Here is a 72,089-nt window from a genome sequence, read left to right on the forward strand (position 1 = left end):
AGTATAAAAATCCAATTTCTCTGGGGTGTTTGGCTTTGATAGTACCCTGTCTCATTTCCTGTTCACCAAGGAACCTCAAAGGCACGGAGCAGGCTGTCCTCAAGATCCTCGCTTCTCCTCCATCGCCCATGTCCCTTACACACTTGCTTCTTTCTCTCTTAGCCCATCAGTAAGGAGATGATGAACGCAGGGTACCGCCAGGGGGTTAGAAAGGACAAAAAAAAATCTATTTCTTCCCCCCATGCTTGTGTGACAGGAAACCCCTGTTTCTGATAAAACATGGTGCAGATCCCCTGAAACCTGAAACTTAGCTGTAAGCGCTTACCAAGAAAGAAAGCTCTGGGGGAGGAAGGAGAGTTAGCCGTCATCTGGAGTCAAACTGAAAACCTTCCTGCTGGGTTTTTCCTCATGGAGGTGAGGGAACAGGAGGGCAATGGAAGTGTGAACTTGGCATGAGCCAAGTCACGGGAGGGGGCAAAACCCCTGCCATTATTAGAGTTCAATTTTATCGGGAGGGCAGCTTTAACAATGAATTTCAAGCTTCCACAAATGTGGGGTGTCTTTTTTTTTTTTTTTACTATTTCTTTATTTTTTTTACATATACATTTATATTATTACACATAAATAAAATAAACTACATACAGCAGGAAGAACCACGAAACAACCAAGAATTATATAAATGTTATATTCATTGCGATTTGGCTATTTGTGTTTGGCAAACTGCCTTTATAAAAATAGAAGCGAGAGGAAGAGCACCCCCAGATGCTCTGGAGAAGATACTGAAAGAGGGCCCTTCAGTGTTGGGGTGATCCCAGGGTAGGGTTTGACTGGTGGTTGGAAATAGAAAAGAAACGTGGCTCAAAGCATTGTGTAACTTTCAAACACCATTACAAGGCTTGAAGGCCGAGTGCAAAGACCTTTTCTTCCCCCTGTGCTTTACAGAGACCCTGGGAAAAACTTTGGCTGGTACCTGGACAGCTTTGGGCCAGTCGGTTGGTGGGGTCTGTGTTGCCATCTGGTGGCTGATTGGAATATGAGTCTTAATGGTTCCGCCTGGCTGCCTGGAGTGTGGTCAGACAGCAGTGTGAGTGGATGCTGAAGTTCTGATGATTTGGCGGAAGGGTAACCAGGAAGTTAATTGCATCTCTTGACTTCTTCAAACATTACCCTTTCTAAAGCGTACAACATATTGAACCTTCAATCGATCCCTTCCCCCAGAACAAAGCAGAGCAAATAGAGCAGGGCAGGTATTTGGTGTGTGTTGCTGTCCTCCATCACAGCACTGAACTTTAAAGTGCTACCTGCCTGCCGTGCACTGGATGCTCATATAGTCCCCTGGAGCGTCTCTTCATAGCAATCTTAAAATGAAGATGATGCTTTTAGCAGAAGTAGCTGAAAACCGCGAGAAACTATCAAGTCACTTCATAAATATTTATCAGCTATCTGCACTGTGTTGTGTGGTGCTAGGCACTAGAACCCAAAGATAAATCCCCAGAGGAAAGTTCACTCTCCTAGAACCAAAGCTTGGAAGAGGAAAGAGATATTATTCGAGTAATCATGTACAAATTGATCTTATTTTGTAATAAATATCCCAGCAGCAAAAAGTAAAGTACATGGTAATTAGGGGAGTTAACTAGCTGTCCAATGTGTATGGTTATAAAAAGGGCACACTTTTCCCAACATGACTCACCAACCCTTGAACTATGTGAATAGGAATAAACGCAATTTCTTTTTTCTTCTCTTCTTCGGCATTGACTTTTCCTCTTTCAGTTCTATTTTTCGTGGGATCTATTTTCTTTTTTTCCATTTTTATTATGTTTCTTTTTAACATATATTTATATTACTATTCATGAATAAAATAAGCTACATACAGCATGAGACAATCAGGAATTATATAAATGTTATATTTATAGTGATTTGGCTATTTGTATTTGGCAAACTTGAAGTAAACATCTTATCTGATTGGGTCTAAATTTCTTTTTTTTTTTTTACTTTGAAAAGTTTTTAAATTTTTTATTATATGTCTTTTTTACATATACATTTATATTATTACACATAAATAAAAGAAACTACATACAGCAGGAAGAACCATGAAACAATCAGGAATTACATAAATGTTACATTCATAGTGACTTGCCTATTTGCATTTGGCAAGCCGGAAGAAAACATCTTTTCTATCTTGGTGAGTCTAAAATTCTGAATGAAGATTGATTAGTACAAGCAGTTTTTTTTTTTTTAGCCTTTACTGACATTAAACACATATTTTGGAGGTGATGTCATTAGTTAGTGGTAGGATTGCTATTTTTCAACTGTTTTTTTTTTAAGGTTTGAAACTCCAATTTAGTACATTGTATACTTTTAATTTACTAATTTAATTAACTAATCAATTTTCTTTGGTGTCAGGATCTTTGTAGCCAAAGCCAGCTTCAAATTTGTGATTCTCCTGCACCAGCCTCTTGATATTACAGGTGTGTGTCACCATTTCTAGCTTTTTTAAAAATATATTTTATTAATTTATTCATATTACAGCTCAATTGTTATCCCATCCCTTGTATCCTCCCATTCCTCCCTCCCTCCCATTTTCCCCTTACTCCCCTCCCCTATGACTGTGACTGAGGGGGACTTTCTCCCCCTGTATTTGCTCATAGGGTATCAAGTCTCTTCTTGGTAACCTGCTATCCTTCCTCTGAGTGCCACCAGGTCTCCCTATCCAGGGGACGTGGTCAAATATGGGGCACCAGAGTTCGTGTGAAAATCAGAGTTGGGTCTAAATTTCTAAGTGAAAATCAATATCTATCATATCTCATCTCTATTAACTTATAACATCTATCTTGATCTAAATACATCTTATCCCCTAATCAACTAAACTTAATTGTAAGACTAAACTACCTGGTCTTCAACCCCATCAGAGACTTAAGAAGGAATAAAACTTAAATACCTGAGTGCAGGTTAGCAGCTTCCAAAATGAAAAAATTACTGAGACACTTTACTGCCTGAACAGTCACCCAACACTCTTTATAACATTGAAGCATCATCTTCGGCCTTCTGGCCCAATATATCTGACAGACATATTTGCGAGGCAGGAACTATTGAGGACTTGCTCACCCTGTCTTGGTAGAATTCAGCCATTGGCTCTACCTGCATCTAAACTTGTCTTTTTATAGGTAGAATTCTGTCTGTGGCAGAAACAAGGACATTTTGCCCAGTGACTGATTTGTCATATTTGAAGCCAACTCCATAAAGAGGTTATTTGATGCTCATCATCTTTTTTGAGATAGGTTGGTTGTTGCCAGGAGTTAACCTGTCTTGTTGTCAAAGAATCTTTAGAATAATAAAAACATCTTTAAATGCCATATTCTGTAGGTCTCTGGGACTTTTGAAGACCTTATTTAACTATTTTACGTGAGATCTATTTTCTTTTCTTTCCTCATAATTGGCTCCTTGACTGTTGCTGCACCTTTCTGTCATTACCATCTCTCACTGAATTGATGCCTAAGTTATTGAGTCACTTAATAGTGTTGTATAGTAGTTTCCTCTCAGCAGCATCTACAGACATTAAAGGGAACATTGTTAAGACAATGGATAAAGGAAAAGTAAAACAATAGGATATTTGGGGACATTTGGGATGTTTTACAAGGAAGTGAAAGAATGGGGTGTTCTAAGGGGAGAGGAAACATTCCATCCTGCAGGGAAACCTGTTAAAACAGGAAGTAAGAAACTCAAAATGGTTTTAGGAAGTCCCTGAAACTGACCAGATTCACTAGGCTCCTCTAGCCCCAGGAGTGTATAAGCAATAAAGACAGCTGAGAGTTACTCACAGACAAGCCTGGGAAAAGCAGAGAACAACCAAACCCTTTGCAAGATTCAGAGACCAGCCAAAGTGCCTAGAGGAAACAAAAGACCAAATGCCTAGAAGTGTCACCTGGAAAGGACACTCTCCAAGTTGTTAAGCTGCCTGCAGGCTGTGCAGTGTGCTCCAGGCTCCCAGCTTTTGTAAGCTATCTCCAATGCTGGGGTGGGCTTCAGTGAAGAAGCTGTCCATATTCCTGTAGCTAACCCCAGTAAAGCTCATTGGTTCACTAAGTTGTATCTCTGTGGTGTTTGTACCTTAGTCTGTCATGGGCTTCCTATCTGAAATGAATAGTTGTGTATATATGTGTTGCTTCTCCCAGGAAAATCTGTCACACAATGCGTAGACACATTTAGATCACAAACATGTCACTCATCCGTTGTGGGGTCAGACACTCACTTTGCTTGTCGTTCAAGCCTTTGAGATGCTCACAGTTAAGCATGGCAACAAATTTTTTTTTTACTTTTTTTTAATTAAAAAATAAAATCGTTCATATTACATCTCAATTGCTATCCCATCCCGTGCATCCTCCCATTCCTCCCTCCCTCCCACTTTCACCCCATTCCCCTTCCCTATGACTGTGACTGATGGGGACCTCCTCTCTCTGAATATGATGCTAGGGTATCAAGTTTCTTCTTGGTAGTCTGCTGTCCTTCCTCTGAGTGCCATCGGGCCTCCCATCAAGGGGACATGGCCAAATATGGGGCACCAGAGTTCATGTGAAAGTCAGTCCCCAGTCTCCACTTAACTGTGGAGAATGTCCTATGACAACAAATTATTACAATATTGAGTAAACCCACAGAAGAAAGAGAAGGGTGTTGTGCTGAAGAGAAGATGCTTGCCTGAGCCTACTTCTCAGGAGCATCGACAGATTAAAGCACCTGAATATATCCCAGCCCTCACACCAGATGCTTCATTCTTACAGACATTTTGTAGTTAAAACTCCACTTATGTCATGGTGGAGGGTTAGGTGTCCCTGATAATCTCGTGATTTAGAGAATCTTACTCAAACTCAATAATAAAAACTTATTTCCTAAGTCAATGGTTCCCAAAATTGACTGTCCATTGGGGACCATGTGTCTAAAGACCTTGGGACCATTAGAGGTCTTTAGAAATCTCTGATTAAACTTTGGAAATCAATTTGGTGGCTTCTCGGGCAATTGGAAATAGCTCTACCTTAGGACACAGCTGTACCACTCCTGAGCATAGACCCAAAAGATGCTTCGCCATACCACAAGGACACTTGCTTAACTATGTTCATAGTAGCTTTATTTGTAATAGCCAGAAACTGGAAACAACCTAGATGTCCCTCCACTGAAGAATGGGTTAAAAAAAAAACATGGCACATTTAAACAATGGAATATTACACAGCTATAAAAAACACAAAGACATCATGCAATTTGCAGGCAAATGGATGGAACTAGAAAATATCATCCTGAGTGAGGTAACCCAGATCCGGAGAGACAGGCATGGTGTGTACTCATTTATAAGTAGATATTAGCCATATAGTACAGAATAACCATGTTACAATCCATAGACCCAAGGAGGGCCCAAAGGAGGATGCTCGAATCTCACTCAGAAGAGGGAATAACATAGACATTTGAAGTAGCTGGAGGGAGGGAACTGGGCATGAGAGGGGGGAGAGAGGAGAGAGGGTGGGGATTAGATGTGGGGAGGCAGAAGGAGGAGGATGAGAGGGCAGAGGGGGGGAGTTGTGGGGTGGCATCTCTGTGCTGAGCAAGAGTCCTGGGAAAAGGGGGAGGCTCTCAGAAGTCTATAGGGGTGACCCCCACTGAGATCTCTAGCATCAGGGGATATAGAAGCTGAAGGGTCCAGCTCTAGTAGCCAGATGGGACTTCTAGTGGAGGGAGGAAACCTTTGACCCAAAATTTATTTGGCCTACAAGATGTGCAAGGATAATGGTGGAGCGGAGATGGAGGGGATTGCCAACCAATGGCTGCCCAACTTGAGACCCACCCGATGTGAGAGAGCCAATACCTGTAACTATTAATAATTCTCTGCTATGCTTGCAGGCAGGAGCCTAGCATATCTGTCTTCTGAGAGGCTTCATCCAGAAGCTGGTGGAAACATGCCAAGACCCACAGCCAAACATTAGGCCAAGCCCCAGGAGTCTTGTGGAAAAGTGGGAAGGATTTAGGGAGCCAGAGGAGTCAAGGACACCACAAGACCTACAGAGTAAATTAACCTGTGCCCATAGGAGCTCACAGAGATGGAACAACCAACCAAAGAGCATGCATGGGCTGGATCTAGGCTCTCTACACATATGTAGCAGATAAACAGCTTGGTTTCCATGTGGGTCCCTAACAATTGGAGTGAGGGCTGTCTCTGACTCTGTTGCCTCCCTTTGCCTCCCTTTCTCTTTGTTGGGCTGCCCTGTCTGGCCTCAGTGGGAGAGGACGTACCTAGACCTGCTGCGACTTAATATACCAGGGTGGGTTGGTACCCATGATGGGACCTTCTCAGAGCGGAAAAAAAAAAGGTGGGAGAGAAATGGAAGAGGGGAGATGTGAGGGTGGGACTGGAGGAGAGGGAGGATGTGATCAGGATATAATGTGAATAAATTAATTAATAGGGGGGAAATGAAATCTCTGGTTGAGGATCATTCAGGATACTAAGGTAAACAGGAATGGTTTGGGATTATGGGGAACTTTGGAGCATCAACGGTCAGGTTCTTCCTCCTAGACATTCTAGCTTAATTTATGTGAAAGGTGCCCTGGGCACCAAGAATGTAAAAGTTCCCCTGAAGAAACCAAGCTTCAGAGCTATCTGGAGGCCACCCTTGAAGGTCCTCACAGACTTACCAGGAGATGGATTAACTTAATTTGAGCTTTAAGAGAATACATGAAGTCCTGCTGTTAAGGACTTTCTCTGACTTCAAAGGCAAGGCCATGATTCTCAGGAGAATCAACTCCACTGAGCCATGGAGCGCTCCGCAGCATGATGAGCCTGTGTCAGTTTATTCAATGAACAATCACTTAGCACTGACTTTGCCTACTTAAACACAAGTAGTCAGGCTCTGCTCTTGAGGATGTGCCTGGACGAGAGGGATCTATCTCCCATGTTCAAGGGAACCCTGTGCGGTTGGCGAGAGAATGTAGAAGACCAGGGCGTGGCGGAAGCTCCACAAGAAGGCATCTAATGCAACCTCTGTATAAGTCATTGCCTTTTGTCCAGTCCTCTACAGAAAGACCTCAGTCAACAAACGTGTGTGGAGCATCTGTTCTGTCAGGTACCAGACAAGTAGACAAGGCCCCCATCAAGCAGCAACGAGATGAGGAATATGGGTTTCCACTCTCAAGGAGTTCATAGTCCTGGGAGAGGAGAGACCGTCTCTCTCATTTCTCTGGCAGAACACAAGTCCTGACTAGAAACCAGTGAACAGGAATGTCAAGTGTGAGCACACCCCTCTGACACTCCAAGGGGTTTTGACTTCACTGCACACTTAAGAAGTGGGTAGAATTTCTGAGGAGAACATGGAAGAGGAGGGAGAACACTTCGTTCTTCACCCTCCTGATGATAGACTCCTTCCTGCTACTCCTTTTTAAAAATTCCAAACTGGAAGCTAATTCCCAACCCAAATATGTCCAAGGAAGACCAGAATGGAGGACTGCTGGTAGCCTTTTAATGACTCATGCATGGTGCCTTGCAGCCATCAGACTATCTTAGATACTTGGGGCCTTTTCCTCTTACTTCAATCATCCATTTCTTACTAAATTAAAAAATTGGAAACTTGGCATTGACGGTGAGTTTTCCTAATCATACTACATTGTAGGAACCAGTCCTGACTGGGCTGCCTGCCTATCTTGCTGTTTCATGTCCTGTTTCTAGCAGCTTCCATGTCTGTGTTTATCTTGGTTAGCTAGTCATGTTTACTGCTCTGAGAACGCGCCCCTCCCTTCCTTGAGACTTTTCCTCCTGTGTGCAATCACCTCTTGAGGGCTTTCACCTGGGAGGAGGATTCCTGTTTGGCTGCCTATAAGAAGGCTTTTTGGGACAAGAAGAATAATAAACCACTGCCGCGGCTGCTACTGCGGCTGCTGCTCTCTTAGCATGAAGGACCCACTGTGCTAGTGTGTGTGTGTGTGTGTGTGTGTGTGTGTGTGTGTGTGTGTGTGTGTGCATGAGTTAAATCCGCAGTCCCTCGCCCTCGACTCAGTACCGTGGTGGCGCGGGCGCCACACTACATGACTTTCAATACTCTTCCCCCACATCTTGCTCTTGCTTCTTCACTTCCTGTCCCCATCATAGGATCTGCTGCCCCTCTCACTTCCCCCTCAGTGCAAGCCTGGCATGGTTGGTTTTTTATAATTAAATTGGCCTTGAGATGTCTCTTGTTTTACTTTAGATTTCTTATCTGGCTTTGCTTGGTTGATTGGTTTTTGTTGTCGTTGTTGTTGTTTTGTTTTGTTTGTTTTTCTGTTCCTTCCATACTCCTTTCCTCCAGTTAAGCAGCAGATGCCCACTGAGCATACCGAGAATCAAATCCAGTGACTGTTACTGAGAGCCCCAGAAGCTGATCCTGACCCTAGAAAGCCTGTAATCTAGCTGTCAAAATAAAGACAGATCGAGACAGACAAAGATAATGTGACCTTGATTGACACGTTGGTAACCCAAGAGGTAATTGGGCCTTCATGTTTCAAAGGAGGATGTAGTAATCCCAGGACCTTGTGCCCACCCATGATTGGGCACTTACTTCTCCTTCCTGTGCCTGCTTGATCCTGAGCAACCTCATGAGGGAGCCACTTTTATTATTCCCACATTAGTAAAGATTAGGCTAAGGCTTCTGAGATAATGAGTGTCCAGAGCCACAGAGCCAGGAAGGAGCTCAGGGGAAACTCTACATCAGGGGGTCCTGTGACCCCAACCATCAAGGTCAGCATGCTGTGCCACCCTGGACTTTCCTCTCCTGGCCTCAGGTCCTTGCGTGTGTGACTTTTTCCTACACGTGGCTGGTGGGAAGAGCACACTCAACTCAAGAAGCAGTTTAAGTAAGAAGTATCTAGCACACAAGCAAATGTGACACTACTATCATCGTTATCACCACACTCCTTACGATAAACCTCACAAAAGAATCAGAAAGAAGGTCTCGAGGTTTATGAGTAGGTAGTAGAAGCAAATGCCCACGCAGGGAAATAGGCCAAAGACCCACATGGTTTTCTCTCCGGTAGTCAGAGAAAGCATGGCCCAGCTGATGCCTAAGTCCTAGGTAATTGAGACTCTTCTGTACTGGCAAGCTTACCCTTGGGAGTTTGTTCTTGATCCTTTAAATTATGGGAAAGACATTTCTCTCAGTGGGGAGGGGGCACATGCATGTGTATGCCCATGAGCTTCTAAACATCTATTCCTGATGAGCTTTTTTGTTTTTGAGTATTTCACACAGATTAAAATAAAAGTTACAATTTTTAAAATGCATTGAGATGTTTCATTGACACCCTGCCCCCTCTGCCTGACTCCATAGTCCCTGTAGGCAACTAGTGAGATTTAATCTTGTATATTATTTTAGTATGTTTCTTTATACAAGCATGCATGTTTTCATTCTGATATTTTAAATTTTATTTTATTATAATTTATTCAGATTACATCCTGAATATTATCCCCTCACTTGTATCTTCCGTTCCCATCCTCCCTCCTTCTTTCTCCCCCACAATATGGCCACAGCACATCAGGTCTCATCTAGACAGTCTGCTTCCTCTTCCGCTGAGTGCCTCCAGGGCTCCCCACCAAGGGGAAGTGGTCAAACTGGGGGCACCAGAGTTCATGTCAGAGGCAGTCCCTGCTCTCCCCCACAACCATAGAGAACGAGCTGTCCCTTGGCTAGATCTGAACAGAGAAACACTTAAAGAAATGCTCATCATCCTTAGTCATCAGGGAAATGCAAATCAAAGCAACTCTGAAATTCCATCTTACACCCGTCAGAATGGCTAAGTTCAAAAACTCAAGTGACGGCGCATGCTGGTGAGGATGTGAAGAAAGGGGAACACTCCTCCATTGCTGGTGGGGGTATAAACTTGTACAACCACTTTGGAAATCAATCTGGTGCTTTCTCAGAAAATTTGGAATAGTGCTACCTCAAGACCCAGCTATACCACTTTGGGGCGTATACCTGAAAGATGCTCCACCATACAACAAGGACATTTGCTCAACTTTGTTCATAACAGCAGTATTCATAATAGCCAGAATCTGGAAAACAACCTAGATGTCCCTCAACCAAAGAATGTAAACTATGGTACATTTACACAATGGGATATTAGTCAGCTATCAAAAACAAGAAAACCTTGAAATTTCCAGGCAAACGGATAGAACTAGAAATGATCATCCTGAGTGAGGTAACCCAGACCCAGAAAGATATTCTTCTGATTTTTATGTCACAAAAATATCATACTAAGGCAAATGCCGCTGTCCCCTGTCACTGTTTGCTGCAGCCATGGTCAACCCCACTGTGTTCTTCGACATCACAGCTGATGACGAGTCCTTGGTCTCCTTCAAGCTGTCTGCAAAGTTCCAAAGACAGCAGAAAACTTTAGTGCTCTGAGCACTAGAGAGAAAGGATTTGGATATAAGGGCTCCTCTTTTCACAGAGTTATTCCAGGATTCATGTGCCAGGGTGGTGACTTCACACGCTATAATGGCACTGGCGGCAGGTACATCTATGGGGAGAAATTTGAGGATGAGAACTGCATCCTAAAGCACACAGGTCCTGGCATCTTGGTTTTTTTATCTGCATTTCCAAGACTGATAAGCATGTGGTCTTGGGAAGGTGAAAGAAGGCAATGAGCATTGTGGAAGCCATGGAGCACTTTGACAAGACCAGCAGCAAGCTCACCATTTCCCACTGTGGGCAACTCTAATTCTTTTGACTTATGGGCTCTTACCCACCATACTATTCCTCCTGTAGCTCAGGAGAGCGCCCCCCACCCCATCTGCTGGCAGTACCCTGTAGTCTCTGCTCTCACTGAAGTTCTTTATGTTCCATATTGTCCTCATTCCCCTCCAAGTTTATCTGGATTGAAGAGTTAAGTTTATGATTATGAATAAAAAGTAAATAAGAAAAAAAATATCATACTAAGTGTACTGTCCACGTGTTTCTTTTATTTGATCATATATCTAGGATTTTTCTAATTCAAAACTGGAAATACTCTTAATTCTTTTTTAATAATGTTTTTAGTTTGTTATGTTTGCACGCACGCACACGTGTACACACACACACACACACACACACACACACACACACACACACACACGGGCATGCATGGGCATGCACATGCCCTGGCACAGGTGTAGAGGTCAGAGGACAACTCTTTTTTTTTTTTTTGAAAGATTTATTTATTATTATTATGTGTACAGTGCTCTGCCTACATGTACATCTGCAGGCCAGAGGAGGGCACAGATCACATTAGAGATGGTTATGAGCCACCATGTGGTTGCTGGGAATTGAACTCATGACCTCTGGAAGAGCAGTCAGTGTTCTTAACAGCTGAGCCATCTCTCCAGCCCCCCAGAGGACAACTCTTGAACGGTGGTTTGCACCATCCGCCCGGTTGAGGCGCAAGCCCCTCATCTTGTTGCGGGTACCTCTGCTGAATACCTGAGGCTACTTGGCCTTCTAGTGTCCAGGCCAGAGCTTCTGCAAGGTCCTCCTGCCTCTGCCTCCCATCTTGCCTTAGGGAGTGCATCAATTAGAGATGCACATCTCTAGGTCTGACTCTTTTTATCTTGGTACTGGAAATTGAACTCAGTTGCTCAGGCTTACATGGCTAGTGCGTTTGCCCACTGAGCCATCTGCCCAGCACTTAATTCCTTTCTATAAATATGATTCAACATAACACGGCTTATCAACTGATTAGTGATAGACACCAGGGCTATGTTCAGTCTTTTGCTGGTACAGATCATTGTATAATGGCAGCCTCGGGCATGCATCACTTTCATATACTCAGCGGAATCTATAGGGCGAATTTCAAAAAGGGGGAGGGGGTTTGTTGAGTGAAAAGGTAAATATAGAATCATTGCTGGTTTTCTGCTTGATTTGACTTCACTTTTCAAATAATTTGTCTAAATTTAACCTATGGTGATATGTCTCTTCCTTGTACGACCTTGCTGATATCAATGTCTCTGGTTTCTTCGGGTTGTTTTTGGGGTTTTGCCTTTGTTGTCTTGTTTTGTATTTCTTATTTTTTTTTTCAGGCTTATCTTGGAGAGATTGTCCTTGTTTCTGTCAAATAGCCAGACAATGACTCACAAGTAGGGCTCAAACACTGTACTGGTTAGTTTTCTCACTGTTATGCCATGACAGGATATCTGACAAAGGAAACTGAGGGAAAGAAAGATTTACTGGGCTCTTGCTTTGAAGGGACACAGTCCTTGGGGAGCGGAAGTCACGGAGGTGAGTGCGAAGCAGCTGCTGACACTTCTCCAGTGTCAGAAAGCAAAAGGGATGAGTGCTGCTGGTCTCAGTGCCCTGCTTGTATCTGGTCTATGTCAAGAGCCCATAAGTGATGGGTTGGTTTGTTGTTGCTGTTGTTATTGTTTTGGTTTGTTTGTTGGTAGGTTTTGTTTTGTTTTGTTTTGAACAACATAATCCAATGCCACATAATTCTTTCAAGAGGGCTTGTCAACCATTTTTCTCTGAGATTCCTAAGAATCTTACCCCTTCTTGTTTTTAATGAAGTTGTACTCAGGCAATTTATACTGCACAGTCCTCCATGTCTCATAGAGTCAGCACATCTTACAGCCTTGGAGGAATGCAGCTAAAGTTAACCTTAAAACCCAGGAGTTATGGAAGCGTTTAAAACACTAGTTAATGAGCCGTTGTTTGCGCAGCCAAGGAAGAAATCTAGCACGCATGACTGAGCAAATCAGACACCCAAGCCAGTGTCTGAACCCAAAAATCCCACAAGATTGGATGCCCAAAGGGAGCAGAATGAGTGCTCTCCTGGTTTTAGAATGTTGTCAGCTTGAGGGAAAGTCACACCTTTACTCTTGACAAAGCTACCCAGACAAAACAGAATGTCGAGTGGCTTTACCGTGGGCTGAATCCTCACACGTTAGGGAGGCGTGTGCAGCCTCTCACACTGGCCAGAAGCTGTGTTGGCTGTTAGAGACGGTCACACTCATCACTGCGTAATCAAAGCAGTTTTGCAGGAGAAAAAGATCTGCCACATAGAATTCCTTGAGGGGTGGGCAGGAAGATATTTTCAAAGGATTTTCAAGAGTGGGCATGAAGGAGAGGCAGGAGCTGTGTGAGGGATGCAGGACCCTCAGAGACTGACTCTCTCCACTTCACACAGTACCTGAGTCAGCCCTGTTCATCCACCACCCATCTGGTTCCAGGCGGTGCAGCTCAGATCCACAGTTCACAGCTAATGCCCTGCCAGCGCTGCCCCACCCCCACCCCTCACCTTCCCTTCTGCCTACCTTGCCCTCACAGTGCTGGCCCTGAAAAAAACGGTGAAAAAGGTCAGGTGAGGCTAATGGCGGCTGTGCCTGTGAGACAGGGTTCACTTACCATGGGGTAAGACATGCCACCAATCTCATTGGGACAGAGGGCAGCAACAAGTGGAGGGGTACCACAAAAACGGGAGGGGGTGAGCAGTAAGCTGGGAGGTGATTAGGCAAGAACCTCTGAGGTGATTTTTAAGTCGTTGCTCGGTACTGAGGGTCTGCACTCCCAGTTGCACGCATAGGGACCGACAGCATAGAAGGGAGGGAAGAGGAAAAGTCTAGAAGGAGAAAGAAGGACGTATGCGGTCAGGGGCAGAAAAGTCAGAGATGGCAAATTTGGTTGGAAGCTGTCTGACAGATGCCTCCTGGCCCTAGTTACACCCCAAGTTGCAGCCTATCCTTCTCTCTCTGTCTCTCCCTGTCTGTCTCTCCCTGTCTGTCTGTCTGTCTGTCTCTCTCTCTCTCTCTCTCTCTCTCTCTCTCTCTCTCTGTGTGTGTGTGTGTGTGTGTGTGTGTGTGTCTGTCTCTCTGTCTCTGTCTCTCTCTGTGTCTCTCTGTGTCTCTCTCTCTATGTCTTTCTCTATGTCTCTGTGTCTGTGTCTCTCTGTCTCTCTGTCTCTGTCTGTCTCTCTCTCTCTGTCTGTCTGTCTGTCTGTCTGTTTGTGTCTCTGTCTCTGTCTCTCTGTGTCTCTGTCTCTGTCTCTGTCTCTCCCTCCCTCTCTCCTCTCTCTCTCTCTCTCTCTCTCTCTCTCTCTCTCTCTCTCTCTCTCTCTCTCTCTCTCTCTCTCTCTCACACACACACACACACACACACACACACACACAGCTAACAGTAGTTTTTGCAGTGTGCAAGGTACAGTGACCCCCTTGGCCAGGTCTAAATAATCTTAGGTAGACTGGGCCAGAGACGTGTGCTATTTCACCTCACTAAAATTTCAGTCTCTAGATTCTGTATTTTTAGACTAGAGAAGGGAAGGTGTCATAAGAAATGTGACCTCAGGTGACTGGAGGTGCTGGGGTTTGGGGCTTGACAGATAGGTGGGAAAACTCGTTTTAAACTCTCAAAATCTCACCTTCCCCTGAAAAAAAAAATTCCCCCAAGACGTGGTTTGAGGAGTGTGTGTGCAGGGGAGGAAGGCGGTGCATCTGGTTCAGAGACTGCGGCCTGCGTCTTCCAGTCGCTCCTCTCCCTCCCTGGTGCGTGGGTGTTGGAGCCGCTCTGGGACCGCAGGTTGCTACAGCCTGCCTCAGCAGGAGCCTGTCTGCAGCGCAGTCGCGTGGAGCTCCCTCTGGTGGCTGATGGCCGCACATGCAGCCAACTAGGTGTGCTTGAGGTGATTTCTGTCTCTTGGAGGAAGGGGGCGCACGTTTTTAACCAATAACCTCTTAAAGGTGGTAGGAGCAGATTTCATATCCAAAGCCAGACTGCATGGGCCTGCTTACTACTGCAGGTTAACACTTGCTTCTTATGTGCTAGGCACAGAGCTAACGGGTAATATGGAAGTAACGTGTTAGAAAAGAACTGCTAAAGGGGTGAAGTCTTAAGACTAAGCTAAAGGCCTCCGGGCACTAGGGACAACCAGTGCACAAATCACAGTCCATCTCTTTGTTTTCTGAGTTTGAGGACCAACAAGGAGGCAGCTGGTCCAGCAAAATGAACACAGGGAGTGTGGTTGGAAATGAGGTCAGAAAGGTATGCAGGGACAGATGGTAGAAAGCCTTCTAGGCCACAGTGGACTTTGGCTGTGTTTCTGAGGGTGAGAACAGCCATTGAATTTTGAACAAAGTCATGACAACACTTGCTTTTTTTTTTTTTTAATCTCACTTGCTTTTGTAAGAGGTGAAGGTAGGAACTGGGTTGGGGTGTCGGGGGAGGGTGCTGGGAGCCCACATAAAAGATTACAGTGTCTGATACTGGACATCGTTCATTGAAGGGGATTAGACATCCAAGGCAGGTGGATTAGTCAAAGGCTACATCCTGGGGGTTTGGGCCTGAGCAATTAAGGAGTGTTGCAGCCTGGTAAGGTGGGGGGAGGTTGGAGGTGTGAAAAGCAAACAGAAAAATTGCCAAGCCTTGACTGTCTGTTAGTATTGATGCAAAATAGCCCAAGGAAAGTTCTCCACTCCCTCGGCCCACCCTGCAGGCTGCCTGGTTGCTTACTTGCTTTGGTTTTGGTTTGTTTTGGACAGGATCTTCCTGTGTAGCCTTAGCTATGTAGACCAGGCTATCCTCAAACAGATGGTGATCATCCTGTCTCTGTTTCCTGAGTGCTGGGACTATAGGTGGACCAGCAAACCTGGTCCCTGTATTTTTGTTGTTGTTGTTGTTGTTCTTTTATAAATGCCCCTGCTTTTTCTCATCTGAGGGTCTGGCCTTATCTCCCCTCTTTAAAAAAAAAACAACAACAACAACAACAAACAAACAAAAAAAGAGCAGAACAGACAGAGCCGGTAACTTTTTTTCAGGCCACACCCAGCTAAAAGGGGCAAAGTGGGAGGAAGTTCAGCTTCAAGGCTCCTCAGATTAGAAGAAAGTCTTTTCCCACACTATAGGGGCCAGCCTCCATGTAGCTCAGGAAGAGTCCAGCTATAGCAGTGTGTGGTCCCATGAGCCCTCCCTATCTGTAAGCAGTCAAGACCTCACCTGGCAGGGCAGGTGACCTCCCTCCCTTGTGCTCTGTTCAGTAGCATGAGCAGATGGCATCTTAGCGCCATCATCGGATGCCTATCGGTGCATCTTGTCATGGGTGAGCACGCCCCTTAAGGATGGGGCAGAATCCTTGTCTGTTCTTCCTGTCAGCGTCTGTCAGCTCCAGGGTCTTTCCATATCCCAGACCTATCCAAAGCAGGCCTCTGGAGCTCACTTCTGAATACTGGGTCTCCTTGTCAGACCACAGCCTCCTCTGCCACACAGAAGAACAGGAGGAAGGAGGTGCTGTGGGTGAAAATCCTACGAAACTTCAGTCAGATTTCTTTAAAGTATTCTTTTAACTCTACAGATGCTGCTAATAAATTATTTATTCTTTCCCAAGGTAAAAGTCCTGACCCTGAGCAGGGACACAGTGGTGTCTAACCTGTTATCTTCTTTGCTGGGAAGGCAAGAAGGGCCACCCTTTTCTCTCTTCCTTTCCCCATGAGGTGAGCATTCTGAGGAATTCTACCTGGCCTTCACACCTTCTCACTTCGCATACACTGTCATCTGGGAGCGGGGGTGGGGGGGGCGGTCTTCATTCTCCCCCCTTGATTTCAAATGTCCTTCCTTGCTCACATAGACCTGAAGTCTCCGCTCCAAGAACCTCAGCTGCCATCTGAGCATTGAGCCAGGATGGTTCTCTGCTGAGGTGAAGATGAAGGGAGCCGTTACACTGACCCTGGAAACTCCTACCTGCCAAACTTCCCAGCTGTGGCACTCTGCCTTTCCAATAGCTTCAAGCTCTCTCTCTCTCTCTCTCTCTCTCTCTCTCTCTCTCTCTCTCTCTCTCTCTCTCTCTCCCTCCCTCCCTCCCTCCCTCCGTCCCTCCCTCCATCATCTTGCCCTCCCCCCTTCCAACCTTTCTTTATCTGAGTCCACACCCTTGTCACCCCTCACCAGGAAACAACTCCCTCCTGTTTACTTCCCAGACTCGTTCATTACACTACATTCCCGCGACAATTTTATTCATAAATTACACATTTATCTTCCTGAAGTTATCTTCGGTGATAGTTCTCTTTCTGAAACATAGGTTAGGTCCTGTCTGTCGCCCCCCGCCCCAAACCCTCAGTGGTTTCTATTCCCTTAGATACAGTAAGCCGAACTCCTCGTGTGCCCTTTCTCAGCCTTCCTCTAGTGTCCTCTCCTGGCTCACTGTGATCTTCCGTGATTGCTCCACTCTTTCAGCAAGATGCACCCCCACTCCCGGGAAGAGAGGGGCTGCTTCTGCGCTCTACCTCATGTCCCCTTATCCTGGAACTCACCCATCTACCTAAGTGCTTCATCTCTCCTCGTGGAATTTGATTTCTAATGAAAGGGGAAAGCAACTAAAATGTAAATCCACAGAAAATTTGATATGCGCATCATATGAAGATGCACACTGTATTTTAAATGGCAGAATAACGAGAACTGCCTGAAATATATTATTCTAGAGAATCTTTCTTCTGGTTGGAAGGAAAGGGGGGAAGATAAGAATGAAGGAAAGAAGATAGAAAAGAAAGAAGGGAGGGAGGGAGGAAGAAAGGAAGAAAGAAAAGGAGGGAGGGGGAAAAGGGAAGGGAGGGGAAAGGAAAGGGAAGGGGCGGGCTGGAGAGTAGACTATGCCCAAACCCCACCCAGGCACTGCAGAATACCTGAAACTCCCACCTTAAATCCAAGAAGAGATTTAAATCCAAGAGAGAGACCTTGCTTTGAGCCCATACATTTGAGGCCATCTTCAGCAACATAGTAGATCTAGTGTTTAAAGAAACAAACAAACTTGCCGAAGCCTCCCGAATGTTCATCCTCTGTGGAGGCTGTCTTTCTCAAACGTACTGTTCTACTTGCTGCCCAGCTTAAGCCAACTCCCAGCCTTTGGGTCAGAAGCAGGTGCTGGGTGCTTTGCTTCCTCACCCACCCCTTTAGCATCTACAAATCCAGCTAATGTGTATGTGCCAGGCTCTGTGTCCCCACAGAGGTGGGCCCAGTGCCCTTGAGAGCTAGCCAAGCGAAGGCTCATCTCTTCCTTCTGCCCCTGGTTCCTGTTTATGTGTCCACCAACAAGTCACACTACCCCACTATGCTCTGATGTCAGTGTGTCCGGGGGGAACGAAAACAGTGCCAGTCTCTCTGCCAGACCACTGTCCTTCTCACACATGCTGGAAAGAAGAGCTGCACTTTGACCCTTGTTCCCTGGTCCCACAGCACGCACCTTCTGCTCCAGCTTTGGACTTCTATTAGAGAAAGAACTTGTGCTTATTTCTGGAAAGTTCACCAATCTTGAAGAGGGTGTAGCTGAGAACGGGAGGTGGGTCTCTGTCTCCAGAGAACTGGCTTCACCCTCTCATCTCCTGCCCACTGTGCTGACCTGAGGGCCATGAGTGTGACCAGGGAATGGCCAGGTCACAGGCACATGCTCAGTTTTTCATCTGTACACCCACCCAAAAATTCAGGGAGATTTGCAAATCTGTGAGCTAGGGTTCAGAGAAGACAGAGAATCTTTCAGAGCATGAACAGCCCTTAAAAACTTGACTCTGACTAGGTCCAGAGACTTGGGGACTCCTATACCATATCCCCAATTCGTTAATATAGTTATGTTGTGCTGTTGTTTGTTGCTGTGTGTTTTGTTTTGTTTGTTTGTTTTCCCCTATATTATCTGGGCCTTTTCCTCTTCCTCCTACCTAGTTGCTGTCTGAGGCAAGGTCCTGCATCTTCTCTATACGGCCACTGGGTGGCGCTGTAGGATGACCCTGGTATATCAGGCGACCAAGCCTCCTGGAGAAGGGAAATGATAGGGTCTCCACCAGGCGCCTCCCCACCCCTGCCTCTCTTACTGCCTGAGCATTGGCCTCCAGATTCTCTTCCACTCTCACGTCATCTTCCCTTCACTTTTCAACTGCATCTCTTCTCTCCAGCACCAGAAATTGGCGAAGGTGGTTCAGTCGCCTCTTTGATCATCTAGTTTTTTCACCTCCCTGCTTCAAAGACTGGGTCAGAGAGGCTGAGTCACTCCGGGTTCCTGATCTGAGCTCCCAGAACAAGCTCTGCTCCCTCTCTGCTCCATTCTCTACTCAGCCTTCACCTAGGGAGCCTCAAGTTTAAAGTAGCAGCCAGGTTCCTGCTCCGACCTAAAAGATTGCACTGGGTATCTCTGTCTACCCAGTGGGCAGGCAGGGTGAACCCACTGCCTCCCATGAGGCCTCAGCGCTGCGGACTCCCTGTGCTCTGCTGATGGTGGCTCTGCTTGGACTCAGAGAACATCATTATGATGCACCGAGCATCAGGTTGGCGCTGTTTATGAATTCTTGCAGTACCTGTATTTTTTTTTTTAAGTGATCTGACGTCTCCAGATCCCTCCTTCCCTTCCAAACGGGCAAGCTGCGATGGGAACTGCTGTCCTGGAGCACAGAGAGGAGGACTGAGTTCAAGTCCCACCCTGTCACTTACTAGAACCAAGTGACCTTGATCTCTCTGAGCCCCAATGTCTCTCAGTATAAAGGTCAATAGAACAGAGAATGCTAGGAGAGGTGGAGGAGGGCACGTCTGTTGCTTACTTGAAGTTCCAATTCCCTAGCCAAACAAAGCCGATGCAATTGTCTTAGAACAAAAAATAGATCATATATGCGTCCAACTTTCACATTTTACAGAGGAGTAAAGTGGGGCCTAAAGAGGGAAAAGCTACTTTGTCCGTGCCACACATGCCATGGTTACGTAGGGCAGTAGCAGAATTTGATCTAGACCAGGCAGGTCAGGGTCATTGCATAATTTCAAGTGACTTCTCTTGTGCCTGCTCCGTTCTCCTTCTCTGTCATCAGGGAGGAAAAAAGAAAGTCCAGGGGTCAGAGTCACAGCCAGGCACAGATCAGCCAGCGTGGAACCTGAATACCAAGGGCCAGTATGTGCCGGGCTGCACTTGCGGAGGTGTGTCCACCTCTGAGCCGGTTGGACTACACCTAAGTCAAGGTACTTCCATCTGAGGAGAGACACCTGGAAGACAGTGTGATCTCAGAGGATGGCCAGGTTGCTGCAGGACAAAAGGAGATGATGAGGGCAGGAGGCACCACAGAGGCCATCCGCTGGAGCGCACCAGGTAGCAGTGGATGCCAGGGGAGCCACTTTTAGTCAGGCTAGACTGGACGCCAGGACATAAAGACAAGGCCTAGCCTAATAGGTGATAGTATGGGGTTTCCATTGGGGCATCTCAAAACTGATCCAAAAGGTTTAGGTCCCAGGCAGAGTCAGGGAATGGAGAATCAGAGAGGGGGACAGAAAGGCTCCCTGAAAGACTGAGCCTGAATTGAATATTAGAAGTCCCTTGGTGGCAGAGAACAGGGTTAGGGTCTGGCTGAGGGATGCCTAAAGCAAACGCAGGAAGGCTTACAGATTCCAGCAGCTCCCGTTGTCCACCCCTGATGTGAACTTCCACACATGTGGCAAGCAGCAGAGGTAGGGAGGATCCAAACCGATCTCATGTCAGAGCTCAGCCTCATGCATCTACATTAAGCCACTTGGGCCTCGAGTCGGTTTAGTATGATGCCTGTGTAGACTTCTAAGGTGGGGGTCACGGAGGCCAAGAGGCCTTAAATGTTGGTTGATCACACCAAATAGGGAGTCGAAGCCGGGCTCAAGAGGTGACGTGATCTGATTTGCACAGCAGAAAAGACAACTGCCACTGTGAAGAGGGGAAGGCGGAGCGGCACTGGTATGAGAGGCAGAGGACCAAAATGGGCTTGGGGAGACGGGACCATGCCCACTGGTGGCTGAATCCAGCCCTACAGGGAGGAGAAGCGGGAGAGAGCATGCAGGGAGGCCAAGGCCATGTGATTGGCTGGATGTAGAGGATGCCCACATGGAAGAGACAGTGTGGATCTTATAATGACTCCCAGATGTCCAGATTAGACAGCTGGGGAAATGGCAGTGTCTCACAACACAAGGAACAAGACTGAGAAGTAGGCATGGGCAGTGAAGCTCACACGAGTCCTGGGCAGAAGGCATATACCCCAAGGAACTTGTCATCAATATAGCTACAAAGTGGCATGGCTGCTTGGAGCCCCAGGCCCACAGAGCAGTCAAGTGACCTGTGTTCCACACTTTATCCTCCTCCAATTTGCCTTCCCATCAGATGGAGCCCTTACAGGTTGGAGCAGCTGGAACACCGTCCTGGCCACACTGAGATGTCAGCTTAAATTTTTTCAAAACAAAAACAAAAACAAAAAACAAAACCTACTTTATTTGGAGTTCTACCTCCCTTCCAAGCCACTGGCCAGAGGCAGGAGAGGATGAAAGTTAATGGGGGCGAGGAACGTGGGCCTTTTTAGATGTAGTTCCTTAGGGTGATTCTACTCTGCATTGCCAGGATACCAGCAGTCCAATCAACTAGCAAACGCCAAACAGCAACACAAATCAGTAGCAGCAGCACCGTCCAGCAGGAACAGCAAAACTTGGCCGAATGGGCATGAGTCATCAGACTCAGCTGGAGTGTGCCATGAGACGTTTTCCTGGATTGTTTCTCTCTGCAGAGTGAAGTGCAGAAAAAACGAAGACCAGTGAAGCAATGTGAATGTTGCAAAGTGTAGTGATGCAAAAAAAAAAAAAAGTCCTCACTGTCTGTGGGCTTCTATTTATATTCTCTGCTCAGAGACCACCCACAGATGTTTTCAGCTGGCCAAAATCACGTCTCTCTCAGGAGACAGCTTCCAGCAAAACATCACATGGCACAGCTGAGTTTTTAAAGAAACCAGAAACTTCACTGAGAACTATCAAGGAGCCACTGTAGGGCATGAACTGTCTAAGGGACACATGCCAATCTCAGAAAGAGCCTTGAGTCAGAAAAAAAAGCAAGGGACAGTGAATGAATTTACACCAGGCACTGCACTCAAATAGGTGGTCCGAGAACTCTAAGCCATAACTGCTTGGAGTAGATCCCTCACCTCCCATTTCCCATAGAGGACTGTAACACTGTCAATGTCTGTGTTACACTTGTGTCTTCGTGGGACAAGCTCCATTCCAAGTGGTTTATCCTACAGGCTCACCCTGAGAACACATGGCTGTGGAAACTGAGTCACAGCTAAAGCACAGCAGGCTAGAATCAGGCCCTAGACCTGCTGCCACCTGTGCTGTTGTGCTCTCACAAGTACATGAAGGAGCCCAGGCCAAAGCAATCCAGCCTTAGGCAGAGGCACACTCTTTGCAGCCAGTCTTGGGTTGGCTCAACATTTGACGTTAAGGGGAATAGGAGACTCTGCAGGATAACTCGGACCAGGAGCCAAGTCTCAGGCTCCACCCAGGAGCCCCTTGGAAGCAGCTGAGGTCAATCTATCTACTTCCTACTTCCTACTTCCTACAGAAACTGACTTCTGAAGTCAGTGGGGGCAACCCTCTACTCTCAAGGATGTCCTCCAGTGTCTGACCGTACATGCCCACAGAGCACCACAACAGCTGCAGCAACAGCAACAATGCTCATGGTAGACCCATCCCACTGCTGAGTCCTTTCAGCGATGGACCTCACCAAGTCCATTCATAAGCTCCTTGATCCTGTGAGATCTTAGTATTCACTGACTGTGAGTGCTAGTCTCAGTACTTCTGCCCTCTCTTCTCTCTTTCCAGCCTGTGAACAAGGAGGTGGGGCTTGGGCGAATGCCATACTTATTTCACAAACGAAACTCCTGAAAAGAAAGGTCAAGTGAATCCACCATGGACCACACAGCTCTTCACACCAAGACTGAAAACAGATGTTGTCTGATCCTATCCTTTCACCGGGCTGAGTAGTGCTTAGCCCAGGGCTGTGCAACTATGCGAGGCATTCACCAAGCTGTTGCTGGAACAAAAAGAATTGGAATCTGGAAGCTTGAACCACTGTTTCCAGTCCCCGAGTTAACATGTGGCCAGTTAACCATTGGCCTCAATCCCTTTTCTGTGAGGTCAGAGTCCTTCCTCAGGGTAAGAGGTGGTACACTCAGGGTTTGAGTTCTGATGGTCTGAATCCACATCCTAGGCTGAGAAGCCTGGTATCCAGTTGGCAGGATGACATGGCAACTTGTGGACTCACACAATCGTGAGTTTGGTCCCTACCATACCATTTGTAGCTAACTTAGCCTGGTCACTGTCTGATCCTCTCAGAGTTTCAGTATCTTTCTCTGTAAAATAGTCAGTCGCATCTTCCTCCAAGCCTGGCTATAGGCATTAAATCAAATACCCACAATGCACCCCTGTCCTGCCTGCCAGTGGGCTAGAAGGGCTATGCCAGCACACAGGAGGTACAGGACCACCAAAAAAGAGTTACTGGTTATTCCAGGAAGTTGCCACCAACAGAAAGAACCATAGAGTCCTTCTGGGATCCTAAACAGTGGTAGAAGGGCATTCAATTTGGCAGCACATATACTAAAATTGAAACAATGCAGAGATTTGCTTGGCCCCTGTGAAAGGATGACACACAAATTTGTGAAGCATCCCATATTTTTAGCCCCACAAGAAGACCAATAGAGCCAACTAACCAGGGCTCAGGGGAGCTGATGGAGACTGACGCCCCAGCCAAGGACCATACATGGGCTGGACCTAGGACCGTTACACAGATGTAGCCAACGGACAGCACAGTCTTAATGTGAGACCTCTAATAAGGGGAGGGGGGCGCTGTCTCTGACATGGACTCTGTTGCCCACTTTTTAATCTTCCTCCCTGACTGCCTTGCCTAGCTACAGAGGAAGAGGACACACTCAGTCCTGATGTGACTTGATGAGCTGGGGTGTGTGGGTTAGGGGGAAGTACTCCCCTTTTCTGAGGTATAGAGGGAGGGTCCCCTTTTCTGAGGACTAGGGGAGGGGGAAGAGGAAGGAAGGGTGGGATTGGGATGAGAGAAAGGAGGGGGCTATGACCAAGAAGTAAAGTGAATAAATAATAAGTTAATAAAAAAAAAAGCTAGTGGTGGGAGGAACTGAGGGTTTCTCCCTCCTGTGAGGATGAGGTGGGTGCACAGAGGATTATAATCCCTTTTTCAGGAGGTAGTACTTTATTGCTATATGCTTTCTGTACAATAAATTCCATTGCTTAAAAATGTAGATATGGGTAAGTTCCGACATAGGTATGTACCTGCAAAAACACACTCAAGATAATAAACAAACATAGCCATTGCCCGGCCTCCAAAGGAATCCCTTGGCAGTCCGTCTCCCATCCCCCTCCCATTACCTCCATCCATGCAACCACTGACCTGCTTCCTGTCCCTGTAGATTACAGTGTTCTGTATCTTTCAGAATGTTAGGTAAATAGAGCTGCACAATGATTCTGACACCTAGTGTGATTGTTCAAATACTTATCTACAGAAACCGTTTTTTCAAATTTTTCTTTTTTTCTAATATTTACTTATTATGTACGCAGTGCTCCGCCTACCTGTAGGCCTATGTGACAGAAACAGGCACTAGATCACATTATAGATGGCTGTGAGCCACCATGCGGTTTCTGGGAATTGAACTCAGGACCTCTGGAAGACCAGTCAGTGATCTTAACCTCTGAGCCATCATCTCCCCAGCCCCATAAACCCTTCTGTTAATGACTAGAGTTACTTGCCACTCCCTACAGTGGTTACCACAGCCTTTCCCTGAAGGCAAGGCCTGAGGGGCTCCCAAGCAAGAAACCAAAAAAAAAAAAAAAAAAAAAACAGGGAAGGAAAGGTCTGGGAGTGGGGTGGGGGGGGGGTCTCACCAAGGAAACCGAACAAGGGACCCTCTGGTTTTTCTCTTGGAAACAAAACAAAGAGGTGGACACCTGGAAAAAAAAAACTTGATGATCTTAAACCCCGTCTGGCTTAGTTTACCAGAGAAACTAGTTAGCTATCCACTCCTTATCGCTTAGCCCTTCCCACAGCTGTAAGGGAGCTTCGCATTCATGTTTGACAGATTAAGCAATTAAAGCGCAAAGATTTTTTTTTAAATTGTTCAAGTTGTCACAACTAATGAGTGTCTGCACTGGGAAACGGGCCCATGTTCTCCTTCTTGCTGCTGCATCTCCCCATGAAGTGTGTCCAGAGGAGAACCCTTCAGGGCGAGCGCTGCAGTCCTAGCTCTTCCTTCTGCTCCTTCATTACTGTATTCCCGTCCCCCCCCCCCCCAACGGCCATTCACACCTAGGTCAGATTTTAAAGGGAAGAGGAAAAGTGAGGAGACAAGAGCAGAGGCCAGAGGAAAATCCCAAAGGGAAATGACATTCAGAGGTACTTGAGACGTGCACACACACACACACACACACACACACACACACACACACACACACACACACACACACCCTGGAGCCACAGCGATCTGATTCAAGACCTAGCCCAGCCCCATCACTTCTTGCCCTTGCGCAGGTCACTTCCCTCTCTCTGCCTCTGCTGCCTGCCCAATGAGTGGCACTACCAGGCAAGTCACAAGACTACGAGGACTGAAGGCTGTGCTGGGTCACAAGTGCTTAGCGCAGCATCTGACACACGGCAGGCACGAGCCTCCAATTAAGATGATTATTAATTATCCACAAGGGTTTTTTTTCTTTTTTCTTTTTCTTTTTCTTTTTTTTTTTTCTATCCACACCTTTTGTTCTACAACTAAAGCAAAGGAAACATGTATGTACTCTTCATGGGGCATAAGCATGACAAATAGGAGAAGGAGAGGCCCTGGGGGAATCACCCAGCACAACATTGTAAGATGTTGCCGCCCAACAGCTGAGATTGTGGGACGCAGGAAGAGTGAGAAACACAGAGCAGTGGTTAGGGACAAGGCGAAACGCGGACTGAAGGCTGGGAAGTCTGGGACGGAACATTAGAAACCATTGTTTATCAAGTCATTGTTAGACACTAAACTCTTCGTGTGCGTTTAACACTGACAGGCTGTCTCTTTTGTAGTCAATTTACTTATCTGATAACTGGAAGAGACTAAAGTTTGAGTTTGGCCGGCAAACCACCCAGGCCGGACTCTGGATCCTGCAATGGGCAGCCGTCGTCATAGCCTGTCTTCCAGGAGCCAGAAACCACACCAGCATGGTCTTAGCAATCATCAGTTTCCCTGGAAGCCCGCGAAAGCCACTGACTTCTCAGGGTACTCCCCCCCCCCCGCCCCCGCAGCTCTAGAGAGTGTCTCAATCTTAAACCCCACCCTGCAGCCTACCACCCGAGAATGGCCACATCTCAAAGACCCTTCCCTTGCAAGGAAGCTTCTGATACTTGCACCTCTAGGGAGGGTTGTTTTAGCAGGGAGGACCCAGGAAGAGTAATTCCCACACCAGAGCCCCTCTGAACGTCAGAGCTCTGTGACCCATCTCAGTGAGTCTCCTTTGTGGAGCTGCTATGTAGGCGGTTCTGACCGGGGCCTGCAGAACTGAATTAGTTTGGGGCTTTTTTGCATGACTTGCAAGCCAATCTGGATCCCTAAAAAACTCGTATCCAAGAAAACAGAGGGTATCCTACTGTACCCACCCCAGGGTATGGTGAGCTGAGCCCTCACCCCAGCTAGTGTTGTCAAGATCTGTGAGAGGGCTTTGGTGAGGAGCCTGCTTTCCAAGGACAACTGTGTGTCGCCCCCACCCCCCACCCCCAGCCTTCTCTATCCAGAGCCCTAGGGAAAGGAAGTCAGAAAGACAAAAGGCCCGTCCTGCAGTTCTGTTGTTCCTGAGGCTCCCCCACCCCCCACCCGGTGAGGGGCAAGGACAGCAGTGAGATTCTGTCACACGGCAGCCAGACCCTCACCTGCTACTTTGTCCAGAGAGGCCAAATTTGTGCTGGGTAAGAGTGAGGTGGGGCTCAAGGCTACAGGAGAGGACACAAAAGCAGAAAGTCAGAGGGGGGCCTGGGGTCTGCAGAGCCTGTCTGGCAATATCGTAATAATAGCAACACATCTCCCGCGGGACTGGATCCCGCCTCGGGCCCGGGATAGTTAGTATTGATCGGTTCATCTTGCCTACTTCATTATGTTAGCAAGAACCTCTCAAACGCTCCTCAACTTCGGCCCTCACCACCTCTCCCGACCCAGGCAACACCCAGCTGAGCTCTGCACGGAGTTTTGGTTGGTAAACTAGGTTCTGGCAAAGAAGTGGGGTGTTTTCTTTGTAGTAGGGGTCGGCGGGACGGGGGTCTAACCCGGTGGCCAGCTCGGTGGCGGTGGCGAGCGACGCACCTCACTAGCTCTGGCCCCGGCCGGCCCCTTTAATTCTGAGTTCGCTGCGGGGCCAGGTGCGGCGCTGCGTGGCGCGGTGCGGCGCGGTGCGGCTGCGGGCGGCGGCCGGGCGCTCCGTACGCGCCGCCCGCGGGACTGCAGAGTCGGCTCCCCGGCTGGCCGCCCGCACCCTGCAGCCACCACCGCCACCGCCCGCTGCCGGGATTCTGCCGGCGCTGGCTGTCACCCAGGAACATGGAGGCTCGGGTACCCATCTGCAAGGGTAAATCAGTGTCCGGCATTCGGTTGCGCGTGCTGCCATCCCTGCCGGGCTGCAGCGCCCAGAGGGGCTGCCTGGCACCACCGTAGTCTGGGCGGGCTAGCTGGTGCCGACCCCTGGTGTTGGCCTGGGGGTTATGGGCCCTCACTGGCTGCGGGGGTGGGGGGACTGCTTAAGAGGGAGACCTGTCCCTATGCAGAAGAGTGCAAGGAATGGGCTGGGGACCCTGTGGTCTGTGCGTGACATAGGGTGGAGGGCGCAGATTGGAGCTGGCGGGTGATGGGAAGTGCAGCTCACTGACTGCATAGCCATGTCTGGTAAATAGTGGGTGGGTAGGACCCGAGTCACTTGGGTCCTCTTCGTTGCATTCGCCTTTTGGCAACGGAGTAAAATAGGCTTTTCTGCAGTCACTGTGTTTCCACTTGGCCGGGGTGGTGGGCTGCCTAAAAGGAAGCTAAATCTGGGGCAGCTGCCTGGTGAAGCCTGCTCTGCACCCTCAGAGTTTAGGCTCCTCTACCTTCAGATGGAGACGGAGCCTCGGTGGTCCATCAGCTGGACCTCGCGGGCACCTGCCAGGCTGTCCTCGGGCCCGCAACCGGAGCCCACCGCACTGCGCAGGAACGGGTTAAGGTGGCACACTCAAGCCGGCGGGCGGCTGCAGACTCCGGTCAGCCGCGCGGATTCCGGCGGGAGCGCGCCCGGCGGAATCCCAGCTGAAACCTAGGGCAATCAGAGAGGGCCCAGACCCCTCACCGGGCCCTAGGGTGGGAGGGATTGGGTCGGCGGGGGGGGGGGGGGTGGCAGCCCGGAAGCCAGCTTCCTCTAGGCTCCCCCCACTCCGCGAAACCAATCCGCCTAGCAGACAGCTTGTGCGTTTGTTCTGTGCTTCCCTGGCGAGATGTGAGGGATTTTCTCTTGGGAAGAAAACAGTGGCCAAGTGCCTGCCCAGCTCAAATGCCACCCAACCCAGAGCAAGGCCCAAAGCCGGGGGATCCGGAAGGAAGAGTTAAGTTCAGGGACCTCAGCTATGCAGCTTTCTCGCCGCTTGCAGGGCCTCTCTAGCAGGGAAGGAGTGTGTATTGGGAAGGAAGGATCGCTTCTTCACTAGGACATGGCTAAGGTCAGAGAAGAAAACCCTCCCCTTGGGAGATATGTGCTCTGACACCAGGATGGGGAAGCTGGGTCCCTCCTGGTGCCAGCTGAGGACTAGGGAGAAAGTGCTTCAAGCTGATAGGAAGGAAGGCTTACCCAGGAGAGGCTAGGAGGCTCCAGGGCGGTTCTCAGTCACTAGCACCATGGAAAGTAGGCATGAGGGCTTGCCACTTGCAGTGAGGGGAAGTGGGGGGGGAGGTCTGTCAGAGCCCTTCTAAGTCTTGGTCCCAGCTGCCTGAATGCCCTGGTTCCACCTTACTGCTGTGTTTTCCAGGCAACGTCACGCCTCCTGAGGACAGCCAGGAGGACTCTAGCTTTTGCTGAACTGTGCCTCTTACCTCCTTCCTTCCAAAGGCTTCAGACCCAAGTTCCATCATTCTCAAGTCGTGCGTGGCCCCTGATCAAGCATCTCACTGTCCCTTGAGCCCTGTCCCAGCCCCAGAGCAACACCTCCAGGACCTGGAGCCTGCCCTCCTGCTCAGAATGACTCACCATTATTTCCAGCTCAAGTGAGAAGATGTGACAGGGAGTTGAGAGCCGCCTATTTGTGTATCTAGGATTCCTGTGGCAATTCCATCTGCTCTTCAACGAAGGGGGAACCTCAGGCTCCTGCCGGGCCAGGTAAACCAATCAAGCACTTATTAACAACAGGCCTACAGAGTCACTGGGGGTGGTATCAGTGACAAAGGCTGCGGCTCCAAACGCCCCCACCATGAGTACCTCCTGTGGGCAGGTATTGCCAAAACATTAGCAAAAGTGCCTGGCAGAGGCCTCCCTTCTTGCCTCCTCCCATAGAGCTGTGTCCCAAGGTGTGTGTGGTACACAGGAGCCTGTCTTAGCCACTTGCCTCCCAGTGCAGGCCATTTAGCTCCCTTGAAAGGTTGTTTGTTCCCTGAACCTTATGGCTCTCTAGACAAGTGACAAGGTAAAAGTCGCTTCGGTGGCAGGGGTGATGGTATGGTCATGTTTCTGAACTCTTGGCTGAGAGATGGGGGTAGGGCATATCAAGTACAGCTGATGTCAAGTTGCCAATGCCTGCGGGGGGGGGGGGGGTCTCATGCCCTTACCTGCCTCTGTCTTTCAGCCAAGCGAGGCTGTGTCTCCAACTCTCAGAGCACTCTGGAGCTCTCCTGCAGGAGCACAGACTGATGCTTCTGGGTTTCCTGGGCCCCAGTTACCAGCACCCTGAGCTCCCTGCTGCAGGCAGCTGGAAGGCATAGAGGAAAGTACGCTTCTCAGCCCCAATTATGACTGTGGCTACCGGAGACCCGGTGGATGAGGCTGCTGCCCTCCCGGGGCACCCACAGGATACCTATGACCCAGAGGCAGACCACGAGTGCTGTGAAAGGGTGGTGATCAACATCTCAGGCCTGCGGTTCGAGACTCAGCTAAAGACCTTAGCCCAGTTCCCAGAGACCCTCTTAGGGGACCCCAAGAAACGGATGAGGTACTTCGACCCCCTCCGCAACGAGTACTTTTTTGATCGCAACCGCCCTAGCTTTGATGCCATTTTGTACTACTACCAGTCCGGAGGCAGGTTGAGGCGACCTGTGAATGTGCCCTTAGATATATTCTCCGAAGAAATCCGGTTTTATGAGCTAGGAGAAGAAGCGATGGAGATGTTCCGGGAGGATGAAGGCTACATCAAGGAAGAAGAGCGTCCTCTGCCCGAAAATGAGTTTCAGAGACAGGTGTGGCTTCTCTTTGAATACCCTGAGAGCTCAGGACCAGCCAGGATTATAGCCATTGTGTCTGTCATGGTCATTCTGATCTCGATTGTCAGCTTCTGTCTGGAAACCTTGCCCATCTTCCGGGATGAGAATGAGGACATGCACGGTGGTGGGGTGACCTTCCACACCTACTCCAACAGCACCATCGGGTACCAGCAATCCACCTCCTTCACTGACCCTTTCTTCATCGTAGAGACTCTCTGCATCATCTGGTTCTCCTTTGAGTTTCTGGTGAGATTCTTCGCCTGCCCCAGCAAAGCTGGCTTCTTCACCAACATCATGAACATCATTGACATCGTGGCCATCATCCCTTACTTTATCACCCTGGGGACAGAGTTAGCCGAGAAGCCAGAGGACGCCCAGCAAGGCCAGCAGGCCATGTCACTGGCCATTCTCCGTGTCATCCGGTTGGTAAGAGTCTTTAGGATTTTCAAGTTGTCCAGACACTCCAAAGGTCTGCAGATTCTAGGTCAGACCCTCAAAGCCAGCATGAGGGAATTGGGCCTCCTGATATTCTTCCTCTTCATTGGGGTCATCCTCTTCTCTAGTGCTGTCTATTTTGCAGAAGCCGATGAGCGAGAGTCCCAGTTCCCCAGCATCCCGGATGCTTTCTGGTGGGCAGTCGTCTCCATGACAACTGTAGGCTATGGAGACATGGTTCCAACTACCATTGGGGGAAAGATAGTGGGCTCTCTGTGTGCGATTGCAGGTGTGTTAACCATTGCCTTACCAGTACCTGTCATAGTGTCTAATTTCAACTACTTCTACCACCGGGAGACAGAGGGGGAGGAGCAGGCCCAGTACTTGCAAGTGACAAGCTGTCCAAAGATCCCGTCCTCCCCTGACCTAAAGAAAAGTAGAAGTGCCTCAACCATAAGTAAGTCTGATTACATGGAGATACAGGAGGGAGTAAACAACAGCAATGAGGACTTTAGGGAGGAGAACTTAAAAACAGCCAACTGTACCTTGGCTAACACAAACTATGTGAATATTACCAAAATGTTAACTGATGTCTGACTGAAACCTATTAATGTACTCACAGCTTAACAGGACTAACTAATGCAGATGTTGCATAATAGCCTGCATTGTAGTCAGTGTTCTACAGTGTGCATCTGGTTCTGCATGGAAAGCAATAGTCGTGCAAGTGACTTTTGATCTTTTGATTTTCGATTTAGAACACAGAATACTTACCATGGCTTTCATGAAATCGTCACCGCCAACTTAACAGGTTTCCAAAGATGAGAGTCACCCATGGAGCCAGCATCTCAGAAAGGCACGATGTGGCCCACCTCATAGCCCACACACAATCCATCATACCAAACCCATCCGTCCTTCCTGGCTAAACGCAAACACACCTGAGGGGTGTGTTCTCCCCACTCCACCCTACCAGCCCACCTGCCCCTTCACAGAGGAACACCATCATGGCTTAGTTTGAAAGTTCTGGTGACTAGTCCAAAGGTCATTCCCATTTTTGCACTGAGAAGAACACACGACCCTGTGTGTTGGAATTACTTTCTGTGTCACAGGCTGGGGTTTGTGAATTGCAGTTGCCACCTAGATGCTCTGGAGGCTTATGTTTCGTAACAGAAAATGCTGCATTCTGCATTTGCTCTGCAGCGTCGATGTGAGGGAAGCCCAGGGGGGTGGGGGAGGGACGGTTAATATGACCAAATATGAGTTGTCAAGTTTCACATCTGTCCCCTTAGGCCTAAGGGGAGAAGCTGCCTAATTCAGGGACTTCACAGCTTCAGATACCATTTTGCAAGCTTTGGGGTCACAGAACGCGTTTGATCCCTTCTTTTACTCTGGAATTTGCAGACATCTGCTTTCTTGGTGGTGTGGCCCAGCTCCACTGACACTGCAGTGGAGTATACATGCAATAGAGCTGCATGGGTGTTCACTGCATGAATCTCAATATTTAAAACACAGGAGATAAACCTATTTTTCCTAGTAGCCTATAAGTATTCCTACTTAGAGTATTAATAGCCTTGGGATGGTATTGAACTCGGGTGTTTTTTTTTTTCCCATCAGAAGGCAACAGCCCTCCGTCAGGGCAAAATAAATAGACTATTTGAAATGAAGAACCAAAACTTCTGGCTGGCCATCCCAGCCCACCCATCTCTGGTCTTTCAATGGGAGCACAGAGCCTGTCACACCGGGAGAGTGAGCAGAAAAGTCAGAGTCTAAACACTCACATGACTGAACCTTAGGAAATAATCTAGTCATGGGCATGACTACACAGCTTACCAGGGAATTGGTCCTGAGGACAGGCAGGTCTGTGGGTTCAATGTATATAAATATATATATATCAGCTCTCTCTCTCTCTCTCTCCTTCTCTCTCTCTCTCTCCTTCTCTCTCTCTCTCTCCTTCTCTCTCTCTCTCTCTCTCTCTCCTTCTCTCTCTCCTTCTCTCTCTCTCTCTCTCCTTCTCTCTCTCTCTCTCTCTCCTTCTCTCTCTCTCTCTCCTCTCCTCTCTCTCTCATGTGTTCCTCTAGCAAGCTATAGAAAAATTGCATTTGAATATTGTATACGCTTATGCAATATTTTGACACAGGGCAATTTATGCATGTGTTTGACTATGTGCACTAGAAAATATATATATATACATCCACAAGTGTGTGTATGTGTACACTATACACACACACACACACATATATATTCATTCTCTGGAGTTCAGATTCAGGAGCAAATCCATCACTTGATGGGTTGGTTGTATAAGAAGCCCAACGGGTACGGTAAACCCACTAGGCCTGGGTTTGCTGTTGTTGCCTCAGACACACTCCAGTGCTCGTGGATTCCTAGACATTAGAATTGTCCCCCTGCCCTCCATGTGCTGCAGCTTCAGCTTCCTGCGGCTGAAGCTTGTCTTACTGAGTGCACAAGGGCCCTACAGCCCTCACGGGCTCCCGCTGTCCTGGGCCAGGCCTGCCCAGGCCTCCTCCCTACAATCCATCCCATCCGTCATCTCCATTATTAGCCTCTCCTCCACTTGCGTCTCTGTCACTCAGCTCTGCATCCATTCTTTTTCATGAACCCGTCCATAGGCTGGATCCTCTGCTTTGAAACCAAGGAGTAAAACTCCCTGGGACCAGATTCTGCTGCTCTGTTCTAGACTTAAAGGAAGCCTCCTATTGGTGGGAGTTTCTGAATTCCAGAACCAAAGGATGGATTCCCTATATGGCCCAAAGTATCACTTTGCTAAACTCAGACTCTCTCCCTAGCACACTGGTAATAAGAGCTGCCCTTTAAAAAAGAGCCAAAGAAAGGATGGGTACAGAGTTACCCTCACCCCAAGAACAGGTGAAGAATGAATGAGCACTGTACAGCCTCAAAGTGGAGAATGTGTTGGCCCTAGGAAGAGTTGTAGGGGACAGTTTTTTGCTTCCTCGTGCTGGGTTTCTTTGCCTTTGACACAGTGACTTAAATTGCCCCCAAACAATGAATCATAATCAGGCTGTTCAGTATTGATTCCAGCCCAGACCTCACTGTTCACTAGTTGGTACCTATAATTGTCTTGGGGGAAGGGGGATCCAGCTCAGGGTGCTAGCCCAGGGTGCTTGCTCATTAGTTACTGGGTCACTCATATCCCCAGGTGACTGCAGGGCATCCCACGCCAGGCACAAAGCCTCTGTACTTCTCTTCTTCTCCTTTGTGGGAGGTGGTGCTGAATTTCGTGACATGGGGTGGGAGGGACATGCTTTGGAGGATAGAAGGTTGAAGCAACCCAAACACAAGGTCTCGGTCAGAGGAAGTTATCTATTCAGAAAACCCTTGGCCTGGGAACCATGAAATAAATGTCCACACTCATGCATGAGCATGAGCATGCATCATAGAATAAATGATACATCATTGTCACATACAAATATAAAATATGAAGCATACGTGCAAAACACACACAGGTCAAAATAATATAAAAGACATATACATAAAAGATAGAAACAACATACATATACTGCCCAAACATACATTGTGCTCACCAAAATAGAATGAAAATCTTCAAGACATGTATTTACCCCATGTACTAATACACAGCATGCAACTCAGATGCAAAATATACAAAATCCATCTGGGAGACAATAGATATACATTCAAAACACACAAGTGATGCTTCCTCATTGTTTCTGCACACAAGTTCAGCTTACATACAGAAAGCACAGAGTTTTGCTAGGCACACAAAAACAAAACAAAACAAAACAAAACAAAACAGCACCCATACCAAGAATACACACAAAATATAGACCCTGGATTATCACTAACCATGCCTCTGCCTCTACATCTAAAAATTGATGGGTGAAGACAAGGGATCCGATTTAATTGCTTTTCCTTGCCCATATCAATATCCCTCAGTATTCCCCAAGGAGCCTCATCCTTGATGTCCAGCCTCATCCCTGACACATAACTCCTGAGCTTCCAAGTGGAAAGATGTGCTGCCACGCTGAGCCCTGGAATCTTCTGGGCTTCATACCTTTCACCTTCTTCTTGACGGCCCTTGGCGTGCAGGATGTGTGAAATGGCCTAGGAGAGTTAGCAGCCTAACATGGGCTTCCTTGCTATCCTTTCCTTTCAAAGAAAATCCACACCAATAGCCCGAACTCCCCTCTGAGATCTGAGACCTCCAGATTTATCCCTATCCTCTCTGGTGGCTCAAGAAACTATAGGATTCTGGACCCTGGATCAGGTTGAAATGACCCAACATTCTCTGAGCTAAAAGATCTTATTGCTCTTCTTTCCAAAGCACCTCGTTGTCTAGAGCCAGGTCAGAAAATCAATTCTCTGTATAGACTTAGCTCTTAGAATCAACCGCCTTTTCTTGCCCGTGGCATTCCACTCAACTCTTGAGCACAGTGAGTCCATTGAAGTCAACTCTTGATTCTTCATCTATGAGTGTTCAATCTAGGCATGTTGCCCCCCCTCCCCCACCCTCGCTACTTCTCAACCAGGGCTCCCAGGGAAGCCTGGGCTCCCATTCCATGGTTGTGCCTTGGCAAGGTTGCAAACCAATTTACCGAAGCAAAGTGTAACAAAGGACGTTAACCTATGGCTAGAGGAGCAGTTAACAATTTTTAGAGGGCCTGATTTTTTTATCTTCTATGTTAACACTAGATTTTAACACCTTGAAAGACTACCCACCATCAAAGAGGCCCAGGGGCTTCTCTTCCTGATAATAGGACCAGCTGGGCCCAGAACACGTGTTAGCAAAGGCAGTACCCAAAATGGTAGTTAGAAGTTGCATCCCAGCCTTGGATGAAGCTTTGTGGGCCCCAGTCCTGCAGTTCTAGAATCTTAACCCTCCCATCAGGCCTCTATAGAGGAGGCAACAAGAAGAAAGAATGGGCATGTGGTTCAAAACTTAACACACTGGGACTTGTGTTTCCAAAGCAAGGTGTCAATTTTCACCCTAGTTTCATGAGATGCCTCTGTGGCCTCAGAGTTTTTTAAAAGTTGGAGCCCAGGACACGTAAGAGATGTTGTCAGGAAGAGAAAGCAACAGAGCTGTGGACTTGCTGAGTAAATTCATCAGGAGCCAGGGTTTCATTGATGGATTAAATTTAATTCAGGAACCCAAATTTAATTTAGCTAAGGCTCTGCACCTTTCTGGGGCTTCAGTGGTGTTTTAGAGTCAAGTCTTGAAGGGAAAAGTCGGCACTTCTGAAGAGCCTCAGGCCAGGAATTCAGTGCCAGCCACAGTCATGGAAAGGAGGTAGAAACCCATCTTCCCCATAGAAAACTATCAAAAGTACGAACAACATGCGAAGGCCATAAAGAGAGCACAGTGCACCACCTGGCATCCATGGAGAAGGGAGGAAGACACCAGAGCTCTCTTGTGAATCTCCCTTCTCCTATTGTCACAATGTGCATATGAGGGGTGGGATGGGTAAGGCCTAAGAGGGCTCTGGTGTCTAGGGTATTCCCCAGGTTACATCACGGAGGTTCCTTTTGCCTTGATAAAGCATCCATTGTCCAGGTCCAAACCCATGACCTTAATCATCAGCATTACTAACTACCAACAGGAGGTGTGAGCTGAGAGCTGTCTTGGTAGTTATCATGACCTTCATCTGTATCCTCAGACTTGGCCCTTGTATACACACACACACACACACACACACACACACACACACACACACACACACACACGGAGCAGGAAGCAAGGAAGGAGGGGTCAGGGAACCCTCACATGGTCCTCAGCTAACGTAGTCTACTCTGCCCTTCTTTCTGCCTCCCTTCCCACCCCCCACCCCCGCCCCGAGATCTCAGCTCCATCCCTCATAGTTTGTGTCTAACGTTTCTAAAAGAGGAAATGTGCAATAAAAGCAATAGTGACTGTTTCCTTTAGCAATAGCTCTTTCAAACAATCTTGCTCTCAGGACTGAAAAGTGATAGATAGTACATAGATCATCAGATAACGCCCTTGACCTCTGAACAGCTGTTCACAGTCGTTGTGTGTCTTCTTCAACCACGTGTTCACATGCATGATTCCCATCTGCTGAGGTCTGACCTCCTTCCGGAATGAAAATATACACAGAAGTGCCGTGTGCACTCAAGGAAGGCCCATGAGAAGGCGTTCTTTTGCCATAATGTCTCTTTTGTATGTACATCTCTCTGTTATGCGTGTCTCTATACTCCTCTCCCGTTGCCTCCCCTTCCTACCAGTTCTTGAATAGCACCCTGGAACCTTCTAAGCATCGAAACCTTGCATTTGAGTGCCCTCGTGCTAGCCCACCTTGTTGACTTTGTGTCTGTCTGTCCAGTGTGATGGAAGCCTATAGGAGAGCGCTTACTGACAGATAAGAATAAAGCATCCTGGGCCATTACAGAAGATCCTTCCCATGCACTAAAAGCCAGGACTTGATTCTTTTGCAGCCCTCTCCAGGGAAATAAATATGATGAGGGAATGTAGCCCGCAGGTATACACCTGGGATCAGTTCCTTGGGCAGATTTGAGAATTGCCCTCTGACTCTCCTTCACAATAGGCTGACTTGCTCAACCAAAGAGACTCCATCAGAGCTTCAGAGCAAAGCAAGTCTTTGGGTAGAGGTGGACAGGCACAGAGGTGTGGGTGGTCAGGGGACATTGTTAGTGAAATAAGCCCCACCTCCCTCTACAGGGTGCAGCTATGCACAGAGTTCCCATAGCACCCAGGGTTTTGGAAGTGGCCCCTTTCTTGGAACATCTGTGAGGTGAACTATTAACATTCAGACTGTATTCAGGCAAGGCTGGCAACCCTAGGAGCCCATCCCATGCCTTCTCAGTCTACTTTGCTCCCCACACCCTTGCATCACCTACCCTTGGGAAATCTCAGGGAGGGGAGTGTCCCGGATGCTTTGTGTGTGGCTCGGCCTTTGTGATTGGAAGGTAGTATTTCCTAAATAGCTTAATACAAGATCTTGCCTTAGTTAAGCAGAGTATTTGGAGATGACAGAAGACTTTGCATGACTCAGAGTCAGCCTTCTAAACCTCAGTGCTTGGTGTATGGAAACAGAGGCAAAGCCAACCAAAAAGACAGGCTGAATGATGCTGGCTGCAAAGTAGATCTGGAAGTGGGCTGAGGAGTATATCATGGCTTATCAGATGATGCTGTTGCTATTACTTGCCTCTTCCTACTAAAAGTATAGAAAGACAGCATAATTCTTGTCAATCAAGGTTTTAGTTCATTGGTCCTGAGTTATTAGCAGTTTTTCATATATACATATACCTGTGTGTATATATGTATAGTATATGTATATATGTATGCCATTATTTCAAGAATTAAACAAATAGACATTGACCAGTCTCTTCAGTTTCACTAGTGTGTGATCAATTTGACATTCTAAGAAACAGCTGCATTTACTTGAATTTTAACATGACTTTTTTTGTTTGTTGTTTGCATTGTTTCCACCTCTCCTGCTCTGTTCTTTTTCTTTAACAACCTGTCTAGAAGGTATTTATTCAAATAAAAGAACAGGCTCAGGGTCCCTCTTTCCCTTCCCTGCCAGGTGGCTGCCTGCCTCAAGGATCAAAGGGAAGCGTGATCCCAGGGCCAGGTGCTCTCTTAGCCTTTATTCTGTCTGCCTTGGTTGGCTGTAACCTCATCTCTAAAGACTAGAAAAGTTATCTCTCCGACTCTGTAGCTCTAGGGGAGTGGGATGCTCAGAGACCTGGCACAACGGGCTGGTCTATTTGGCTTTCTCTTAGTCGGTGTTAGAATCCTAGTTTTGAATCTCGTGAGTTCTGAAACATCCTCATTGAAGAAGGAAAAAAAAGGGGCGGGGGGGGGGGGCTTTGTGACCATTGGAGAGAGGAACTAAACCACATGCAGTTGAGTCTGAGTAAGTGCAAGAGCAGAGGACCTAGAGCAACTAAAATCCACTTGTCTCTTTGGGGATGAGCTGTACACACCATTGAAGAGACTGCTGGGTAGGAGCCTAAACGTACCCTGCTCTCTACCTTGCCCGGCAGTGTTAACCACACAGAGAAACACTTTTCTCAGCCTGAGCTCTTGCATTAGAACGTGTGCACTCTGCTTGGAAGTGAGTGGGAGGGATTCCTCTAGTATCTGAAGCAGTTGGGGTGATACAGGTGTGGCTGTCATCTCCCCCTCGCGCTCCCAGAAGCTCGACAATCTGGTCAAGTGAGCCATCATCCCAGAGTGGAAGAAGCCCTTAAACCTTGACTTAGCCCGACCAGCTGCTAAGTGCTGCAGCCGAAACCGCCTGTCTATACGGCCACTTCCCATCCCGCAGGAGCCTCGGCATGGAAACGGAATCTAACTTCCCGTGCCCCTCTACACTCCTAAAATAGTCAGACATGTTCCAGCTGAGTGTGCCGCTGAGAGGCCCTTGCATCATTCTACTGACAGATGCACAGGGCAGGTGTGGTTACGTAATAATGTGGACAGCTGCTCCAGGAGCTGCATAATTAAGGGGAGTAGAGAAGTGGCTGGGGGACAGGACCTTAGGTAGCTACCCAGAGGACTGCATGCTGTGTCCCTGGGTCCTTGGGAGAGGCCTCCAAGCTCTGCTTCTTGAAAAATGACTCCCTAGACACTGCTGCCTTGTTTGTCTGACAGCATAAACACTCGAGGCTGCAGGTAAAGCAAAGGAAAAGCGTAGAGGAGAGACTGTTCAGGGCCTCGCTTTGCTAGCAGACAACGTCCTTATTAGTCGCTAATGTGATTGACTTCTGAACGTACGGGCAGGTGAGGCTACAGGGGACCACCCAAGCTCAAGGCTAAGAACTGGAAGAGAAAAGCAAGAGGAGAGGCCTGGGTGGCTCTGGTGAGGGTGAGCCCCTGCTCCTGAGAGTTTGAACATGCTCTGTGCTTGCCCCAGTTCTTCCTTCACGTGGGAGCCAGCGACCCAGTTTCCTTTTGTTGTCGTGCTTGGATGGTTCCTTCATTTGAAGGGCTCCAGGAAGCTGGAAAGTCCCATGATTGGGCTCCAGCCTGCTGAGCAAACAATGCCCTGGCCAAATTGGCCTCTTCCTGGGTTTCTGCATCCATTCCCCCCTCTCTCCACGGAGGGTAATCTTGGAACAGCCAGGATTGATGGTGCCAGCGAACAAGGAGGGATTCTCTTGTTTCCATTACAGACAGAGCTGTAAAGCTCATGAGTGAGGGCTGTTGTGTGCTTATGTGCTTATTATATAGGCTGTCTCTAGAGAACATATCTATATATAATATGTTATATATATTATATATGCGTGTATAGATATATATATCTGTGTATATATATTTATACACACAATGTGGAAATGGCCGCTCACTTAGGCTCATGCAGTACAGACTAATTAGAGTTTCCCCTGGCTTCTTTGCTCCTCATGCATGACTCTGCAGCTGCAGGACCCTCCCATGTCCTGTCTCTAAAAAACCACTGAAAACTCAAAGAGGAAGATAAAAAAGCCTCTTTGGGATCAATAGGAAAAGGAACTCCAAGGCTGATGGCAAAGCTTCCTAAGGACGATGCTGAAGGGGAACTTAGGTCTCCATGGTGATAAGAGACAGGGAACCAATGAGAGCTGAAGGCGGAGCAGGACTTGTGTGGAGGACTCTTGGGAGTTGGGAGTCATTTAACCATTTGTTTGCTTCATGTAAATGTAGACACCAGCTGTAACTGCATTGCACAGGATGTATAGATGTTATCATTGTTGCTGACATATTCTGGAAGCTTTCAGCCCCACCAACACTGCCCCACCCAGGACTTCTGCAGCTGAGAGTTCCTGTGTCAGTAGGGTCTGATATATGTACATAGATTATACATATATGTGTACATATGTGCCTCAATGAACATTGCCTGTTCACCTTATCATGGGTGTACATAGAATTCATAGAGCTCCACAGTCTTTTGTAAATATTGACACAAGTAAATAAGTATATAAATATATATTATTGAGGATTTATTTTAACATCATTCTGTGTGAAATGACAAAAATAAAATTTTTGACAGACACCAATGCTTTCTTCCTTCTTTTTTTTTTTTTTTTTTTTTTTTTTTTTTTTTTTTGGTCTGGATTATTGTCTTGACAAAAATAAAAATGTGTTTGCCCTACTCTCCACTTTCTGAAGCCATGGAAGCTCATCAGACCAGGGCTGCCCATTTGTGACACATCAAGGACCATTTTGGCTGTATGCCCATCTGCCAGTGCCTACAAGCCTCATGTAGACACTGTGAGATAGCTTGGGGTCTCCCTTATTACATCAGCTTCTTCCATAGAGCTTAAGAATGTATGGGAAAGGGAAATCTAGTACAAAGTGCAAACCCAGCCTAGGGTTCCTTCAGCTCCTACTTCATCCACCTTTCCTAGCCTGACTGCCTTCATACCCAAACTCACTTCTTTATTACTGCAGGTGCCATGAAGTCTGGACCAATTAGATTCTCGGCTCTCAAATGGTACTGTCTACCTCGGCCGGTCAATAACGAGCCACGGCAGCATGGCTCAGCAGATAGAGCTAACACTCACATGAGCCTGAGTTCAGTCCCTAGCACTGTGAAAATCAAGCTAGGGGGCACATGTCTATAATCTCAGCATTCTGATAGTGGAGACAGGAGGATCAGAAATGCAAGGCCACCCTTGGCCACATATGGAGTTCGAGGATAGCCTAGAATACATGAAGCCCTGTCCCCGAAATGAAATAAAATGAAAAGAAACAGGAGGAGCCTGGTTCTCCAGCTGTGCGGGCATCTCTTGGAGAAAGTTGTGACACATTGCTGAGGCACATGGGTCTTCTTGCCTCTCGGGGTTAAGTGCATCCAGAACTGCACTTCCCAGCTTTCGGGCATCCCCAAAGCTGCCATGGTATAGAGTGTGACCACAACAAAGTCCTTGCCCCTAGACACCAGCAAGTACAATGTATCTCGCCCTGCACCCATCCCTTATCCTGCCCAAGTATCCATTGCAGTTTCTCCCTCTTGACAGTCTACCATGGTTTCTCCCTAGGAAACGGGCCAGGCCTTCCCTCTATCCTATCTATCGTACCCTCACTCACATCCTAATCTCGCCTTCAGAAGGCTCTGTTTCTGGGCAGTTCGTGATGAGAAGATGAAAGCATGTGAAGTAATTTGCTGATGCCCCTCCACAGTGAGTTTCTCTTGTCTGGGAGACTTGCAAGGTCTCTAGACCGCTGCAGAGTGGACCACTCTGACTAACAGGATGAGGTTCCTTTTCCCAAAGAAGTGGGGAGTGGAATCAACCTCCTGGGGTAGCCCTCTTACAGATATGAAAGTCTTTGTTCCAAGGAGCTGAAGGATAACAGCTACGGACACTTTTGTCTCTCCCTGGCTGTTTGGACCTTGTTAGGGGAAACAAGTGGAGAAGCAAGAAAAGGAAAGTTTTTTATGTGTACAGACTGAAACAGCAAGGTCTCTAGTAGTCTCTCTACTTAGAGAGGGGATGCTCAGATAGCTCAGATGTAGACCTTCCAAGCCACTTGACCATGCTGGACCTTCTCTGCCTGGTCCGGAGCTCCTGCCCTGATCTCTCTCCAGTGCAGAAGCCAGATCCTGGACTGTGCCTACCAGTATCTCCTAGTTCAGAGCCGTGGAAGGAGCTGGGGTGGAACACCTTTTCTAGGAAGAGATCCCATCTAGTTCAGGTGTGAGTAGGGAAAAGCAACACTGCATTGGTCCAACTGAGAAACAAAGTGACCTCTCCTGCCCTCCTGAAACACAAGAGCTCTAGTGCCAAGGGCTGCAGTCTGAGCCTCTGTTCTGACCTCAACAGCTGTGAGACCTTGGAGCATACTCTTAGATCCTCTCTGAGCCTCAGTTTCCACACATCTATGAAAGGTCTCATGATACCAGCCTGGTCTTCTGAAGATTAAAATGAGCACCCTGGTAAGTGATAAAGTGTCAACAAAACTGTAAATATGTCTTCTCTAGAATTCCCATGCTAAAAAAGACACACACACACAGGGCAGGCTACTGAGCAATCTGAGACACAAGTTGACTGATTTGAGGCTGAGGGAATGGTTCAGGGGGTAAAGTGCCTGCTGCAGACTTGAATACTCAGTTCAGATCTCCAACACACAGATGAAAGCTGGACACCAAGGTGTGCACGAGTGTAATCCCAGTGCTGGGGACACAGGGGCAGGTGGATGCTCAGAGCTCATTGACCAGCCAGTCCAGCCAAATTGATGATCTCAAGGTGGAGTTATTAAGGAAGACACCTACACCAACCTGTGCCCTACACACAATGTGTGTGTGTGTGTGTGTGTGTGTGTGTGTGTGTGTGTGTTGAAGCATTTACCAACCTCCTCTACTCTAAAGATTCATAATCTAAGCCAAATTGTACAACGATTCACCTCAGAAAGTTTGAGACCTCTAGAAATCATATGAATGATATGTGAGGTGTCATATTATAGCCATTTTTTCTGTAGAAAGTGTCCGTGGCTATCCCCAAGACCCTAGAATTAAAACTACTGCTACAGCCTAGACTTAAATGACTTCAACATGTCTCTAATGTCCAGGGTGGAAAAAATTTTATTCCAGAATTATTTCACTTATTTTTTTAATGCACTTGGTGCTTAGGATACTCTTGCCCTGTGCATCTTTCTACCAAGATAGGAGAGGAACTCACCCGGATGTCTGTTAGTGGCACACAGAGCCAGGCCAGGCTTTGCCCATCACACTCTACTCAGCCTCCACAGACATCTCTTTCTATTAATCTGTCCTTCTGCAGTAACTGCACCAGGGCTTGAGCCCTAAAATCCAGACCTGGAGTGTCTCCAGGCTGGTTTAGCGTAGCTGTCGGGAGGGAGCACATGTTTTGATGTGAAATTCATGCTATTTAAATGATATGTAAATGCAAAATCTGCATCTTTGATCTACTCACAAACCTGACTTTCTCACCATGGTTATTACTAGCTTTTGTCCCTCGGGCTCCCTCCTCCCCCAACACTCCTCTTTAGGTCACTAACCAGCTGCTTCCACAAATCACTGCCTTATCAAGAAAGGAACAAAGTTCTTTGGCCTTGTACCTGTTCCATCCTGAACACTAGCCAGGGCTCTGGATGCTTCGCGCTTTGTAGTGGAGTTAGGAGGAAGATCTTCCATCTGCACGGCTGCCAGCACTAAAGAAAATCTGGCTCTCTCCAGGTCTGCCGCGATGGAAGATTTACACTCTCTGTTTTGCTGATCGTTGGAGGAGCCAACAGTCATGTGAGAAGGAAAACTGCTGTGATTTACAAAGCCTTCTTTCCCCAGCCTAACCTCGGCATCTTACAAACCTCATCAATTCCTCAATACCTAGTATCTGATGCTGGTCTAGACACAACAAATATCTATCAAGTGAATGAAAATCTACACAACCCAGTCACAATGGCAACTAAGCTGTCCGTGCTGTGGTCCTACAGAGATAGGGTGATAGTCTAGGACCCCTTTGCCTCGATGCAGCTGGTCTAAGTCACTGGACTGAAATGGCCCTTGATCAAAAATGCTCCTGATTTCCCCAAAGACATCTAGTGTATAGAGACAAGCCACACAGACGCTCCATGGCCAACCCTATCCCAAGGAACTAGAGCTCCGAAGGATTCCCACAAGATCCTTGGATTCTACGTCTTGGGAAATCTTGTTGTTTGGGAGTCAGGATTAGATTCCATTCTCTGCTCTACTGTATAGTCCATGAAGGTCACAAAAACAACGTGTGCGGAGGTACTTGAGGGTAGTATTGTGGTAACCGGAGTATGTGGTGCCCTGCATCTGCACTCACTTGGTGCACTGTGTACTTGGGAAAGTGCGTCCCAAGCAGTATGTCGTTCATTTACCTGTAAGTGCTGTAAGAAGGGTGTTATTGTTTACATTTTACATATTAGAAAACTGAGACTCAGGTTGTATTTCTGGGCCAAGGCCACATCACCAAAGAGCTGGCAAAGCCACTGTACAGCTGGAGCCCTTGCTTTAAAAAAAATATAAATAATATATAATTTTTTTAATTTACTTTACAGCCTGATCACAGTTCCCTTCTCTCCTCCCCCCCTAGTCCCACCTTCATGCCCCTCCCTCTCTCCCCCATACCCTTATTCTCAGAGAAGGGGAGGGACCCCCATGGGTACAACTGACTGAAGCCCTTTCTCAACAAGCCTTGCAGTCAATAGAATCCTCCAGTTCCCACTGCCTTCTTGCCCATGTAACTGAGGACATTCAAAGTCTTAGCGGAAGGCAAGTAAGATAACCTCTTCTGTGCTAAGTAACCTTGATAACGGTCAGTCTAACCCACACAGCCTGGCAGAGCTAGGTTGGAAAAGGCCTTGGTTGCTGGCCTTAAGCCTCACTGATGCAGATCCCTGGAAAGTGCCGGCAAAGATCTGTGAGGCCGGAAAAGGCTCCAGCCTACAGAACAAGCAGTTCCTCCCCCTTGTAGTGGAAGAAACCAGACCAGGGAGGAAGCTGAGCAAAACACACCAAGGGTATTATTAGGTGAATGAACTCCTGCCAGGCGCTGCTCACAGAAACTAGACTAGGGTCCCAGCTGAGTAGAAGTCCAAGGCACCTTCCCTACACAGTCCACAACCCAACCATCCAGGCTTAGTATGCCTAGCATTCCTCTTAGTAGTGAGACTAGGAGTGAGACAGACTTCCAGGAAGGCAGACAGACAGGGAGAAGTGTTGTGACTAGGAAATGAATGTGTCAGATTTCCAATATGGCCAGCTTCTTTCTTACCCTTCTTGAGACAAAAGCCTGGCAGTTTAAAACAGAGGCTTTGTAGGCTTTTGTCTTCCACCAGCAGGCTCCCCACTCATGGACTGGCTCAACAAGCTAAAAAAAAAAACAAAAAACAAAAAACAAAACCAAACAAACAGATTCAGATGTGTCACACAACAGTTCTGGGCCAATTAGCCACCTTAACTTTCTTCAAACCGGCCAACCCAAAATTAGGGGAGGAAAGCTCTTCAGAGACTTACAAAACCCTAGCCCTCAAGTAGAGACTGGATCTTTTTTTGGCTTTCTGAGCCTCACCTCCCCAAGCCGTATGTCTGTTGTGTGTATGAGGCTTCTCAACCCCTCCCCCCTCCGATAAACTCCTTTTCTTCATCTGCTGGTTCTGTCTGGTGCTGTCTGGGATGTTTGAGATTTCTCCACTTCCACCTGTTGCACTCGAGGATTTTCCCACCTTTTAATTCTTCTAGTGGTAGAGAAAATGAACCTAGTCAAGACTCCTAGACTATATCATTAACAACACAGTCCCTCATCGGTGACTGTTGTCTCATCAGTTCCTGATACTTCTCCTCCAATATACTTCAAACAATAGCTGTGGGTCGCTCTTCTGCCTCTCTCAAAGGGGAAGACGGAACAGAACCAATATCTCTCTCTCTCTCTCTCTCTCTCTCTCTCTCTCTCTCTCTCTCTCTCTCACACACACACACACACACACACACACACACACACACACGCACACGCACACGCACACGCACACACACACACATACAAAGTAAATACAAAGTCGTAGATGACTCTGAAAGACAGAAGAGTAAGAGGGGCATTGTGTACACTAGAATCACCAACTGAACTCATGATTCAAATCCAAACACGGTTAAAAGAGCGCCAGCCACGTGCAGGCATTGTGTTTGGCACTTTGCCTGTGCAATCTCATGTAACTCTCAGAACACTGAGAGGTCACTGTCACTATGTGAATTTTTAGGTGAGGAATTAAAAACGCCGAGAGGCAAAGTAATGCTCACACATTCACAGCTCTAGAGAAGCGTATTTAGTGCTCAGATGCAAGACGTTTGTAAGTCATTGAAACACAGGACATGAAACCATGTACTCCTTTGTGGGGCCAGCTCCCAGGTGGGAGTGACACTGCAGCAACACCAGCTAAGGGCACTCGCTGGCTGTGTTCTTCTGAGCCCTCCAATATGTGGCAGCCTCCAGGAAAAGACAGCAATGTGACCATCTTGGTGCCTTAGGGAAGAATCCGGAAGTCTAGGGATTACAATGTGCAGAAGACTCGGATCACCTCACCTTCCTTGGGTATTTTTGTCAATGACACTCATGAGGCTGCAAGGTGTGAATGAGCAATTGCTATATTAAAAGTTCCTGAAAAAGCCTTTCTCCCTTGGGCCTCGGCTCCTGAGAAAGAGAAAGGAGAAGAATGGGGCTGCCTAGCCTGTTCTGAGGGTCCCCTTTTCACTTGACGTTGTTGAGGACTAGGGAGTGGATAAAACCATTGCCTTTAGATCTCACCTTTAGATCTCACCAAGTCTCCTGGCCTATAAGCAGAGGTAAGAGCAGTAAAATGCCTCCATGGGGGTAACCCATGGGGAAGCCACTTAACACAATGCCTGCCATGCAGTCGATGGTACCTTTTGCTCAGGGGAAGATGTGCCCTGTAAACCAATGCTCACTAAGAAAACTCTGGTTTTCTGTCTGTGTAACCGGGATCACCAAGTCCCAGCCTCCTCATCTACAAAATGGGGTGACACCACTTACCTCCCTGATTGTTGAGGTGATAAGGACCTCATATAGCATACCTCTTAGGGAGCTGACACATCAGCAGCAGTTAACAATTACTGTAAGTTATGGGGCCTGGTCATCCAAGCCACAATGCATATGTGAGACCTATTGCAACCCAGTGTTCCCATCCACTTTACAGGAAATGGTATCAGAGCTCCTGCTCTTAGGGATTGCGTTCACCCTGTGGTGGGTGATGAGAGAGAAATTCAGAAAAAGAAAGGAAACAGAAAATGGCAGGCAAGGGAGAGGAGACCCTCTTTTATGTAGGGCAGGTGGGAAGAGCTTCACGGGTAAAGTAACATCTGAAGAGAGGCTGTCAAAAGATCAGGAATATGGCATATAGACTTGCAGAGAAAGTTTTTGCAAGCCCAGGAATGGGAGAGCTGAGCGCCCCCATAGGAGCAGAAAGTGTGTGTTTGAGGCCAGGGTTTTGGAAGCAAAACTGGATCAAAGAAAGTGAAAAAGAACGCACAAAGGTTGGAGGAGGACCTGGTGACACCTGAAAACAGGACTCTTGGTGGTGCTCTAGTGAGACAGGAAGTCATAGCATCTTTTCAGCCTATCGGATTTGACTGGGTGTGACCCCAAACTTCTACATCTAGATCAGAAGAGAAGGTGAGAGTGGAGACCCAGTGGAGTGAAGAGCAGCTGTGAGTGAGCGAGTATGTCATTGTAGATGAGGACCATCAACAAGATGATAAGGAATAGTTAGATTCTGGATACTCAACTGGTTTCTTGCTAGATTAGGTGTCCAGGGAAACAAAGACATCCAAGAAGACTCAGGTGCTTGGGCCTGAGAACCTGGTATAGTCGAGCCGTATTTTCTAGTGATGGAAAATCAGTTAACAAAACCAATGAAGGCTTTAATTTCCCAAGACACTCTTCTAAGTTCTTACCAGTTATCTTTCAACAGTCTTGGGCATGGACCACTGAGCTTTAGGGGCCTTCCCTCAGGTACAGACTAAATCAAAATTACCCCTTGCATGAGACCCTACCACAACCTGTTTGCCCTACCGTAAAGCCTTTGCCTTCTCAGAGGTAAGCCTGGCCCATCTTGGAAGCTGAGAGGAGGAGAGCCCAGATGGTCTGCCAGGCGTAGTCCTGATTTAATTATAAGATCAATCTGACCAGCTGCCCTGCCAGCAGGAGTGTCCCTGGGCCTCAACTTGGCCAGCCCCTGGGGTGCAGTTCCTGGACTTGTCAGAGGGAGTTAGGCTCACGCACAGCTCCCTGGGCCCCATCCAGCAGGCTGGACGGGCCACTCAAAGCCTACAAGGTTCCATTCCAACTGGAGACAGATCTAAGACATTGTGCGAGTTTACTTTTGTCATTCCTATGACAAAATACGTGACAAACACCAAAGGTAAGTAGGATTGGCTTATTCTGGCTCCCAGTTTGAGAGGACAGTCCATCACAGTGGGAGGATTAGGGTGGCAGGAGCCCAGGTGACCTAGGTGGTCACATTGCATCTGTAGTCAGGAAACAAAGACAGACAAGTGTTCAACTCACTCTCGCCACTTTATTCCCACACAGGATCCTAACTCGTGGGATGGCGCCACCCATGTTCAGGGCGGGCCTTTCCTCTTCAACTAGACCTCTCTACAAACATCCCGACAGGCATGCTTAGAGATGTGTTCCCGGAGTGATTCTAAATCTAGACAAATTAACAACGAATATTATTACCATGACATGAAACATGACCTGGGTCTACTGGGACCAGACCATCTAAGGTTCCTGGGAAAGGAAAGGGACCGTGAAGCATGCACTAGGCTTATCTGTAACTGACTGAGATGCAGGGTTGGGGGGCGGGGCGGTGCTCCAAGTGCTAATTTGGAAATTCAAGAAGATACCTATTACTAGTCCTGGGAAGCAGGGCAGACAGTCCAGAGAAGGCTGCACTGCTGGGTTCCTGAGATTCCTAGACTGACAGCGCATGCTCAGCTGCAAAGTGTGTTGGAATACCTGGCTAGGAAAAAAAAATGGAGCTGGAGACTGTAGAAGCTCAGCACACCAGGCTCAGATAGGAAAAAGAAAATAGAAGATTCCAGTCTATATGATAGGGCACCTGCCAGGGGCTCCTCCCAGAGCTCCTATCACTGTTGCCAAGGTGAGCGTATTGAGACATTGCACCTTTCCCCAGCTCCAAAACAGGGCCACAAATGGACCACTGATCCTCTCAAAGGATGCGCATCATGCATATCCCCTAGTTACCGTTTCCTCATCAGGCCCATGGCCTCGTTCCTCCGGGCCTCTCTAAAGACAGCTCATACCTCTTGTTTCTATCCAGTTGTAAAACTATTCTTGTGGCTTAGGTGAGCTGGCAACGCTATGAAGAAACGGAACATCATGAGCAGGCAGTGTCCTTAAAAATTGTCTGACTCATACGAATAAGAAGTCTGAGGCCAGCAGCACAGATTTAAGTGGATAATGAGTGTAAGGGCCCGGAATGCTGGGCACCCAATTCAGGGCTCTCTCAAGTCCCCATCTTAAACACATGGACCCCTACTCCCCCCAGAGTCCCTCCCTTCGTCTCCGTGTCTGCTTTGCCAGGAGCAGAGCCTGACCAGCAGGTTCTCTCCAGCTTCCTTGATCTCTCATTCTCTTTTCTGCACTAGTCAGATTTCTGCACCTATGGTAAAAAAACATCTGAGAAAATCAACTTCCTGGAGGAAAGGGGAACTTTAGCTCATGGTCTTAGAAACTTCAATCTGAGATCACTTAGCCGTGTCACTCTGACATGTGGCTAAGAAAACTGCTCAGCTTGTGGCAAAGAGGGAGGAAGAAAGGTCCTGATATGACCTCAAGAGCACGCTCTTCAATAGTATACTTTCTTCCCAGTAAGTCCTACTTTCTATAAGTTCCACCGCCTTCCAAGAGTTCCGTAGGCTTGGGTTCAGGATTTCCACATATGAGCCAAATCATGTGATGATACTCAGCATCTTCCCTTATCTTGCCGGATGATAGAATAAGATGGATATGTTGACCCCTCCCAGGCAAGCCCTGGCAGTGCCTTTTGCTCCAGGAGGCCCTATGATGCAGATACAATGTACTCTACTCTTCCAAACACATATCTCAGTATATGTCAAATTCGTGCCCATGGGTATTACATCCTCGTGCACAGAGGGAGCAAATGAGTTTCAACAAGGCCTCATCAGCCTGTAAAATGCTAAGTGTATCAGCTGCTTTCCCTTTAACAATCTGGGCTTGCTAGTTTTATGTCAACTTGACACAAGCCAAAATTCATTCTGGAAGAGAGAGCCTCAACTGAGAAAATGCCTCCTCCAGATTGGCCTATAAAGCAAGCCTGTAGTGCCTTTTCTTGATTGGTGACTGGTGTGGGAAAGCCCAGCTCAGTGCCACCCCTGGGCTGATGGTCCTGTGTGCTATAAGAAAGCGGGATGAGCTACTCATGAGGAGCAAGCAAGTAAACAGCACTCCTCCATGGCTTCTGTTTCAGTTCCTGGCTCCAGGTTCCTACTCTGAGCACCTACCTACACTTCTCTCAGTGATGGACCAGAATGTATGAGGTGAAACAAGGCCTTTCTCTCCTAAGTTATTTTTGGTCATAGTATTTTACCACAGAAATAGAACCCCTAATTAAAACATAAATTGGTACCAGGAATGGGGTGCTACTGAGCCAGACAGGGCCATCCATGTGGTTGGGGTACAGTTGTAGAGGCATTTGGACTTCTCACTGTATTGCTCCCTGTTGAATGTTCAGAGTTTGATGAGCTTTGTGGGAACTTGGGGACTAACATTGAGGGCTGCACAGATGACGGAGGTCTGGCTTATGAAGTTGCAGAGGGAAGTTTGTGAGTCCCTTAAAGGCTCTTTTGGAGCTGTTTGATATTTTGAATCAAGAATCTATTTTTTTCTGGTCAGCTGTGGCCAAAGAATCCACCCTGATTAGCCAGAGAACGAAACGACTTAAGTGAAACCTTTGCTTTCCTAGGGCAGCTTGATGATGGTTAGACGCAACTAAAAAAATTAACAGGGATTGCCGGGCGTGGTGGCGCACGCCTTTAATCCCAGCACTCGGGAGGCAGAGGCAGGCGGATTGTTGTGAGTTCGAGGCTAGCCTGGTCTACAAAGTGAGTCCAGGACGGCCAAGGCTACACAGAGAAACCCTGTCTCGTAAAACCAAAAAAAAAAAAAAAAAAAAAAAAAAAAAAAAAAAAAATTAACAGGGATTAAGAGGAGACCAGAGTCATTGTGTATCACAAATCTTGGATCTGGAACCATAAATCTATTTGCTAAGGACCAGCACACAGAATCTGTGGCCCAGAGCGTGCCAAGGCTGAACCTTGTGCTGGAAGCCTAACTTGGTAACATCTAAGAGTTTCCCAGGTGGTACTGTTTTTCAAGGAATGAGAGGGTAATGGAGAGCTGCTGAATCTTGGCACCAGGAGAGGCGTTGGCTAATGTGTGGCCTCTGTTGAAGTAGAAGCCCCAGCACTGAAGGGGTCATGAGGAGAAGTTGAGGCTTGGCACACTATGTAGCAGGGTCAGAGTCCCTGGGGAGAGGCCAGAAGTTACTGGTGAAGATGCAGCCCAGTTGCAATAGAGACTCCAATATTTTAGAGATGCCAGTACCATGGGATGACCACCGAGGACAGAAGCAGATGTGGCAGGGGTGGGGGGGCAGGGGGCAGGGGGCAGGGGGAGCCAGCCTGAGCCTAGAAAACAAGCTACACATGCTGTGAATGACAGAACCAGCGAAATGTGACTGCCCAAGCCCTTTTGGAGCCCAGAGGATTATGTATGAATCTTAGGCTGTGGACTTTAAGTGATTTACACTGTTGGAATTTTATTTTGCTTTGTTCAGATTGTGACTGTTCTCTGGTTCTTCCTTCTTGGGGTATAAAGGCATTTAACTTACTTTTGGTTTTTACAGGAGACCACAGTTAAGAGACTCTGAAAGTTTAGAGAGATTTTTAGATGTTTTAAAGAGACTGGACTTTAAAAGGATTTGAGTTTTTCACGACAGCGGGACTTTGAAAAGTCGGAATGTTTTATACTGTGATATTAATATTAATGTGAGATATTGAGGATGAACAAGAAAAGGGAGGTTATAGTTTAACAGTGATGCATTTGTATGTCGAGTCGACAAATGATCGGTTGTGCTGCATAGTTTTCCATGTCGAGTTGACATAAGCTAGAGCCATTTTGGAAGATGGAACTTCAACTGAGAAAATGCCCCCACCTGTAGGCAACCTGATGGTTCGTTTTCTTGATTGACAACTGATGTGGTAAGACCCAGCTCACTTTAGGAGTGCCATCCCTGGTCTGGCGGTCCTGAATGCTATAAGAAGGCTGACTGAGTGGCTCATGGAGAGCAAGCCAATAAGCAATGCTCCTCCACAGCTTGTGTTTCAGTTTCTGGCTCCAAGTTCTTGTTCCGAGTTCCTGCCCTCACTGGCCTCAGTGGTGGACTGTACTCTGTAAAGTGAAATAAACCCTTTCTTCACTCATGTTGATTTTGGTCATGGTATTTTGCCTATTTGTATGTCTATGCACCACATGCATGCAGTGCCTGAATAGACTAAAAGAGACCTTCACATATTCCTGTAACTGGATTCACACAGAGTTTTGCACCACCATGTAGGTTCTGGGAATCAAACCCAAGCCCTCTGGAAAAGCAGACAACGCTCTTAATCCCTGAGCTGTCTCTCCAGTTTCTGGTCATAGTGTTTTATCATAGCAGTAGAAACCCTAAGACATCATCACACTCCTATGATGGGGGCTGAAGTGTGACCAGAGGTTAGCCTGCCTCTTGGGCCTCGGTTTCTTCTCTTGAAGGACGAAGAGCTCAACCTGGGCAGATCCACGGAGACATCTCTGAAAGGCCAGGAGGGCTGCAACGTTTCCAGGTCAGCTGTAGATTCAGATTCATTTGGAAGCTGAGTGAGGCTGAGCCAGCGTCTTCCCTCTGTGAAATGGGATCATCCTTCCCATGAAGCACTAGTACGAAGATTCGCTGACGTACAGCAGGACCCTGCACTGCTAATCTTCCTCTGTTCCTCCCAGTTTTACAGAGACTGGAAACAGTACAAACCCGAGTCCAGTTTCCTCTGGATTAGTATTCCAGAACACTGACTCAGGCAAGCATCATTTGACTCCACCCGGCAGGCAGCTTGTGAGACTGGGTCCCTTCCTTTGCCCTAGGAGACCCAGTGATAGCCCACAGATCTACTCTGATCTGCCGTGGTCCACTACTGACTGTCAGACTGGTCCCAGCCAGCCCTACCTCTGCCAGCTAGGAAGCGGAAAGGGTGAAAAGCAAAAAGAACCTTACAGTCTTGCTTTCTTCCCTCCAGGGGGCTCTCACATTCTCAATACAGTCTGAGCCTTGCAGTAGCAGAGGGATGTGAACCATGATTCCCTTCTGCAGATGATGGGTAGAGTCCAAAGACACAAAGGACCTGGTCAATGTAACATGTGTAAACTGATGAATAGGCTGAAGTAAGCAGAGAGATCCAAAGCATTGTCATGCCCTAAGGTGTCACAGCCATCCCGGGAGGCAGAGCTGACCCACTGATGGGAGCCCCTGAGATCCTGTATATTCCCTGAACTTTAAAAAGCAAAGCTAACATGGGGACCTCAGCTCTGACTCCTAGCCCTGGACCTGAAACACTCTCCAAGGCTTGGGAATCTTTGGAGTTGACTATAGATGGAGTACTCAAACAAGCAACTGGGTTTCCATAAGTAACACAAGTGCCAGACCCAGGTCGGGCCAGAGAGTGCAATGACCATAGCAGACAGGGGACACACCTCTAACGTGTCAGTCACTGTGTGAGAGATGTTGTATACAAAGCTGGGCACAACTCCACTGCACAGATGAAGGGATCACAACTCAGAGTGAGTGACTGAAGGTGGCACAGCTAAGAGGCGTGGAGCAGAGTTGCTGATGTCATCTTCATCACTGACAACCTTCTGCCGTCGGCTTAAGATGCCACCATTGCAGGCAGGTCTTTCCTAAACATTGTTTCCATATAAGCAGGACTCCGTGTTCTTGGCATCTGTACTCTGTTTATTTTCTACTGAACATTCATCACAACCCACAGGCTGCTTCGCGTATTTATTCACCTGTTTATTTTTCTGACTCTCCCACAGGAATATAAGTTCTGAGAGGACCTGTCTTGAAGCCTAGGCTCCCTAGGATGGAGCCTAGCCCAGAAGAGGCACCGGTCGAGTGTTTGTTGAATGAATAAGGACTTTCAACACTGACCAACAAGAGTCTAGTAGGAGACCCACATGTCTGGCTGAGCTTGGGTATGTGAAGAGGAAACTATGGGAGGGAAGAGCTGGGGTTTTAAAGTGGCCAGACCTACATTCTAAACTCTAGGTGGACCAGCAATGTGGCCCAGGGCAAGCTACAGCCTTGGGATTTCTTGCTGGCAAAGTGGATCAGTTGGACTTGCTAGCAAGGGTCGCAGTGAGACTTAAATAAGACAAAAATTGTGAATGCCAAGAAGGGATCCCAGGGGTCCTCCTGTACAGAGCATCTAAACTCCAGACTGGGAACCTTCAAGGACCCCACTTGAGTTAAGGTGGCTGCTGCTGGCCCAGGCTGGAGCCTGTGACTGCACCCCCACCCACCCAAGGCATGCAGCAGCCAATTTCAAACTATGTAAATATGCCAGGCTGCCTCCTCAGCAAGGGAACAGCTATACTTAGTGCAATTTGCATGTATTTTAAGCTGACTTGTTCCAGGCAAAGAAGCCGATTCATGAATTTAATAACATTCACAGATTCCCAGAATGTCAACCCTGGAAGAGACGTCAGAGACCAGCTAGCCAGCCCCTCCTTTAGCAAAAGGGGGTGCCAAGGGCAGCGGTGTGTCCAAAGTCATGCCGCTGTGAGGGAGGCAAGCCACCACAGACCCTCTCCTTCCAATCTCAGGCCCAGAGTTCTTTTCGGTGCTGTCCATATGCCGTCCTATCCGCCCCCAGCAACTCATTTAAACAGGGTATGATTTTCTGTCTTGAACCCTCAAATCTCCTGAATATCCTAGCTCAAGGGGAGAAGTTGATCCTTTAAGATAGTAGCCTTGAAGGCAGACGTGAGGCTGCAAGGAGAAAGGTAGACAAAGGAGCCCATAGGAGACAGGCCATACACAAAACACACAGCAATGCAATAGAGACCAAGTCCATAAATCCTGCCAAGGCATGGAGTGAACATACAATGGACTCTTCTAAGCACTCCCCACTCCCCTGAATGGCCCATTAAGATGATGCATTAGATCATCCAGGGATTTACCTAGAGCATATTTTTAACTCTAGCCGACAGCAATTGCATTTGCCTGCCCAGCGAAACCTTCTCCCTTCTGGTAACTGCACACGGTTGTTGCTTTATGGGAATAGTCCCTCACTACAGAGCACACTGGGGCTGTCAATCAAAGAGCCTTAAGGGTCCTGCCATAGAGCTGGGTCTGGGACCTAGATTCAATCTCTTCTTTGGCTTAGAGGTAGTCACGTGACCCAAGCAATTGTTTTTAAGTGTGAGATGCGTGAGCTAGTCTCCTGAGAGAGAAAGTGTTGTTCTTTGCGGCAAGCTGTGGGAGCTGTGGGATGGTGCAAACCCAGTGCCAACAGCAGCTGCCTTTGCAGCCACAGGGAAAGAGTCTGCCTGTGAGAGACATGAGCGTAATGGAAAAGAGGGAGAGAGAGATGCAGAGACAGGGCACTGATGACTGCATAGAACCGTCTGTATCCAGCTGCGCCAGCCCCACTCCCCTGAGATCCCTTGTTTCCTCCAGCTGGCTTGGGGTGGGTGCCTTTACTAGACTCTGAAATACTCCTAACTGGGACTCTAAGCCACATCATCTCTCGGGTAGTGAATCCTATGAACTGACCTCCAGCCGTGTGGGAGTGCACTGCTCTGTAGGAGAAAGCCTTAGCAGGCTTTCCTTATTCTGATTACATCGTTGTACCTGGAGCCTACACTATGCTTGAGTGGTAAAGACTTCCTCACTTAGATATCCTGAAATTTTTCTGAAATTGTTGTTGTTGTTGTTGTTGCTGCTGCTGCTGCTGCTGCCAGCCAGGTATATGAACTAGGCTTATGACGGTCAAGTATATTTACCAGGGTCACATAATACCTAATCGTCAGAGTGGCCTCAACTCTAGGTATTTTCCCTCTGAATGCGCACTGGTAACAGTATCAAATGATGATCATAAAGATGATGGCAGCTGCAATTATGAAGCACTCTCTGTATGCCGGGCACTATGCTGTGCACATCTCATGTTATCAATTAGTCCTCCCAATAACCTGGAAACTTGACAGCCGATGAAATAGGCTCAGAATATTTTGTTGATTCACGTAATAGTTAGGGGGAGCTCCGGCTGGCTCTCACCACAACACTGTTGCCCCTCACTCCAAGCTGCTGGTTTTGGAGGTGATATTTACATCTGTCCAGACTCTAACTGAACTTACGGGTTCAGCTCACAGGACTGGTCTCTCCTCTCCTGCCCTCTCCTTTCCCTCAGCTTTTGTCTCTCTGGACCTGGAAAGGACTCCCTACCCTACCCCCAACCTTAAAGCCACCTCCAGGATCTAAGATGAAGGTTAGATATTGGGGTTAATCGCATGTTTTTTTTTTCAGCTGGACCTAGCTGCGCAAGCAGGAATTGTCACCTGGATCCTCCCACTCAGAACCTAAGGCCAGATGCCAGGGCTGCTCCTGAGGCTCCTTTGTCCAGCAAGGGGTTAACAAAGACCTACCCAGAGAGTCACCACCACCAGTGCCCTCCAGACTCCCTGCCTCTGCCTCCTGTGGCTCTGCCCCTCTGCTCTGGGAGCCCTACCTGGTTTGCATGCTGGGCTATGGGTCTCAGGGGTGTGGGCCATGGCTCCACTGAATTTATTTACAGAACAAGAACGGTGCCCGCCTGGAACGCTGGCACACTGCCCACCTCCCGAGAATAGCTCAGTGACCTAGGCCACAGAAGCCCCATATTTGGCAGAGAGAAGAAAATCTTTACGCAGAGAGCAGCAGAGTGGAATGGCCGAGAACTGCTGTCCTTTGTCAAAAAAATCCCTCTCCTCAGGCTCCAAGCTTGAGGCCCAGTCTCTGGGGACACTCCTATCCCCTGCCAAGGCCCCAGATAGCCCTCAGAGTAGCAAACAGTTAAGAAAGGATTGTTTTTTTTTCTGCTGCCTGTGCCCTGCCTGAGATGCCAAGGGGAAATGGAGGTAATCACCTGGCGGGCACAAACTTGGTCTCTGGTCACCTAGCTGGCCAGACGGTTTCAAATCAGGGTGGGACTGGCCTAACAACGCCAAGTCTGCCTTGGAAGGAAACATCCAGAACAGCAGACACAGATGGCACCAGAAGGGCTGAGCCGATACGAGACTCTTCAGTGGCCACTACAGTCATTTGTTCAAACCTTAGCCTCTACTTTGGCCATGGGTAAGAAGTTACAGACACTGTTCCATAAGGCCATAGATTCTTTTAGCCTCATGAGAGTCTACCCTCCTCCCTCCTTGCCCTTTGTATGCCCCCATGTCTTTACACCAGATCCTTGAGTGATGGAAGACAGTTTGTTGGAGTAGACAGACCCCCCAGCTTCAGGATTCAACCTGGTTTCAATTCCAGCTTCCCCATGCAGTGGCTGTGTGGCCTTGAGTAGATAACTTAACCTCTCTGAACTTTGGCTCTCTCATCCGAATGAAAAGGATGCTGCTGCCTGCTTCCCTTAATAGACAGCTGTAAAAAGTTAGACGTATCTGTATGTACAATGTCTGTTGCTCTGTAGAAGCCATCCATTGTCACTTTTGTTTTTATTCTCAAACCTTCACCCTGTTAATATCCAATCTCCCTCCCACTAGACCTCACAACCCCCATAGCTGTTTTCCTGGATAAACATTTCTCCTTGCCCTCTGTTTATACCCTGTGCAAGCCCTCACCTTCCTGAGGCTTTCTAGAGACAACGCACATTCCCACATGCCGAGTCCAACACCTGCTTCCATCCTTGGGCTGTTTGACCAGGGATATTCACCTTCTTCTCTGTCCTGACTTTAGAAAGACTTCTGCACCACCCCCACCCCTCCCTACACAGCAAGCCACCAAAGTGTTCACAAACACTCACACCATATGTGAAAACAGATTCAAGGTCAAAACCCTCAAGGTCAAACAAGGCCATAAAACTTCTGAGAGGAGACTGAAGAGAAAAGTGACACGGCGTCTGTCGCAGGGAGCTCAGAGGTGGCAAACCACGTGTCTGACAAAGGACTTACATCTGGTTTGCATTTTTTAATAACTCTCAAAGCGTGATAATAAGAACAGAACATCCTTCAAAAATGGGGAAAACATTTAAAGAGACTCTAAACACACACACAGAGAGAGAGAGAGAGAGAGAGAGAGACAGACAGACAGACAGACAGACAGACAGACAGACAGACAGAGACAGAGACAGACAGAGACAGATAGAGACAGACAGAGACAGAGACAGACACAGAGACAGAGACAGAGACAGAGACAGAGACAGAGACAGAGACAGAGACAGACAGACAGACAGACAGACACAGAGGGGCTGGGTGACTGGAAAAGAAGCCCATGAAAAAGTTAGTAATTACCAATTACCTTAGGAAAGATGCACATTAAAACCACGTATGAAATATCACCACACACCTGTCAGAATGGTGAAAAAAAATTCTGACAATTGCAAGTGCTGGTACAGCTGTGGAACAACTGGCCTCTCATACCCTGCTGGCTGCAGATTATGTAGCCTCTTGGAAAATAATCTTTCTCTATAAAGCCAGGCACACAGATAACCTAATAATCCCACTCTTGGATATTTCCCCAAGAGAAATGAAAATGTAAATGCTCACACACGCCACTGTGTGAATAGTTACAGGTGCTTTATGTGCAGCCTCTGTGAGCTGGAAACAACTCGCATGACCTTCAGCCAACTACTGAATAAGCAAGACGGAGCGCTCATCGATAAAACAAAATGAACTTTGTGTACACACACAGTGATGTCAGTGCATCTCAAGCGTATTTTGCTAAGCAAAAGAATTCAGACCCCAAAGCCTTCATTTATTTTTCTGAGGCAGAGCAAACTGTGGGACTAGGTTCAGTCTTTTACAGAGGGCAGAGTTGAGAGCCTCGGAAGGACCTGGCTACAGCAGGGTGACCAAAGGGAATTATGGGGGATGGTGACCCCACTTTGCAGATAAGATATGAGGATTAAAATGGATGGAAGTGGAGATGGTCTAGTAAGTGAAATGAGCCAGGCTCCGGGGGACAGATGCTGTGTGTGTGTGTGTGTGTGTGTGTGTGTGTGTGTGTGTGTGTGTGTGTATATTTTTTTGCTGTATATTTTCTTATATGCAAAATCTAGACTGGGCAAAGAGGCCATAAAAGCAAAAGGGGCCTGTTTGGAGGGAAGAGAGATAAGAGAGAGTAAAGGGTGAGTAAATCTGATCAAAGTACATTGTATATACAGGTGACAATGCTTTGTTTTATAAAAGTAATATATACTAGCAATCTGTTTTAATTTTTAAATATTGAAAGTATAAATTAGCTAAAAGCAAATAACTAAATATCAAATAAGTTGTTTAAATCCTCTCAACAAGATGGCAGATAGGATATACGAAGTTATAAAAGAAGAAGAGAGGAAAATAAATATTAAAATATAAATGCTTAACACAAATATTCAAAGATGAAATAAACATCATTGCCATTTGCAGAGAGAATAGATAGTAAAACTGATAAGGAAACTTTAAGGACAGTAAATAAAACTTTCCTAAAAAGCCTATACATACACACACACACACACACACACACACACATACACACACACACACACACATATATATATATACCAAAGATACATAGCATTCCAGAAAATAAAAATACATGAAGAACAATTTATAACTAAACATTCTACTGTAAGTATGGAATAAGGATAAAGATGCGTAGACTATTAGAAAAGAATGAAGCTGCATATAATGTAGAAAATGTTAACTTCTTAGTCATTAACTGCTTGCCCATGCTGGATGTGAGTTGCTTGAGGTGAAGGAACAAACAGTGAAAAGTTCTTTGGGATTTGGGAGTTTTGTTGTTGTTGTTGTTGGGGTTTTTTGTTTGGTTTTTTGTTTGGTTGGCTGTCTTTATTTTTGGTTTTTCAAGATGGCATTTCTCTGTGTAGCTCTGACTGTCATGGAACTCAATCTGTAGACCAGGTTGGCCTCAAACTTAGAGATCTGCCTGCTTTTGTCTCCCGAGGGCTGGGATTAAAAGGCGAGCACCACCACTGAGATTAAAGCAAGGTTCTTGATCCAGAGAGCAACCTTCCAGTGAGAGGAATGGAACAAAGAGGCAACAGGAAGGGGGCTGGAGAGATGGCCCAGTGGTTAAGGGCTCTGACTGCTCTTCCAGAGGTCCTGAGTTCAATTCCTAGTAACCACATGGTGGCTCACAACCATCTATGATGTAATCTGATGCCATCTTCTGACCTGCAGGTGTGCATGCAGGCAGAGCACTGTATATGTAATAATAAATAACTTTTTTAAAAAATGAGGCAACAGGAAGAACCCAGACTCTGAAATGTAAGTGACGGACAGCATAAATTCACCCGGTTCGGAGGAAGTGTGCTAACAGGGGTTATAGTTGATAGTGCAGAGGTGGTTAGAAAACATCCCCACATAACAGCGATTCCCTTCCAGACCCCAGATTAAACACAAACCACACCCAAACACCTTGTTTTCACAGAGAGATCCTTTATTAAGTGTGGGGAGGAGAGGAAAAGGGGCTGATTTCTGACTTAGGCAGAAAAAAACAGCAGCCACTGACCTCACAGGTGCAAGTTTTAAGAAGAGAAGAAGAGGAGGTCTGTATTAGAACAGGCTAGGATGCAGCGGTGTGTTTTGATTGGGCATGTTAACCAGGTGAGCCAAAGAGAGCTTTTCATTGTTGGACCTCAACATTTTGAGAGCTGGGCCTTCGTGGTGAGCCTTGTGGGGAGGAATTAGCCGACTTAGCTGAATCAGGGAATAGACCTTGCGGGCGAGCTTGAGGAATGTAATCAAATGGTTCTTAGCAAGGCACAGGGAATGGGAGAGAAGGCTAGGCTTGTCAGAGCCGTCATGTTTGCCAGTCCTGGGCTGGCTAGAGTTCCTTCAGCCTCAGGACAGGCAATGGCACAGTTTGATTTTAAAAGAAAAAAAAATGGGTATTTTGTAGGATGGGATAAGACAGGGCAGAACAGAAGAGAGAAATCAGCCAGAAGGTAATTGCAATAGCATGAGGTATTATTGAGTTTCTTTGTTATTGATCCTTTTCAGCCCTTTACATATTCTAGACGTTAAATCTTCATCGGATGAGTGGTTGCTAACATTTTTCTCCCATTCTATAAGTTGTTTCTTCAAACAATTACTACCTCTTAGTTTCATACAGCCCCATAAATATTCACAGAGATGAAAATGCTAACTACCCCAATGTGGTATTCTCATACCGTGTGAAAATATGAAGTTATCACACAGCACCCCCAAATTAAGCATGGTTAAAATAACAATATTTAGTAAAAACAGATAGAGGAAAAGTTGTGCAAAAGAAAAATGTGATGACTTGGGCTGAGACAGAACCAGCGGAGGAAATGTGTAGGGACTTGCTATATTTTGGATTTGCTATATTTTGAAGGTAATTGTCTTTCTTTAAGGACTAAGAGTTGGTGTGAGAGGACAGGGGCACTGGAATAGCAGGGAAGGGATCAGTTTGGATCATGGTAACTCTGCATATCCTGACTATCAGAAAAGGAATACCACAGGCTTCCCTTTGCCCACGCTCAGTCTCCCAGATGGGTCGGAGTGGCCACAGGCTTCTAAAGAGATGAAAAGCATCACTTAGGAAAACCAGCCATCCCAGCCCTCGGGGAGGCAGAAGCAGGCAGATCTCTGAGTTGAAAGCCAACCTGGTCTCCAGAGTGAGTTTCAGGACAACCAGGACAGCTACGCAGAGAAACTCTATTACAAATAAACAAACAAAACCAAAGAGATACCCAGACATGCCCCTACATTCGAGTGAAATCATTATGCATTCAAAATTAGGGGCCTTCCTCAAAGAAAGAGAACAAACAACCCTTAACAACAATTCTTACCAACCAAATAACAAATCAAAATAATTCAAAGAGTAAATTTGTGGTTAAAAGGCTAACAACCACTGCCACTGAGCATTTCTCAGTAGTCCACAGCCCATAGATTAAACAGTTAGAAATTACAACCGGAGACCAGCAGTGTGTTACTAAGTTGGGCGACATAAAAATGATGCATTGACTAAAGGCTTGTGATGCCGAGGGGGAAATAACAGCAGGATAATTTCTTCATAGTTTATAACAAGTGTTTAAAATTAAAATCTTGCTTAAAACTTTATCTTCTTTTTAAAAATTTTTTTGGGTTTTTTTTATTCTACCTTCTCAATATTTTTATTTTCTCTTAATTTTGCAGGTTATTTCAGGAACCAATATTTCTTGTTTAGAAAGAAATTTGTCTGATGTTCAGAAGTATGTTATACCTTGAGTTTCTTACTATACTATTTAAAATTCTAGTTAAATTAAATTTAATATATTTTAGTGAAAATGCTAAATATGGCAAGACAGATTTCATTTTAATAAAATCATTTTTCTGTGTCTAAATGTGCCCATTCATGTATCTTCTATTTATGAATATCTGCAGAGATAACAACTTACTTAAGTTGGTTATAGCAGACTTTTATTAATAATTTGGGTAGATTAGTATAAACAGAGTACTTTTTTTAAATTTTTATCAGATATTTTTTAAATATTTTATATTTTAAAATTATAATTTGAATTTTATAATATTTTATTTATAACTATTTATATAATATTTATAATAACCAAATTTTTTCTTTTATAATCAACTGTTTTAATTAAAACAATGAAGAAATGTCAGTCAATATTTAAAACCAAGAAGCAAACACAGTCTCAGAAGGTGAGTAAAGAGCAACATGCAAAGGCCCCAAAAGAATGGAGTAGTACCATAGCCATCATCTGGCCCCAAAAGAATGGAATAGTACCATAGCCATCATCTGGCCCCAAGAGAATGGAATAGTACCATAGCCATCATCTGGTCCCAGTTCTCTCAAACATTTTCCTGAGCCCCATAAGAGGAAGTCATTGGTCAAAGTCATGAGTTACCAACCAAGGTCATGAGGCAGGACTTCCCATGCTGAGGACTTTGTACACTGAGGTTCGGAGTTGGGTCTGCTGTGTGATCAAGACAGAGTTGTAAGAAGGTGGGGAGAAGGATGTGGACATTCTATTGGCTGTTGATGCCATACTATGGACAATCCTCACTTTTCTCACTGGCTATGATATATGTGAGCTTTTAAGACTCTAACAAGTTAGAAACAAAGTGAAAGCACTGAAAACTCCATTACCCAGTTACCAAGATTCTTAAGTGACATATCAGTACATCTGATGTCAGGAAGATACTCGGCAGAGCCACTCACAAAGTCCTGGAGACATCTTCAAGAAGTCTCTGGGAAGCAGGGCCATGGAGGCTGCATGATGCCCATGTTGGTCCTGCCTGATCAGCATTTTTAGTGGCCGTTTGGATGAGGAAATGGATGGCATGCTGATCAAACCTGAGGTGGCACGAAGCCACCAAAGATGTCATTGTCCATCTTCTAAAAATTCTGAGGCTAAAAAACAATATGCTGAAGAGCAACAAGATCAGCTGAATAAATGTAAAATGGGAAATGCCTAGCTTGGGAACTTTTCTCTAGGCAAAGGCTCTGGAGCTTTGGTTGACTCATCTGCTTATAAACTACTCAGATCCAAAAAGCCATTACTTACACACACACACACACACACACACACACACACACACACACACACACACACACACAGTGTCCTCACTTGAGCTTTCTAAAACATGCTGTTTCTTCTTCTGCCTGTATCTTCATCAAAGTGTACACTCCTCAATATTCAAGTGCCAGTCAGCAACTTCAAAAGGCCCCCTAGCAACCACTACTACTCTTCTATGGTCACTATGGCTATTATTCTAAAGCTGTTACATCCCTTTTTCTCTTTGTTACAACCTTTTTTTGCCGCCTGGGTCCCTACCACTGACTACAGCACCTAGTACACAATTACTGATGAATAAATACTTGATGAATGGATGGACAGAAGAACTGATGAGGTGCAGTGGGAGATGCAAGCAAGGCCTGGAGACAAATGGCCCACATTCTTTGACCACGCCCTCCCACCATCACATTCTCCCCGTGTTAGTGACCTCATCACTAATCTCAAGCTCAGAAATAGAACCTGGGGGGTGATGTTGCCTCAGAAGCTTCTAAGCAGAGCCAAAGGGCATAAGTCTACTGTTCTCGCAGATAACAAGCACATGGGGGCTGGCTGTCCCAATCAAAGCTGCCTTCATGGGCTTCCAGCACAATCACAGAGGTACCCACTTGCCCTAAAAGTCTGCCATTGGCATCTTGAGATTGTCAAGTTTTGAACAAAGGTCATGGAATTTTCATTCGGCACTGGGCCCTGTGATGATGTAGTGGAGCCTACTATTTTACTGTAATCATTGCATGACTATAACCCTTTGATAAATATTGAAATCACCAATTTGCATCTCATCTTTGTCAACTCATTGAACAAATACAAGCTTATGTTTTATGCAATTGTCATCAGAAATACATATGACTTAGCCCCCTTCCCACTTATTTTGTACATACACACTTGTCTAAACCATCAAAGGATTTCCATATCTGTCATTTTAATATCGACATCACATTCTAAAATGTAAATACACCATGAGCTTCAAGCCAAGATTCAATGTCTGGACATTTGGGTTGCTTCCAGTTTTTATAAATAGCTTTTGTAAGGGCAACTAAGTACAAATTTGTGTCTTTTGAGCTTTTTTTCCCCTCTTGAGTATATTCTCAGAAGTAAAATTATCAGGTCAAGGGTTAGAAATAATTTTAAAGTACTTAAATATTTCTAGACTGTTCTTTTTGAAAAACTGGATCAATTTATGGAGTAGTCAGCAATATGTGCATGTAACTGCTTCTAAAGTAATGAAATAATTCTTTTACTAGTTTAATAGGTGCATAATGATTCTTAAAATTGAAAATAGCTTAAATGTTCAGCGGTGAGGAAGCAAGGTTTTCAAAGCACAATAATCTTTAGGCTTTTTAAATATGGTCCGTAAAATCAGTTCTTAAAGACACCCACATCCCCTGGCCTGGCTCATGCTCAGCCGTCCTTTCTGGCCTCAACTAATTTGCTCTATTCAATGGCCTTAATCATGGACTCCCAGTGGGTAGAATGTCTGTGCCCATCTCTGCACTACAGATGAAGCCAGGAAAAGGTGATGTTCTGGTACCATATCCTCTTCCCAACTGATTTTAGTTTCTGTCAAATTGATAAAAAAAAAAAAAACAGACAAACAAACCATCCCTAAAACATAATGTACAAGGAGGCTTTCTGAAAGCTACCAGGGTAGCTGCACGGCTGGCTGTTCAAACACTCTTCAGTGCTGACTAGCCTTGTGCAATCTCAACCTTCCTCAGAAAGGGAGAAATAACTATGGTCCAAATCTGTGGCCCTCCAGGAGAGAAGGGGCCAATCTGATGCCTATCCCCACTTCCCCTGAACTTAATAGTGATACATGTGTATTCAGCAAATAAAGTCAATAAAGCATAATGTTGGTGTTCTTTGTGTGTTTGAAGAATTAACCATTTAATCACCGAAGTCATGTAGTTAGGGAGAAAATATCTCTATAATAAAGATAAGGAAATAGTACTTGCAGAAGTTAAGTGGCTTGCTCACCCAGATGTCTAGAGAAGGAACCAAGATTCAAGCTCAACTCTGTACGGTAGCTCAGAGTCCGCGTCCAAGTCCTACACACCATACTATCTCAAGATGAGCAGAGGAACCTGGACATTGCATACTCTAAACCCTTCTTTTTGAGATAAGGTAAGTAAGGGCTCAGAAGACAAGCCATCCCAACCCAAAGGATGCTGCTGTTTAGACAGATGGATCCCAGGCCCCTAACTGCTGGTACAGCCCCATATCACATCTCACTGTGACACCAACCTTGCCTTTGTATCTATGGATGAGCTAGGAAATTTGCTCTGCAGTTTCTACGGAATGACCCTCAAGGCTTCCAGTCCTGAAGACCCAAGTGCAAGAACTGAGCAGTCTCCGTACTGATGGAAAATCACACTAGACAGGTCAGCAGTAGACAAACCGAGCTGAGACAAGTGCTTTCTGGAGAAACACCAAATCCATATTTTGCTCTGGCAATGGAGCAATTTCTCTCAGGTTATTTCTGTCCAGGGGGAGTCAAAGGCTGGGCAGAGAGAGAACTAAATCATATTTGTTTTAGAGAAACAAATGCAGAGCGACAGATGAGGGAGGATTCTCCAAGATCCACTCCACTGACCCAGAAAAGGCTCACGTTCTATGAGGATCAGTGCCAGACTGGACCCCCCACACCCCTTCCCACCAGTCCTACCCACCCCACCCCAAGTCTCAGCTTCCCCACAGCCAACTCGTCCATCAAAAGCCCACCCTGCTCCTTGCCTCCACCGCCTCTGCTCCTGGGTACCTTCTTTGAGTTCCTGTGGTTATAAATAAATGATGTCTAAATTGATTAGAGGATTTGCTTTCCCTCTAGCAACAATCCTGACCTCCCATTTCTGAAATCTTACTGCCCACTAGTGCCACTCAAGTTTCACTTGGCCCTGGGACATGAGTGGAAAGAGTTCTCACCTGGGAATGCGGGACTCCACTAAATCTGGAGTCAGAAAAATGTGGCTCAAGTCTTGGGTTTGCTGCAGGCTCTGCCTCCTTGAGTAAGGCAGTCGGTTCTCTAAGCCTCAGTTTGCTCCAGGAAAGGAGATGTGAGCTGCTGGCAACTGTTTTGTTGTTGTTGTTGTTGCTGCTGCTGCTGCTGTTGTTGTTGGAGAACGTTGGGAGAAGTAAATAAGATGTGAAGACGTTGTTAACTGTAATGCCCAGTGCAGACCACAGGGCTGTTTCGTGCTTCTCTGACAGTAGCTTTCCACTTCCCTGTTAGGGGCCATCGCCCTGTTCCACTCCCTTATCTCCTTATGTTTTCTGGGTAGTGGCAAAAAAATGACATACACATAAGGATAATGTTAAACAGTATAATCTCTCTCTAATATCACATGTTTTTAAAATGATGCTTGTGAAGAAATTTAATACGTAAAGAAATAACTCAGGGAAGAGATCAAAGGAAAGACACAGTGCTAACAGCAGATGCTCAGACTATTGATGTTTTCACATGAGCTCTCTTTTCTTTCTATAATGACAGTGTATCGATAATTAACATGGCAAGGGAGAAAATAAAATGTCTTTCACAGATTTTCTTTTTAAGTTGTGGGGAAGTCTTGTTCTCAAGTGACTCAGATGGGGACACATCATGGCAGCCAAACCAGTTTCATAAAGGCTGTATGCTGCATGAGGGAGTGAAGAGGGTAGGCCATAAAAAAAGAGGGTAGCCCAGGTGTACAGAGGCACCTGCTTGTGACCCATATATAAAGTGGTACCTATTGGTGATGTTGTAGACAACAGAACTAGAGGGGGCTCAGAAACTCCGACTCACCTCCATTCCCCCAAGCCCCATTTTCTAAATAAATATTCTGAAATCAAAATAGGGGAAAAGACTTATCTGAGACACCAGGTGTTTTAGTCCCTGCTATCATAACAGCTCTTCTGTGTCTTCTCTGGGATCTGGGATCCCAACCACCTAAGTTGGGACCTTCCTGTTCATTGACTAATATCCACCCAAATTCCCAGGTCTCTGTTCAGCACATCCACAGAGGTAATCAGAGTCACTACCATGCCTCTGTGCAGAAAATAAGGTCATTGTAAATGCAGTGGCTGAGGAGTAAAAAACCATAGAGTTGGGACTGGAGACAGTAACTTCATCTTGCAAGGGAAAAAGACTAAACATGGGGTCCTTGTGCAGCTTAAACGTTGCACAGCTAGCCTGTGGGTGAGCCGCATCCTAAACTTAATCCTCTTTACTTCTGATCAGTATTCCTTTTTATTTCTTTTTTTTCACATTTTTAATTGAAAAATGAAATCATTCATATTACATCTCAATTGCTATCCCATCTCGTGCATCCTCCCATTCCTCCCTCCCTCCCGCTTTCACCCCATTCCCCTTCCCTATGACTGTGACTGAGGGGGACCTCCTCCCCCTGAATATGATGCTAGGGTCTGATCAGTATTCTTTTCCATTATATTTTACAGCTCACCAAAGCGAATGAATGAAACAAAGGTAAATAAAAATAATGAGTGTTGTAATTCAGTAACTCTTATAGACAGAAATTTCCAAAGCATTTAAAGCATATATGATAGTCAAAGAACTAAGTCTTCATGTAGAAACAACGCCTAGGGGGTAAAATCATAGTTCACAGAAGAAACACAAGTAATCAATGAATGTCTTACTTTTCTAAGACATGTTTCATGTAAAAAAAAGTTGTCTCCAAGGTGTGTGATTGGACAAGAAAATGTGAGATGCCGCCATGTCTCAACATTATTACTTCTGTATTTTTAAATCTATTATCATAATTATATTGAAATTTTCAAAAAATATCCATTACATAAATAAATAATAAAGTACAAATAAAATAAACATGATTTCAAAAGTAAATTTTGCTTTAGTGTTTAGAATTATCTTCAGTAGGATCTGTCTATGTCCATATACATCAGCATTCCTCTCTAAGAAATAAGAATCAGTTCCTCACTCTCATTAAAATTAATTACAGGTACATTTTTAAAAACGAAGGCTGAAAAACAACTTTAAATGTTACATTATGGGGCCAAAGAGATGGCTCAAACAATTAGGAGTGCTTGCTGGTCTTCCAGGAGACTCAAGTTAGGCTCCCAGGACCCAGGTCTGGCATCAGGAACTCCAGCTACATAAGGTCCAATGACTTTTTATAGCCTCTGAATGTGTCTGTAAAAACAAAACATACACACACAGAAAAAAAAGTTAGTTATATTAAAACACAAGAGAAGGTCTAGGGGGATAACTCAGTTGGTAAAGTGCCACTCAAGAATAAAGACCTGAGTTTAATCCCACGTGGGAAAAATCTGGGTGTGCTTGCTGGTATGTGGTTGTAATATCCATGTTGGGGAAATGCAAAGATTCATGGGGCTTATTGGCCATCAAGCTTAGCCTATTAGTAAGCCTAAAGTCCTAATGAGAGATTTTTAACTTAAAAAAAAATATTAAGTTCCTGAGAAATGACTGATGTCTGACCTACACACACATACACACACACACACACACACACACACACACACACACACACACACACACAAGAGTTCAAAAGAAAGACAGAGAAAAGAAAGGCACAAAAGAACATTGTTTGCAATCCTGGACTGGGAGTAACATTTCCAGACCCAGAAAGAAACCCATGGTATATGCTCACTTATAAATGGATGTCAGCCATATACATAAACGTACTACAATGCGCAGACCCAACAAAGATAAGTAACAAGGAGGACCCAAGGGAAGATACTTAAACCTCACCCAGAAGGGGAAACAGAACAGGCAGAGGTAGTGGCTGAAGAGAGGGAGCGCAGAGAAATATGAGGGCGGAGATCAGACCTGGGGGAGTTTGGGAGCAGAAGGACAGAAAACCAGTAGAGAAAAGAGAACCTGTGGGCGGGAGCATCTCTGTGACAAGCCGGAGACCTAAGTCAGGATAGGCCTCTGGGAGGACATAAAGGGGACTATAGCTGGGGCTTCTAGTAGCAGACGCCACAGAGACGGAAGAGGCCCCTCCAGCTAAACAAGACTCCTAGTAGAGCTAGGAGAACACCCCCTCCCTCTGCATCCTCCTCTTCTTCTACTCCTCAGAGAAGGGGAGGCCCCAAGGGGTACCAACCGACCCTGGCAACTCACAGCAGGACTAAATGCATCCTCTCCCGCTAAGGCCAGACAAGGGAGAAGGATCCAAAAACAACCAACAGAGTCGGGGACAGCTTCTATTCCCATTGTTAAGAGACCCACATGATGACCAAGCTGTACATCTTCTACACATGTGTCTAGGTACAGCCCATGGATGCTCTTTGGCTGGTGGATCAGTCTCCATGAGCCCTCATGGGCCTGTGTACTCTGTAGGCCTCTTCTTGTGGTGTCCTTGACCCCCTCCGACTCCCTCACTCTTCCACAAAACTCCCCCAAGCTCGGCCTATTGTTTGGCTGTGGATCTCTGCATCTGTTCCAAGTAAAATAATTTTAAGTGAAAGGACATGAGAAAAGATTTATAATGTAGACATAAAATGAATGGATTAATTGGCAGACATTACGCAATAATTCTACATCAATTATGAAAGACCAAATACCTAACATACATAAAAACAGGTAGGAGTTCTTTTTTTAAAAAATTCAATAGAAGTAAAACTCAACTGCCCTGTATGCCATTTTCAGGGCTCCCACACTTCATTTATAACGAGAATACATGTCAGAGATGGCTAAATGTATAATTAAGTCATGTAGAGGAACGCTGCGGACACTCTTCTTTTAATTACAAGTGTGTGGAAGAGGGCTCCAAAAAATGTTTCACGGGAAAAATCATTCGATCCCGTTCATGCCTAAAGCCTTACATCTGTTCTTGTTTAGGCACATACACATGTAAATGTGTGTGCGCAAGACTCTAAAAAAGTAGCTCTCACACGGCTGACAGGTGTCCCTCCAGAAGGCAGAATAAAAAAGACAGCTTAGAAACCAAGGGAACTCCGCCATTCGCTTCATCCTTTATAAAACTATATTCCTGTATTCTTATATTTTTGGAGAGCATCAAAGAAATGCCAAGGAGGGAGTGTCGTAGCCATGCTTTTTCTTAAACCAAGCTGAGAAGAATTGCCTAAATTTAATTTTTTTTTAATTGTAAAAAGATGAAAATGAGACTATTTAGAGTCGTCAGGAATCTTCATGGAAAGCCTCCCTGAGCATAGGCGGGTTCCCACCTCATCAGGCCTCGCAGTGCTCCCCCTGCTGGCAAGTCACATCTTTAGCATCTTCAGGCTCTGTGTGAGGGCCCCTGCCTCCACTTCTCCCTCCCCTTCACAGCTCCCTTGCCACTCACTCAAGTTAGAGCCTGACTCTATTTATCTCTCACCAGGCTCCCCCAGCTGCTCAGGTATAGCATTCATATGCTTCATCAACAAGAAACAACCCAGGCATGTCCAAGAGCTAAAGGTGAAAAAACAACTTTAAACACTGCATAAAGCCTGGAGCAGTGGCTCACACACGTAATCCCAACACTGGGGAGGCAGAGGCAGGCAGATCTCTGTGAGTTCAAGGCCACCCTGGTGTACAGAGTGAGTTCCAGGATAGCCAGAGAAACTCTGTCTCAAAAAGACAAAAAAAAAAAAAGCACTGCATAAAAACACATGACAAACTCAAAGGCAATTTCAGGTTCTGTGAAAGAAATGCCAATTGATGACAATTTCAAGAGAAAAACACTTTACAAAGTAAACCAGAGTCACTTTCACCAAACAGATGAGAATGTCTCCCCCACAGATGTTACAAGGCATCAGAGTCAGGAAGTTAGGCTTTAACCAGAACACATGAATACACAAGGCCTTTCATCAGGGGTATTGATTTCTCTCAGGATATCCCCAGTCCCCAGGTGGACACCTTAGACTGTCCACATTTCACCAGTGAAAAATTCCAGTCTCTAAAGGGTTCTTTGGCTACAAATCAGGTCAGTCCCTCAAAGATAAGAAAAAGGGTTTGGGGATCCATAGGAAAAAGAAATACGGTCCCCACCACTGACGTTCCCAGTCGTGAAGAAATTCAAGACTCAGAATAGACTTCTCGAAGAAGCCAGTACCGGGAAGGAGACTTCAGAATGGAAGGTGTGACTCAGACATGAACTTCACCACAC

At 46.5% G+C, this 72,089-nt stretch overlaps 1 protein-coding gene across 3 annotated transcripts; it reads left to right on the top strand.

The window, feature by feature from the left end:
- The first annotated feature begins 26,962 nt into the window (after window positions 1–26,962).
- On the top strand, window positions 26,963–31,520 carry KCNA2 (potassium voltage-gated channel subfamily A member 2). Of its 3 annotated transcripts, none has more exons than XM_084755390.1 (3): window positions 26,963–27,001; window positions 28,798–29,144; window positions 29,608–31,520. In XM_084755390.1, exon 3 carries the CDS (start codon window positions 29,771–29,773, stop codon window positions 31,268–31,270), a length of 1,500 nt encoding a protein of 499 aa, XP_084611516.1. In that variant the 5' UTR covers window positions 26,963–27,001; window positions 28,798–29,144; window positions 29,608–29,770; the 3' UTR covers window positions 31,271–31,520. The 3 variants fall into 3 exon arrangements, with proteins under 3 accessions (XP_084611516.1, XP_084611515.1, XP_084611517.1); XM_084755389.1 differs by lacking the exon at window positions 26,963–27,001 and adding an exon at window positions 27,212–27,374; XM_084755391.1 differs by lacking the exon at window positions 26,963–27,001 and adding an exon at window positions 27,212–27,374 and having other exon boundaries at window positions 28,878–29,144.
- The last annotated feature ends 40,569 nt before the right edge of the window (window positions 31,521–72,089 follow it).

Source organism: Acomys minous (assembly GCF_964271855.1).
Source record: "Acomys minous genome assembly, chromosome: 14".
NCBI lineage: Eukaryota > Metazoa > Chordata > Mammalia > Rodentia > Muridae > Acomys > Acomys minous.

Coding starts and splice junctions, on each gene's coding strand:
- KCNA2 (XM_084755390.1), top strand. CDS start 29,771: ATGACTGTGGCTACCGGAGACCCGGTGGATGAGGCTGCTGCCCTCCCG.